The sequence below is a fragment of the Muntiacus reevesi genome, chromosome 9 (genome assembly GCF_963930625.1).
Source record: "Muntiacus reevesi chromosome 9, mMunRee1.1, whole genome shotgun sequence".
In the NCBI taxonomy this organism is placed as follows: domain Eukaryota; kingdom Metazoa; phylum Chordata; class Mammalia; order Artiodactyla; family Cervidae; genus Muntiacus; species Muntiacus reevesi.
This window is the reverse complement of record NC_089257.1, coordinates 36339102-36393314: the sequence shown is the minus strand read 5'-3', so window position 1 is coordinate 36393314 and position 54213 is coordinate 36339102. Positions and strand designations below refer to the sequence as shown.

Genomic DNA, 54213 nt, shown 5'->3' with positions numbered 1-54213 from the left:
TTGTAAACACCTCAAGTGTACTCACTACCATTAGGAAAGCACAGTAACTACAGTGACATTTCCAAGGTACCTGGGCCATCAGCCATGAAAGGCAGCGTCATAAGCACTGGATGACCAGGATATTCCCTGTGTGATCACTTTGGAAAGCTCTGTGGCTATGTGGAGAATGTAGCATGGGCAGGTGAGGGGAAGTCAAGTTCAGTTTTAGACAGGCTGTGATGGAGGTGCCAAGCAGGCTGTGAGCGAGGATGTCAAGTACCCACCTACATAGTCAAATCTGGAGCTTATGGGGAAGTCAGGCCTAGAGATGCAGTTTGGACGTGATGGTCCTGTAGACAGGCTCCAAGGCCATGAGCCTGGAGGAGGTCTCTGAGAGGGCGAGGGTGGAGAGAAGAAGGAAGGTCCAAGGACTGAGTGGACAGAAGGGCCCTGAAACACTTAGCCTGGTGAAGAATAAGAGCCACCACAGAGACCTAGAGGTAGACGGAAGGGCAGGAGGGAAACCAGGAGAGTGTGGTGTCCACAGACCAAGTGGTTTCACGGTGGACAGAAGAAACAGTTGTGTCTGAGGCTGCTGAGAGGTCAAAATGAGAACTGAGAATTGATCACTGTATTCAGCAGTGTGGAGGCCAGTGGTGAACTTGATAAGGTTGGTTCCATGGAACAGTGGCATCTGAAGTCTGGAAGAGGGAGGACAGAATGGAGGAGAGGGCATGGGAATCAGACTACTCTTCCCTGAGTTTTGCTGTCCAGACAAACTGAGGAAAAGCCAGCCTGATGGAGGAGATAGTGGGGCCAAGAGATATTTGTATAGGAGCAGGTACTTCTTATTTGTAAAGGGGAATCGTGGACCTGACAGTTGAAAGGAAACAATAGGGCCACCAAATAGTTGAGTAAGTGTAAAGAGGGCAGGATTGCCCTATACTTGCTGCTTTATTTGCCAAGTAATGGGCAAGATTTGAGCCAAGGTGATCTGGCAGATAATGTATTGCCTGAAGTGTCCACTGCACTTTTCTTCCTCTGTAGTAAGATTAGTCCAGGCCAGGTGATTTTAAATATTTCACCTAGGATAGTGTTCCCTGCCAGGGTAGATGCAATGAGACTCTATGGCTGGATGGACACTAATCTCCCCCCACCCCACCCCCCACCCCATCCACAAATACTTAACAAGCTCTGGCAGCAAAAAACCCCAGTAGGTGTCCCAGACTACACTGGAGCTCGGAGAAGGCTCCAGAGGAAGCAGAGGAATCAGCATGGTGAAGTTTGCACCTTTGTTTGTGCCACTGGAACGCAGGCTGCAGACCTTCGCGGTCCTGCAGTTGATCTTCTCTTACTTGGCCCTGCGTAAGGAAAGCTGAGATGGATTTGGGAGGCCATGGGCACCTGCCGCTTCAGGTGCACATGGTGCATTGAAGGGGGAAGGATACAGGTCTTAGGGGGATGCTTAACCTAGTATCTGGGGACCACCTGGGGTGAGGGACATCTTGTTCACATGGCCTTGAGGGAACTTTACCATCAGGAACTGTCTTACTGTCCATGCCCACCCCAACCCAGCCAGGGACCTGGGAGTATCCGGAGGAGGACAGAGAATCACATAACCTCAAGCCTGAAATTATAAGGAGGGCAGCTGAGAAAACGCATCTGGACCCTCTGATGCAAGGGACAGTAGCTTATACCTTGGCCCTTATCTCCAGGGCAAAGGGGATCCCCAGGAGGGTTTTAGGTACAGGAATGAGAAGGTCCAATCCGTTGGAGACAAGCTGTAATTTAGGAATCTTCTGTGTTGGGGTGTTGGGGGAGACAGTTGACGGGGAGCAGTTGTTAGCAAATCAGATTTGGGTCTGCTTGTGGGATCAGGGTAAAGTGCCTAAACTTACAGTGGGTTGAGGTGAAAGAAAGTGTAGGCTTTATTACAGGGCCAAGCAAGGAGTCCAGAGAGTTAAGCCTCAAAATGCATGACACCTATTTTGATTATCTAGGAACAGTGTCTAGAGACTAAATGAGGTAGAGATTCTGGGTGAATGAACAGCTCCTAGAGAATCATCTGATTGCTTGGTGGTGAGGTAACTGGGAATCACCATCATCAACCTTCTGGTTTCTCCTGGTCTGAGGTTTATGGGCTGGTCAGCAACTTCTTCCACCTGCTAGGGGTTCAGTATTTGCAAAACCGCTCAATGATGAATCTCATCATTAGCTATGGCTCTTGGGAACAAACTAAAATTCTTTGAATTTGTGGAATGGTTAAACTGTTATTTATTTTCTTGATTGGGACTGTTTTATTTCTGTGTTTTTGATTTCTGTTAATAATTTTATTTTTGAAATTTGGGGAAGGCTTAGGAAGCTGAAGATTTTCTACAAATAAGAAGCAGGCAGAGGACATGAGGGATCTTTCCCAGGAAGGCTGCGTAGGTCCTGCTCAATCACAAGGTCACAATTGACATCAGCTGTCAGTTCATAGACTCATGATTGAAATCTAGGCCCCTGATTGTTTCTGTGTTTGTACAGCCCATGATCGAAGTATGGTTTTGGCATTTTAAATGATTTTGTGCCTATGGAATATCCTCCAGGCTGCCTCTTGAGCCCCAGTATTGAAATGCTTACAATATGGCTCTTTAAAAGATTACTTAGTCTGGTCTAAGGAGGCTGGCAGTGGGTGGAGAGAAGGGGCACTTTTCTGAACATATTAGGAGATGAATCTACAAGGCAAAATGTATAGGCCTTCAGGTACAGGCCTTCAGTTTTCGTAGGAGGCCAATAAATGCTGCAGATACAGTGAAGAGATGGTTCATGCTAGCCTGGCGCAGTTGTTTGAGGAGGGGCAAAGATGTGGCCAGAAAGGTTCACCGGAACCTGACATTGAGGAGTCAGGCTCCAGCAACAAATACTTTCCAGTGGGTTATTTGTTTAATCTGTTTCTTTCCTCTTTTTTAATTCACACACTCACACAGGAAGCTAAGATCCTTTCAGATAGTTGGTCTTATTCTTATCTGCATCTCCATCTGCTGGAACAGTTAATGTTGAATAATGCTTTGTGAATGAATGTTGGGAGCATGATATGGACATAATAGTAGAATTGAAACCACCATTCATCCTACTAGCTTTCTGTATGAAGTTAGCTAACATGAATACCCTCTGTGGGTCTCAATAAAGTGGGATTTTACATCTTACCTTCTTGGTGTTATGAGGGGAAAGAAGGTGTTTCCTTTCTTTAGGGGCTGAAATTGTACACAAGTTAGGATTTTGCCTGCTGACAGTAGTTAAAGGAGAGGTCAGAGTGAGGGAGATGTTTAGATGGGGAGTTCTTTCAGATCAAGTAAAAATGCCCACATTTTGAAATTCTTTTTTCCGACTGAAAAACAAATACATGTTACTTTATCACACCGAAACAAAATGCGTTCTAAGAGTCAAAAATTTCCTCTAAATCCTACCCCACAACGAACAACTATTAACAACTTGGTTTTATTCTCTCGACCTGGATGGAAGTTCTAATTTTGTGTGTATAGAAGTTCAGTTCAGGAAGATCAAAAGAGTTCTGAGGTGAAGGCTGGTATAGTTACACAACAATTTGAATTAATTGAACTATACCAAATTGACTCTCGAAAATCATTTCAAGTATATGTCCAGGAGGGGAATTGCTGGGTCCTATTTTATTCTGATAGTTTTGTAAGAAATCTCCTTGTTGTTCTTCAAAATGCCTCTGTCATGAGCCCATAATTTGGAAATATACAATCTTCCCAATGTTCATAATAGCACATTTACAAGAGCTAGGACATGGAAGCCATCTAAACATCCATTAGAATAATGTGTAAAGAAGATGCAGTAATATAGGCAATGGAATCTTACCTCAGTCATAAAAAGGAACATATTAATGCCGTTTTCAGCAACATGTATGAACTTAGAGATTGTCAAACTGAGAGAAGATAGTGAAAGAAAGACAATATCACATGGTATCACTACTATGCAGAATCAAAAAAGAGGTATATGAGTACTTACAAAACAGAAGTAGAAAAAAACCTATCATTAATAGGGGATAGGATAAATTGGGAGATTTGCATTCACAACGCTAGTCTCTATATAATAGATAACAATAAGAATCTGCTTTAAAGCAGTGGAATCTCTACTGACTACTCTGTAATGATCTATATAGGAAAGGAATGAAAAAAAAAAAAAAACAAGAATCAATATGTGTATGAGTTTAACAGGTTTACTTTCCTATACAACTGAAACTAATACCACATGTAAATGAACTATACTCTAATGAAAACATAAATAAAAAATACCAAAGAGTCATTTTGATGACTGGTATACAGTAAACATATTTTACCATTGTAAAAATTGAAAGGAGAAAACAAAGTGCTCCAAACACAACTCTGAAGCCAGCACCAGGAGGGCAGGAAAACCTGTCTGTTGTTCACGGCTTAACCACCAGCATCTGGCATGTGGTAGGTGCTATGCAGAAAGCGAGCCTCTGTGAGCTTCAAACTACTTTGATTTATGCCTTTTGCTATTATTCAGACTGGGCTTCGCCAGTGCCTCAGCAGTAAGAAACTGCCTGCAATGCAGGAGCCGCAGGAGATGCAGGTTTGATCCCTGGGTCTGGAAGATCCCCTAGAGAAGAGCATGGAAACTAACTCCAGTATTCTTGTCTGGAGAATCCCATGAACAGTGGAGCCTGGAGGGCTACAGTCCACAGAGTTGCAAAGAGTCAGACACCACTGAAGCAACTTAGCACTCACACTATTCAGACTGGGTCAGAAGTCCACTCCTCTAGGAAGTCGGACATGAATGACAGTCCTAGTTTACCCTACTTTCAAATAGACTACAGGTGGGGGATGAACTTCTTTATGAGTGTGAGCAAAGGGCGTTGAGTGGAGGGAATGGAATGTAGAGGATACAATATTCTGTAACAGTGAGGCTCAATTATCATCAGATTAAAGACAGTACCAAAGACCACCAGACCCTGAGTCAAAACAAGGATTAGCCTGTGACAGGACTCAGAATCATAAGTTTGGGAGGAATTGCTTACTGGGGTTGTCTCTAGCCCTGCTGCAGTCCTGATGAACGGACCAGGCATGAGGTGTCCTCTTCCTCCCTGCTTCCTTCAGCAGGACAGGGCCTGGCAGCAATGGAAAGAGCTCAGCAAAAGGTAGAGTTCAGGGAGTTGTATCAACTGAGCTACTTAGTATAGCCGGAACATGAGGTGCATGTGGTGAGTGAGACTGGAACAAGAGAGGGTTTGGGCCACCAGTGGGGAGCTTGAGATCAGGCTGAGTTGCTTGAGCTGAGCCTCAATGTTTTAAGAAATCATGGGGGGACTTTAACTTGAGGGGGAATGTGGAGGGAAGTATCTGTGGAACGATGGGCTGGGAGTAGATAGGAACTGGGCTGGATAGAAAGAATAGCTTTACTCTGGAGTTCTAAAGAATGAATACCAGAAAAAGTTCATACTATCACATCTCCATCATGCCTTTATTGAGCATCTGGTGAATACAGACAGAAGAGGAAGAGAAGAGGGAAGACCCAAATGAGTAAGCAATCTGATGCAGTGGGAAAACGTGAGTTTGTAATTCGGCCAACTGGTTTCAAATCCAGGCTCTCAATGTGACACTGGTGGTGTTGACAACATTCTCTCCTCCTCCAAATCTTGGGAAGCTGATCACTTTCTCCTAGGAGGAGGGCTGGAATGGACAGTGCTGCCAGAGGTGGGTAAACAGGGAGAGCTCGTTCCTTCATACCTCTGACCACTAATGGTTCCTGCTTCCCTCTCAGACTTGATCTGCTGGGTAGTCTTCACTGGCCTCCTGTTCACAAGATTCTGGATGATCAGTATCCTGTATGCAATCTGGTGGTACGTGGATCGAGACACGCCACGGCAGGGGGGCAGGCAGAGTGCTTTCATGAGGCACTGGACCATGTGGAAGTGCGGAAAGGACTATTTCCCCATCTCGGTGAGTATGGGCCTGGCTAGGGAATGGTCAGGACCAATGTCCCCATTTATCCATGGGGATGTTTGACCCTGTGTGCAGTGAGCAGAATACTGGGCCAGGAGCAGGAGACAGGCTTCTACCACTATTAGGGGAAGAATCAGCTTTTGTCTGACTATGGCTGTCCAACTTCAGTGAGGTGAGGCCACTATGACAACGGATGTATGAACAGGATTTGAGGAACCTAGTTGTCCATGTTGTGCAGCACACTTATGTATCTTACAGGTGGAAATCCCTCAACAGTCTAAGTTTGGAGTGAAGGAATCCGTAATGAAAACAAGATTTTTAGAGCATCTGGCTGACACTTTATCAGATGATGATACTGATACCCTAAGAGGGAAGAAGATGTGAGCAAAGACATACAGCAGGTTCTTTTAATGCTTTTAAAGTGTGTGCATTGGCTCTGAGAATAGACACAGAGCAGAGAGCCCTCAGGATGTATCCAGCCCCTGTGTGTTTGATTCGTTGTGTCGTTCGACAGAGCTTTGCTCACTCTGAATCTCAGTTTCCTCATGGATCCACTAAACAGTCCAGTTATCCTCTTCTGCCTATGTCTTCATCTCGGATCTCTGGTTCATGGGCCTCATGTCAATTTTGTATACTGGACCCTGGACCAAGGATCAGTCCTTAGGGATGCAGGAACCTGAATTTTAGTGAAGTGACTTTTACTCCATTCTGAATCCCAAACAGGCTAAACCCTTGGCTATAAGCAGTTGTGATGGTTGATTATCTAGTTGGGATAGGAAGAGGAAGGGAATGAGGACACAGAGAGATGCCAGACAAGGACAGGTGGCCCTCTCTGCACACGGGAGACAAGAATGTATATGGTGTCATCTCCGGGAGTGGAAACCATAGGTTCTGAAAGGGGTCTGGAAATGCCCGTTGTATGACCTCAGGTGAGTTACACGTCGTCTATGAGCTTCAATTTTTTCATGTGTAAAGTGGAGGAAATGCTTCCACATGAATCACTGGGTTGTGTGGATTCCAAGAGACATCAGGTGACCCTGGGGCTTCTAAGGACAGCATCTGGTTCTCCTGTGACCCCTGGAACTGCTGTCATTTGTACATTGGGCAGAAAAACTCTGCTGAGCGTCTCTGTGCCAGTCTTATCTGTGTCTTTTCTGTTTCTCCTATAACCAGGTATCTCCCCCAGAGGATTTCTCACATAGGACACTATTGACGTTGGGGGAAACATATTTGCAGAAATTTCATGAGCACAGTGTTCCGGACTGTAGGCCCCTGCAGTCCTGTGTCAACAGCAGCTGCAGACGGCGGGGAGTACCAATGAGTGGCCAGCAGAGAGAGCGAAGACATGCACTTTCACCTCCCTTTCCTGGACTGAGGTCTGCAGGAGGTGCTGTGGCTCACAGTTTCTGGACTCTTGTCACCTCCAAGGACAACTTCTAAGTCATCCACACACCTTGACAGAGCAGGCCCTGTAGGAATCTTTGGTTGGCAGTGTATAAAGGGGTCAGGGAGTCTCTGCTATCAAGTGAAAACAAGTGTACAACGTTAGAGTTGTCAGGTGTTTTGTTCTGAGGCCTTACTGAGGACTGTATTCAGAGATAGCCTCTCAGAAATCTCTGAGGAGCTGTTCTAAAAGAGAAGGGAGAAGTCAGTACTTATGGGGCTTTGTTGGAAAAAACAAAAGAAAACAAAACAACCCGCGTAGCTAGATTCAATTCAGTTCAGTTCAATCGCTCCATCACGTCTGACTCATTGTGAGCCAATGAATCGCAGCATGCCAGACCTCCCTGTCCATCACCAACTCCCAGAGTTTACTCAAACTCATGTCATAGAGTTGGTGATGCCATCTAACCATCTCATCCTCTGTCGTCTCCTTTTCCTCCTGCCCCCTATCCCTCACAGCATCAGGGTCTTTTCCAATGAGTCAACCCTTTGCATGAGGTAGCCAAAGTATTGGAGTGTCAGCTTCAGCATCAGTCCTTCCAATGAACACCCAGGACTGATCTCCTTTAGGGTGGACTGTTTGGATCTCCTTGCCGTTCAAGGGACTCTCAAGAGTCTTTTCAACACCACAGTTCAAAAGCATCAATTCTTCAGTGCTCAGCTTTCTTGACTGTCCAACTCTCACATCCATACATGACCACTGGATAAACCATATCCTTGATTAGACAGACCATTGTTGGCAAAGTAATGTCTCTGTTTTTTAATATGCTATCTAGGTTGGTCATAACTTTCCTTCCAAGGAGTAAGCATCTTTTAATTTCATGGCTACAATCACCATCTGCAGTGATTTTGGAGCACCCCAAAATGAAGTCTGACACTGTTTCCACTGTTTCCCCATCTATTTCCCGTGAAGTGATAGGACCAGATGCCATGATCTTAGTTTTCTGAATGTTCAGCTTTAAGCCAACTTTTTCACTTTCCTCTTTAACTTTCATCAAGAGGCTTTCTAGTTCCTCTTCACGTTCTGCCATAAGGCTGGCATCATCTGGATATCTGAGGTTATTGATATTTCTCCCAGCAATCTGGATTCCAATTTGTGCTTCTTCCAGCCCAGCATTTCTCATGATGTACTCTGCATATAAGTTAAATAAGCAGGGCGACAATATACAAGCTTGATGTACTCCTTTTCTTATTTGGAACCAGTCTGTTGTTCCATGTCCAGTTCTAACTGTTGCTTCCTGACCTGCATATAGGTTTCTGAAGAGGAAGGTCAGGTGGTCTGGTATTCCCATCTCTTTCAGAATTTTCCACAGTTTATTGTGATCCACAGAGTCAAATGCTTTGGCATAGTCAATAAAGCAGAAATCGATGTTTCTCTGGAACTCCCTTGCTTTTTCGATGATCCAGCAGATGCTGGCAATTTGATCTCTGATTCCTCTGCCTTTTCTAAAACCATCTTGAACATCTGGAAGTTCACAGTTCACATATTGCTGAACCCTGGTTTGGAGAATTTTTTTTTTTTCCATTTATTTTTATTAGTTGGAAGCTAATTACTTTACAATATTGTAGTGGTTTTTGCCATACATTGACATGAATCAGCCATGGATTTATATGTGTTCCCCATCATGATCCCCCCTCCCGCCTCCCTCTCCATCCCATCCCTCTGGGTCTTCCCAATGCACCAGCCCTGAGCACTTGTCTCATGCATCCAACCTGGGCTGGTGATCTGTTTCACCCTTGATAGTATACTTCTTTCCATGCTGTTCTCTCAGAACATCCCACCCTCGACTTCTCCCACAGAATCTAAAAGTCTGTTCTGTTTTCTGTGTCTCTTTCTGTGTTTTGCATATAAGGTTATCATTACCATCATTTTAAATTCCACATATATGCATTAGTATACTGTATTGGTCTTTAACTTTCTGACTTACTTGAATATGTGCTGCCGAAGTGAGCACTGACTTGGAGAATTTTGAGCATTACTTTACTAGCATGTGAGATGAGTGCAATTTTGCAGTAGTTTGAGCATTCTTTGGGATAGCCTTTCTTTGGGATTTTTGTGTTTTTCTACATATGGGGAGATACAAAATCTGGGCTCACTTCAATTATTCCTGTGATGTGCATGCTCCCTCTCTGTGACCAGTATCCTATTATATTCCATCCTGAATTTCTTTCAAGGCCCATTGTCAGTTGCAGCTACAATGGTGACTGACTTGAAGGCAGGCAAGCAACATTCCTTGTCCTAGCAACTCTGCTGGGGTAGTCCACTCACAGTCCTTTGTGCTGTGATTCTGTGAGCTTGCGGCTAATGGTAGAGTTTCTAGAGAATTTAGGAGACTGCTTCTGAGCACTGGAGCATCTTAATGCACACTGTGGGCTTCCTAAAGAGTTAGTGGTGGAGAATCAGACAGTGTTTCCCTGAGGAAGTTGATTCCCCCTCATCCTGTGATCAGTTCAGGAGCTGAGTTTCTGTGTAAGGTTTCACTATCCAGGAACAGTAGTGTCTCCACAGGCCAAGGCCTGACAGGGGTGCAGTGCTGCGGGCAGGCTGTGACCTGGTGTCAGGAAGTGCTGCAGGCTTGACAGGACACCTCCCTGACCCCTCTTCACCCACACCTGCAAGCGTCACTATTGACTGCATGGCCCTCCTCCCAACCTCTACCTTCAGCACCCTGGAGTTTCTTACAATGAATCACAGGGACTCGGGCTTCAAGTTCTTTACCTGGGACAGAACTCCAGATGCCACAAAACTTGGTGAGAGGCTCACTCCCTCTTGTGCTGGCTCCTTCATTTGGTAGGGCTCTGCTTGGGAGAAGGTCTGCCTTCATATAGTACATGGATTCTCTTCTGTCTTCTTCCCAGAAGTCCTACCTCTGCACTGGGCAGGGTTCTTCCTTTCCAGGCAGACGGCTTTGGCATCACCCTTTCCTGATACTGTGTTCTCTGTCTTCATCCCATAGTCTCCCTGAGTATCTACCCTACTTCATTTTTTCACTGGGGAAAAGATCCTCAGAAAGGCAATCTCATCACAGGACACTCACATGGGGAGTGGTAGCACTTGGGCTCATGGGACACATAGAAGAGGTCAGCAGAGATACTTAGCAGGGAGGCAGCAGTGTGGGTTGTGGGGTAGTAAACGCAGCCCCGATTCACCAGATTGTTGTCCGTATAGCTGGTCAAGACTGCCGAGCTGGACCGCTTCCGAAACTACGTCGCTGGGTTCCACCCTCATGGGATCCTCACCACCGGAGCATTTACCAACCTGTGCACGGAGGGTGTGGGTTTCTCCTCGGTTTTCCCAGGCATCCGCTCACATTTGATGATGCTGCAGTGGTGTTTCTGGGCTCCTGTCTACAGGGATTACATCATGTCAGGGGGTGAGTCCTTCCACTCTTTCTATCCCAGGACTATGGGGGCTGAAGACATGAGGAGGGATTTTTAATGAGGATGATCAATTGAACTGACTTCCTCCAAGTGAATGTGTAGTGTACAAGGAGATGAGTCCCAAAGAAGCATTTCCCATAGCTCTGTGCTCAGTGATGAACTTGGCAGGAGTGTTGGGAAAGGGGTAGTGCTCAGTGCCTGTCATCAGGGTGCTCCCAGCTGGGAAGTGGGGGAGAGCCCAGGTCACATACTCCTGATCCATGCTTGCCGCCTTTACACTGTACGTGACCACCTTCCTCTCTCCCCAGGGCTGGTCTCATCAGACAAGGAGAGCGCTGCTCACATTCTGAGCAGGAAAGGAGGCGGCAACCTGCTGTCCATCGTTGTTCGGGGCGTCCAGGAGGCACTGAATGCCAGGCCTGGAGCCTACAAGCTGGTGCTGCGGAACCGCAAGGGCTTCATCAGGCTCGCCTTGACGCACGGGTATTGGGGAGAGGGCTCTCGGTTCGACTGGAAATTGCCAAGTAATGTAGTTTGGAGGGAAGACTGTAGATGCAAATGCAGATCCTATTTTGGCAGGCAGAGTCTCCATTCATTAACAATGAAGATTGTATGCTGGTGATAGATGCACTGTCTCAGGCCCACATACCCAGAGAAGATTCTGGAAGGAAGATTTTGTGACTAAAGTGATTAAATCTCAAAGGTCATATTGCTATAAAGCTATTCTCCTATCTTTAAATATCTGAAAAGAATAAAAGCTAGCTGGATGAGATTTTCCCAGAAAGTCTGCAGAAGTTTTTTTTATCTTGGAGGACTCTCAGCCGTATTCTGGTTTGCATGTCATGATCCTGTGACCCAAAAGGGTTAATCTTGAATTTGTGCTGGACCTGCTTCTGTGATTTTAACCCTCATCTTGCAGCTTTTGTTACCGTGGGAACACATAATGGGCTGCCTAAGGAAGACACCGGAGCTGCCCTCCTGTAGAGGACTGTAAGGAAGTGAAAATACACATTCTCCTGCCTGAGCATCCCCATTCTTGGGGACATTTGCAAGGATCAAATAGTCTTTTCAGTTTGTTTCCTCACCTGTATCCCAATCTATGATCCATAAAGAACTTGGCATCCTAGCCCTACAGGATGGTTATTTGGATGCACTAGCATGCCATCTTCTTGGTCAGCCACTCTGAATAGTCCCTTCCTCATCCCAACACTTCATCTCAGATTCACTCACTTACCTGTGGCAAGAAGAGCGAGCATGGACTCAGTCACAATCGAGTGCCAGGCCTTGTCCCTGAGAAGCGCCATGACCTGCCTGAAATTATAAAACAAGACCGTGGCAGTTCTGGGAGACACCCGAGGCCTCCTACTTTTGGTCCAAGTCACTGTCCTCTGCTCCAGTTCCTGCTCACTAGCTCCCTTCAGGAGGTTAGGGGACCAGCTTGTGTCTTCTTGCCCCTCCACACGCCCTCTCTCCTGTCTCCCTCTAGGGCAGATCTGGTGCCGATTTCTCCTTTGGGGAGAATGACATACATGACCAGGTTGAGAACTCTCCTGGTTCTTGGTTGCGGTGGTTTCAGGACCGAATTTAGAAGAGCATTAGAGGTTCCATCCCTCTCTTCTATGACTGTAGAGTCTTCCAGTACAGCTTTGGTCTTATGCCGTACCGCCGACCCATCACCACTGTGGGTGAGTCTGGACCCGGGCTGGGAGGGGAAGGGCTATAGAGTCAGAGGCCTGGGCTTGGGCTGCAAGGAGACCTGGACATAGAGCAGTACACCCTTGACTTTGTGGAGCTCACTTTCTGGTGTATAAAAAAGACACACCGGCAAGTAACCCTATGAAAGGCCGTCTAGAATGGGAAGAGTAACAGGGGCACAATGGCCAATAGCCACTCCTGGTTACTGTGCCCCTGCTTGTGTCAGGCACTGCACTGGCTCCTTACATGCAGTGGCTTAGTTTTCCCAACAGTTTGTGAGGAGGGACTCTCATCCCCATTTTATTGACTGCAAACACAGACTCACAGAAGGTAAACCCCTTCCAAGAGATCACCCTGTCCTTGGTAACAAAGTTGAGGTTTGATGAGGGTATTTGATTTTTTATTATGCAAGACAAGGAGGGTATAATTCTGATCACAGGATCTAATGACAGTACTTGGAGAAGGTGGATACATGACCATTCCAGGTCTGTTAGAATTGTGTGTAAAGTAGAAATCAGCAGACTTTGAGGGAGAGCCAGAGAGATTTCTTTGTAAATAATGAGCATGGGCTTTAGTCCATAGACTTAACACCATGTTTCAGCTATTTGCTTACTTTTTGCATTCCACCTAGATTCCAAGGGAGTACTAATAGAGCTGTTCATCTCTACTCACCCAGGCAGTTCTTAGTTGAACACAGACAACCCCCTCTATCAACCCCCTCTACATACCTTGTTTGCACTGTGTGGTACATTTCTTGAACGTTTATAATGCTGCTCCCTCCAGACCATTCCCAGGAAAGACAACATGGCAGCTGCTTTCTGATCCACCTCCTCCCACAGACACAGGCTCTTCCAATCATGGCATCTGAGAATCCCAGATTCACCTTTCCCTGAAGCTAAGTGCACATCCCAAGGGCTCACTCCCTGGTACTGATTTTTCCTGGCTATGTGACCTTGAATAAGCTATATAACCACCCTGGGCCTCATTTCCTCAGCAGTCAAAGAGGAATAGGGCAGGTTATATCCTCGTAGGATTGTCAGGATAACATAAGAGATAATGCATGCACATGTGCTGGCTGTATTGTTGATATACCAGAACCTTGAATTTGACCTAACATCTTAGTAACACAAAAAAGAACTGAAAGGGAGGGAGTTACAGTGCTTACCTGCTCAGATGACCATTGTAGTGGGAACACGAAGATAGATCCCTGCGCCTTCATAGGTTCCGGCTCTGAGCCAGCACGCACCTCTGTGTCTTGCAGTGGGGAAGCCCATCGAGGTGCAGAAGACACCACATCCCTCCCAGGAGGAGGTGGACAGCCTTCACCAGTGCTACATGAAGGAGCTGGAAAACCTCTTCGAAGCCCACAAGCTCAAGTACAACGTCCACAGAGACCAACACTTGGAGATCTGCTGAGCACCTCCCCAGAGTAGGGGCTCCTCCAAAAGGCAGGGCTGGCATTAGAGAGGATGGAGGGAGGTGTTGTAATCCCTGACAGTTTCCTGGAGGTGTCTGTTGATCACATCTCCAGAGCTTTCACTGACTCCTCAAGCTCGACTCCATACCAGGCCTTTGATCACAGCTGGCTCCTGGGAGAGGAGACCAGACTCTGGCATCAGTGATGTGCTCTCCTGCTGTGCCTCCTCTGTAATGGGTCCTCTTCATATCTGCCCAACTGAGAAATGGAAGAGATGCGGGGAGAGAATGATTTCTGTGTCTCTGTCCTTTGTGACCCTGTCACTCAACGAGCAGGACAAAGAGCAGCTCTAGTGAGCAGGTTTCTCTTCCTCTGCCTTGAGTGACAGCACAGAAGCCACCAGCAAGTGCAGGGCTTTCCCTTACAAGCTCCTGCATCCTGCCTCCTTCCTGTCCCAGCTCCTCTCTCCCAGAGCTGGAGAGGAAGGCCAGGCCACAATCTCCTGATTCATCCAGGCACCTTTGAGTTTCTGATCGTCCGAGGCCCGGGCTGGCAGCCAGAGGGGCCCACGAGGTGGGGAAGGAGAATTCAGCTCTGTCACTGGCTAAATGACCATGGGCAGTCCTCTTCACCCTTCTTCTGAGCCTCTGTTTTCCTGGTTGAATAAAGTGACCTCTCCTCTCAGCTCTGATGTCACATGAATTGAGAGTTCCATGAGATAGCCCCTACTCATTTGTTGCAACTTCAGCCCTGAGCTTGACACAAAGGGGAGCTCCATCAATGTCAGTTTATCAATGAAAGGATTCTATTTCAGGCTTCTTCTTTTCTTCCACCCTACTCCCCAACTGGGAACACTGATCAAAGCCTCCCATTTAATCCCAGCCTGGCCCTGCAGCCCTGCTGCCGTGTTTCCCCTTCCCACATGGTGGATCCAATGATCCAGAGAATGGCATGTTTCCTCTTCCTCCCTGACCAGTCAGCTCCAAATTACCAGCTCTGCTCTGTTCTGTGGGAGACAAGGGATAGGCTATGTGCAGATACAGGGCAGACCAGGAAGCGAAGGAACATGAGGAGTGCATGGTCCTGTGTGTCTGCAAGCAGGTAGAGCAAGGACATGCCTCTGATAAGAGATATTCTTGGCCACTGGTCAGCGACACACATCGTAAGGGAGGGGACAGGATGGGAGCATAGGGTCTGTACTCTGAGCCGTAACACACATGTGGGAAAACAGCTTTTCTACTAACAGACAATAACAACACCAATAACCATGAATGTGCGTCTTTTTTTTTTTTTTTTTAATTTTATTTTATTAGTTGGAGGTCAATTACTTCACAACATTTCAGTGGGTTTTGTCATACATTGACACGAATCAGCCATAGAGTTACACGTATTCCCCATCCCGATCCCCCCTCCCACCTCCCTCTCCACCCGAGTCCTCTGGGTCCTTCCAGTGCACCAGGCCCGAGCACTCGTCTCATGCATCTCACCTGGGCTAGTGATCTGTTTAACCATAGATAATATACATGCTGTTCTTTTGAAACATCCCACCCTCACCTTCTCCCACAGAGTTCAAAAGTCTCTTCTGTACTTCTGTGTCTCTTTTTCTTTTTTGCATATAGGGTTATCGTTACCATCTTTCTAAATTCCATATGTATGTGTTAGTATACTGTAATGTTCTTTATCTTTCTGGCTTACTTCACTCTGTATAATGCGCTCCAGTTTCATCCATCTCATTAGAACTGATTCAAATGAATTCTTTTTAACAGCTGAGTAATATTCCATGGTGTATATGTACCACAGCTTCCTTATCCATTCATCTGCTGATGTGCATCTAGGCTGCTTCCATGTCCTGGCTATTATAAACAGTGCTGCGATGAACATTGGGGTGCACATGTCTCTTTCAGATCTGGTTTCCTCAGTGTGTATGCCCAGAAGTGGGATTGCTGGGTCATATGGCAGTTCTATTTCCAGTTTTTTTAAGAAATCTCCACACTGTTTTCCATAGTGGCTGTACTAGTTTGCATTCCCACCAACAGTGTAAGAGGGTTCCCTTTTCTCCACACCCTCTCCAGCATTTATTGCTTGTAGACTTTCGGATAGCAGCCATCCTGACTGGCGTGGAATGGTACCTCATTGTGGTTTTGATTTGCTTTTCTCTAATAATGAGTGATGTTGAGCATCTTTTCATGTGTTTGTTAGCCATCTGTATGTCTTCTTTGGAGAAATGTCTGTTTAGTTCTTTGGCCCATTTTTTGATTGGGTCATTTATTTTTCTGGAATTGAGCTTCAGGAGTTGTTTGTATATTTTTGAGATTAATCCTTTGTCTGTTTCTTCATTTGCTATTATTTTCTCCCAATCTGAGGGCTGTCTTTTCACCTTACTTATAGTTTCCTTTGTAGTGCAGAAGCTTTTAAGTTTCATTAGGTCCCATTTGTTTACTTTTGCTTTTATTTCCAATATTCTGGGAAGTGGGTCATAGAGGACCCTGCTGAGATTTATGTCGGAGAGTGTTTTGCCTATGTTCTCCTCTAGGAGTTTTATAGTTTCTGGTCTTACATTTAGATCTTTAATCCATTTTGAGTTTATTTTTGTGTATGGTGTTAGAAAGTGTTCAGGTTTCATTCTTTTACAGGTGGTTGACCAGTTTTCCCAGCACCACTTGTTAAAGAGGTTGTCTTTTTTCCATTGTATATCCTTGCCTCCTTTGTCAAAGATAAGGTGTCCATAGGTTCATAGGTTTATCTCTGGGCTTTCTATTCTGTTCCATTGATCTATATTTCTGTCTTTGTGCCAGTACCATACTGTCTTGATGACTGTGGCTTTGTAGTAGAGTCTGAAGTCAGGCAGTTTGATTCCTCCAGTTCCATTCTTCTTTCTCAAGATTACTTTGGCTATTCGTGGTTTTCTGTATTTCCATACAAATTGTGAAATTATTTGTTCTGGTTCTGTGAAAAATATCCTTGGTAGCTTGATAGGGATTGCATTGAATCTATAGATTGCTTTGGGTAGAATAGCCATTTTGACAATATTGATTCTTCCAATCCATGAACACGGTATGTTTCTCCATCTATTTGTGTCCTCTTTGATTTCTTTCATCAGTGTTTTATAGTTTTCTATGTACAAATCTTTTGTTTCTTTAGGTAGATATACTCCTAAGTATTTTATTCTTTTTGTTGCAATGGTGAATGGTATTGTTTCCTTAATTTCTCTCTCTGTTTTTTCATTGTTAGCATATAGGAATGCAAGGGATTTCTGTGTGTTAATTTTATATCCTGCAACTTTACTATATTCATTGATTAGCTCTAGTAATTTTCTGGAAGAGTCTTTAGGGTTTTCTATGTATAGGATCATGTCATCTGCAAACAGCGAGAGTTTCACTTCTTCTTTTCCTATCTGGATTCCTTTTACTTCTTTTTCTGCTCTGATTGCTGTGGCCAAAACTTCCAAGACTATGTTGAATAGTAGTGGTGAGAGTGGGCACCCTTGTCTTGTTCCTGATTTTAGGGGAAATGTTTTCAATTTTTCACCATTGAGGGTGATGCTTGCTGTGGGTTTGTCATATATAGCTTTTATTATGTTGAGGTATGTTCCCTCTATTCCTGCTTTCTGGAGAGTTTTAATCATAAATGAGTGTTGAATTTGTCAAAGGCTTTCTCTGCATCTATTGAGATAATCATATGGTTTTTATCTTTCAATTTGTTAATGTGGTGTATTACATTGATCGACTTGCAGATATTGAAGAATCTTGCATGAATGTCGGTCTTATCAAGAATGTAAATATGTGTCCAAGCCTGACCTAACCCTTAGCAGTGGCCATGCGCAAGTCACATCCCTTCCAAACCTCTCTTTTGTTCTCAGAGAAAAAACATTACAATGTGCACCCTGAATGTTAGGAGTGGAATGGATTTAATAAAATAATTAACCATCCTACATCCTGTGAGGAATGATGGGAAAGTGAAAGTCGCTAAGTCCTGTCCAACTCCTTGTGACCCCAATGATTATAGCCTGTCAGACTCCTCTGTCCATGGACTTCGCTGTTCCTTCCCTAAGGGATCTTACCAACCTAGGGATTGAACTCAGGTCTCCACATGACTGGTGGGTTGTTTACCATCAGAACCAGGAGGGAATGTTCGTGGGCAGGTATGATTATAAGTCAGGTTGTATATGTACCCAGCATCTCATGATGGCCTGTTCTGACCTGATCAAGTGGGTGCTATAGGTTCCCAAGAGAAGAGGGAAGCAAGAGCAATAGTTTTGAGATAGGGCATGATGGTTTCCACCGGAAAAGACCGAAGAGGTGGCAGGTGGGCACGACCATGAAGGCAAGGCACGATTTGCCAAGGAGATAGATTACTGCCCACTGCACTTTTCCATTCTTGGATAATAAACCACTGCAGACCTTAGTGTCTGAAGGCAGCATGGAGTTATTATGCCTTCACTTTTCTGGGTAGCTGAGTGGTTCTTCTATGAGCTCCTGCTCACTCACCTACTGTGTTCTGGGACCTGCTGATGTCTTTCCTTAGTCACCTTGTCTCCTCCAATTGGTCAATGAATGTCACCTTCTTTGTCACATCAGCTTCACACCTCTCCTCAATCCCAATCCCCTTCCCTCCCAACTCACTCTCCTGATCACAGTCAGTGAATCAATTTGTGGGCTCACTTGGGGTGACCGGCCATGAACATTAATGGATGAGTGGTCAACTATGTACCCTGGGCATTGGGAGCAACTGAGGCTTCCCACTCAGTTCATTCATGAGGAGGCAGCCATCCTGTTCTAGTGTGGGAGGACCAGAGCCTTGATTTGGGCTGGAGGACCCACTTTCAAGCTCACTCACAAAGCTTCTGGCAGAAGATCAGAGCCCTACTTGTGGGCTTGTCAATTACCTGGTTGTTGCCACTCACCAGACTTCTCCAGAGCAAGTCAGTCATGAAGGAGAGACAAAGGGTGAGAAAGAGGGTGTTAGAGAGCAGCAGACACCTTCTACTACCTAACCTCTGAGTCACTTGGCATCAATTCTGCCTTATTCTCTCAGTTGGATTCAAGTCCCTAAGTCCAATTCACACTCCATAGGGCGATGTGACACCTGGAGGTGATGTCAGTGGAGGCGTCTTGACAGCATTACCACAGTGATAGCACATGAGCCCTCAGAGACTAGACTAGGCAAGTCTAATGCTGTGGGTGCTGCTGCAGGCAGTCTGCCAGGAGAATAAAGGCTGAGATGTCCACACAGCAGAGCCCTATGTGGGGCAAAGTTGTGAGCACAGGTCAGAGGTAGGAATCATGTTTGTGATCCCAGGCCTGGCTGGGAGGCAGTACAAGGTGAGGATAAGACTTAGGGTTCCTGGATGGGGAGTGGGGGATGGGGAGAGACTGGCAGGGCCAGAAGGAAGGAGATCCCCTCATCCACCACAACTTTGAGCTGCACAAAAAGGAAGCAGAGAGCGTGAACTCGGAGAGTGCTGCCTAGTGAGGAACTGCAATAGTTATATCCGCACTGGCTCTTATGTGAACAAAGATGTGCTTTAATGTGTTAAGCACTGATTGTGGGATGTTTGTTATGCAGTCGGCATCCCCATGGATACAGAGAGCCAGGAGCTGCACAACAAGGGTCCAGTACTACACAGCACCTGCTACCTGACAGCCCTCTGTGTCCCGAGCCTGCACGAACGGACTTGCCCTCAGAGGAAGATCTCCCACCAACACACAGGCTAACTCAGTCAGCCCATGGAGCACAGGAGCTGTGAGGTAGAGACTCAGAGCTCTCAGGGTTGGGCAGAACTGGAGTCTCCTCCTGAAATCAGGCAGCTGGTGACCTGGAACAAGTTCTCAGTCATCATGACCCACAGGGGACAAAGGACCTGCTGGGGTCTAACCTGGTGACGCTCCTGGATGGTAATGACTTGATAGCTGACAGTGGGTCTGTCAGCACAGATCCGTCTGCAACCACGTGGGCTGGTGAAGCCTCACCCTCTCCTGTGGAATGAACTTTGCTAGGGTCAGGAGATAAGAGAGGTGGGAGCGTGGGAGCTGTGAGAGAGCCAAGGCAGAGAGGAGGGAGTGGTCAGAGCACAGGTGGATGAGATTTCCTGGTAAGTCACAGAGTGAAAGTGAGGATTAGGAAACATGAGGCTAAGGTTTAGGCCTTGGGAAGCAAACATCTATGGAGATGGGAGTGGGCAAGCAGACAGTGTTCCTGAGAAACACTGCCTTGTGTCTGGGAGACTATGGTCCTGTCCAAGGGTTAGGAATTCATCATCAGGTAGGGAGGAGGCCTCCAAGGTACTTGAGTTGAAGCGAGTCATGGAACAGATAGGAGGACAGTGGATGCCTCAGGATGGACTGAGCATCTGTCTTAGTGACCGCACAGCAGGGCAGAGTCAGCTGCCTGGGCAACTTGCTAGTGAGCACCTACTGGGCTGGGCTCTGGGTGGATGCTCCACGTGTAGTATCTCAGTGTAACTAACAGTGACCTCCTCATAGAGGTTAGGTTCATAACAGAGGTAAGGACCTTTCGAGAATTCTGGTCCCATTATGAAACCTGTCTGTCCAGGCGTCCAGCTCTCACCTGACCTTCTGTGTCCTCAATCTTGGCGGAATAATACTCTGAAAACACCAATGGCATCAACTGGTTATACGCCCCCACCCACTTGACCCACCTGCTGGTTAAATGTCTCCTCACAACAATTATTCCCTCCCATCTTCATCTATAAATTGTTCATCCAAAACTGAGGGTCCAATTAATGCCAGCTCTTCCTCATCTGCTCTTTATATAAGTGCTTGGAAATGGTTTTAAAAGACCTGAGAGGGTTTGTATCAATCACCAACTAGGTATGGCCTTTTTTACGATTCCATAGCTTCTTCTCACTCCCTACCAGAGAGCTCACCTGAGTGTTTTCTTCTTCTACAAGTTGAACTTGTGCCACGTCTGTCAAGTTAAATCCCTAGAGATATCGAGATGGAAATAGATGGGCAGGACGATTCCTTCTCTCAGCTATTTTATGAGGGGCCCTGAATTTTAACAAGAACAGCATCAAGCACTGGTCTTATCAGTAAATATCAGTGCTGCAGGATTAAAGGGCCACCTCCCTCTCAAGGTGGTAAAAATATCAGACGTTCTTATTGTAGTTACCCTCGATTAGTGGGCCTCCCTTGTGGCTCAGCTGGTAAAGAATCCACCTGCAATGTGGGAGACCTGGGTTCAATCCCAGGGTTGAAAAAATCCCCTGGAGAAAAGAAAGGCTACCCTCTCCAGTATTCTGGCCTGGAGAAGTTCATGGACTGTATAGTCCATGGGTTCACAAAGAGTCCACACTATTGAGCTACTTTCACTTCACTTGAATAGTGGAAAATATTACCTCAATATGTCATGTGAAAGGTTGATATTTTTGTAATATTTCTTTTTTCTCACCTACCACGCTTTTATTTATTTTTAATTGCTTTTGATATTTTGGCAGTAAGTCATGTCCAACTCTTTGCGATCCATGAAGTGTAACCCATCAGGCTCCTTGTCTATGGGATTTCAGAGGCAAAAATACTGATCTTAGTTGCCATTTCCTTCTCCAGGGGATCTTCCTGACCAAATGTTGATCCCTCATCTCCTGCATTAGCAGGCCTGTTCTTTACCACTGAGATACCAAAGAGGACCATTCATTTGTAAAATACAATATAAATTACCAAAAAAATGAAGAAAACAAAAGCTCAAATCCAGTTTTTATTTGTTAGTTTCGTACACATAGAAGTGTTTTACCACATTGCTCTAAGGTTTCTGAGCAGTTACTCTCCAAACCTGTAGTTACCTTGTCAGGTACCAGTAACAGGCAGGTGTGGACAAAGCAGGTCCTCAGAACACACAGGAACCACACTACCCAGGACATAGTTTGCTCCATGGCTGCTTACTTGTAAGGGGGTTGTGAGGTGAAGGGCACAGAATCCTGGTGGACAGGTGAGTTCTGTACATGGGTCAGTAGGGGCCCCCATCTTAGCCCCTGATACCCAGTAGCATGAGGAGCTCTGGGAAGGGAAGGACTTGTCTGAAGTCACACAGCTGGGAGGTGGCCAATACAAGACTGGTCTCAGCTCTCCTCTGTGGTTCTTCCAACCTGTCTTGAGGGAGGACCCTGGAAAAGGACTGCTAGATGCACCTTCAAGAAGGCAGGGTGGTCCCAGCTTCAGAGTTTCCTGCACAGGGGCAACTGATCCTACGACAGACCAGGTGGAATGTCAGCTTTGGCCACTTTAGCCCAATATAGGACTTCTTTGAGAACCTGTTTTGGTTCAACTTCTCCCTCTGCCTAATTTCACTGTCTTCTTTGATCATAAGTTTTCCAATAGGAAGAATGCAATGAATGGTCTGCTTTTCCCATCTATTTAAGAAATTTCCACAGTTTGATGTCATCCACAGTCAAAGGTTATGGCATAGTCAATAAATCAGAAGTAGATGTTTTTCTGGAACTGGCTTTCTTTTTCGATGATCCAATGGATATAGCCAATTTGACGTTGGTTCCTCTGCGTTTTCTATTTCCAGCTTGAACATCTGGAAGTTCACAGTTCATATAGTGTTGAAGCCTGGGATGGAGAATTTTGAGTATTACTTTGAAAGCATTTGAGATGAATGAAATTGTGTGGCTGTTTGAACATTCTTTGTACTTGCCTTTCTTTGGGATTGGAATGAAATCTGACTTTTCCAGTCCTGTGGCCATGGCTGTTTTTTCCAAATTTGCTGGCATATTGAGTGTAGTACTTTTATAGTATCATCTTGTAGGATTTGAAAAAGTTCAACTGGAATTCCATCACCTCCACTAGCTTTGTTTGTAGGGATGCTTTCTGAGACCCAGGATATTTGGCTCTAGGTGTGTGATCACAGCATCAAGTTTATCTGGGTCAAGAAGATCTTTTTTGTACTGTTCATCTTTGTTTTCTGTCCACTTCTTCTTAATATCTTCGGCTTCTGTTAGGTTCATACCTTTTCTGTCCTTTACAGCGCCCATCTTTAATGAAATGATATCACTCTACACCCCAGCTAAAAAGATATGTGACTACACAGACAGCCAGAGAAGATATGTATCTGCACACGGCATATATTCTGGTCTAAGTCTACAGTGGTGCTACAGTTTTCTGCAAAGGCCTGGCACTACTGCTCCTTAGCTTGTGCAATCAGATACCCAGCAGTCTCTCTGGCATATGAGTCTGTGGGAGGAATAAGGGCACATGGACTGGGACCAGTGAGAACATTGTCATCGCAGTCGGTCAAAGTGGCTGGCTGTGGTGGTGGAAAGCAGTTTTCCGTCTCAAGAGGCATTTAAATCAACCAAAGAATAGAACATGAACTTGATGAAATGATATTGAATGACTTGTAAACACCTCAAGTGTACTCACTACCATTAGGAAAGCACTGTAACCACAGTGACATTTCCAAGGCACCTGGGCCATTAGCCATGAAAGGTAGCATCATAAGCACTGGATGACCAGGATGTTCCCTGTGTGATCACTTTGGAAAGCTCTGTGGCTATGTGGAGAATGTAGCATGGGCAGGTGAGGGGAAGTCAAGTTCAGTTTTAGATAGGCTGTGATGGAGGTGCCAAGCAGGCTGTGAGCAAGGATGTCAAGTACCCACCTACATAGTCAAATCTGGAGCTTGTGGGGAAGTCAGGGCTAGAGATAGAGCTTGGAAGTGATCACCCTGTAGACAGGCTCCAAGGCCATGAGCCTGGAGGAGGTCTCTGAGAGGGGGAGGGTGGAGAGAAGAAGGAAGGTCCAAGGACTGAGCAGACAGAAGGGCCCTGAAACACTTAGCCTGGTGAAGAATAAGAGCCACCACGGAGACCCAGAGGTAGACCGAGGGGCATGAGGGAAACCAGGAGAGTGTGGTGTCCACAGATCAAGTGGTTTCGAGGAGGAGGGAGGAAACAGTTGTGTCTGAGGCTGCTGAGAGTTCAAAATGAGAGCTGAGAATTGATTACTATATTCAGAAGTGTGGAGGTCAGTGGTGAACTTGATAAGGTTTGTTCCATGGAACAGTGGCATCTGAAGTCTGGAAGAGGGAGGACAGAATGGAGGAGAGGGCATGGAAATCAGACTACTCTTCCCTGAGTTTTGCTGTCCAGGCAAACTGAGGAAAAGGCAGCCAGATGGAGGAGATAGATAGTGGGACCTAGAGATATTTACATGGGAGCAGGTACTTCTTATTTGTAAAGGGGAATCGTGGACCTGGCAGGTGAAAGGAAACAATAAGGCCACCAAATAGTTGAGTAAGTGTAAAGAGGGCAGGATTGCCCTATACTTGCTGCTTTATTTGCTAAGTAAAGGGCAAGGTTTGAGCCAAGGTGATCTTCCAAATAATGTCTTGCCTGAAGTGTCCACTGCCCTTGTCTTTCTCTGTAGTACGATTAGTCCAGGTCAGGTGATTATAAATATTTTACCTAGGGTACTGTTCCCTGCCAGGGTAGGTGCAATGAGACTCTACAACTGCTTAGACACCTCCCCCCACCCCCAACTCCCACAGAATCTTAACAAACTCTGGCAGCAACAAAACCCAGCAGTTGTCTCAGACCACACTGGAGCTCGGAGAAGCCTCCAGAGGAAGCAGAGGAATCAGCATGGTGGTGTTTGCACCTTTGTTTGTGCCACTGGAACGCAGGCTGCAGACCTTCGCGGTCCTGCAGTTGATCTTCTCTTACTTGGCCCTACGTAAGGAAAGCTGAGATGGATTTGGGAGGCCATGGGCATCTACCACTTCAGGTGCAGATGGTGCATTGAAGGGGAAAAGATACAGGTCATAAGGTGGATGCTTAACCTAGTATCTGGGGATCACCTGGGGTGAGGGACATCTTGACCACATGGCCTTGAGGGAACTATGCCTTCAGGAACTGTCTGACTGTCCATGCCCACCTCAGCCCAGCCTGGGACCTGGGAGTATCTGGAGGAGGACAGAGAATCACGTAACCTTGAGCCTGATATTGGAAGGAGGGTAGCTGAGAAAACGCATCCGGACCCTCTGATGCCGGGAACAGTAGCTTGTACCTTGGCCCTTATCTCAAGGGCAAAGGGGATCCCCAGGAGGGTTTTAGGTACAGGAGTGAGAAGGTCCAATCCGTTGGAGACAAGCTGTAATTTAGGAATCTTCTGTGTTGGGGTGTTGGGGGCGACAGTTGACGGGGAGCAGTTGTTAGCAAATCAGATTTGGGTCTGCTTGTGGGAACAAGGTAAAGCGCCTAAACTGACAGTGGGTTGTGGTGAAAGAAAGTGTAGGTTTTATTACAGGGACCAAGCAAGGAGTCCAGAGAGTTAAGCCTCAAAATGCATGACACCTATTTTGATTACCTGGGAACAGTGTCTAGAGACTAAATGAGGTAGAGATTCTGGGTGAATGAAGAGCTCCTAGAGGATCGTCTGATTGCTTGGTGGTGAGGTAACTGGGAATCAGCATCATCAACCTTCTGGTTTCCCCTGGTCTGAGGTTTATGTGCTGGTCAGCACCTTCTTCCACCTGCTGGTGGTTCAGTATTTGCAAAACCGCTCAATGATGAGTCTCAACATTATCTATGGCTCTTGGGAACAAACTAAAATTCTTTAAATTTGTGGAATGGTTAAACTGTTATTTATTTTCTTGATTGGGACTGTTTTCTTTCTGTTTTTGTGATTTCTGTTAATAATTTTATTTTTGAAATTTGGGGAAGGCTTTGGAAACTGAAGATTTTCTACAAATAAGAAGCAGGCAGAGGACATGAGGGATATTTCCCAGGAAGGCTGCGTAGGTCCTGCTCAATCACAAGGTCACAATCGACATCAGCTGTCACCTCAAAGACTCATGATTGAAATCTAGGCCCCTGATTGTTTCTGTGTTTGTACAGCCCATGAGCGAAGTATGGTTTGGGCATTTTAAATGATTTTGTGCCTATGGAATATCCTCCAAGATGCCTCTTGAACCCCAGTGTTGAAATGTTTACAATTTGGCTCTTTAAAAAAGATTACTTAGCCTGGTCTAAGGAGGCTGGCAGTGGGTGGAGAGATGGGGCTCTTTTCCAAAGATATTAGGAGATGAATCTATAGGGCAAAATGTACAGACCTTCAGGTAAGTTAAGCTTTCGCAGGAGGCCAGTAAATGCTGCACATACAGTGAAGAGATGGTTCATGCTAGCCTGGCGCAGTTGTTTGAGGAGGGGCAAAGATGTGGCCAGAAAGGTCCACCGGAACCTGTTATTGAGGAGTCAGGCTCCAGCAACAAATACTTTCCAGCGGGTTATTTGTTTAATCTGTTTCTTTCCTCTTTTTTAATTCACACACTCACACAGGAAGGTAAGATACTTTCAGATAGTTGGTCTTATTCTCATCTGCATCTCCATCTCCTAGAAGAGTTAATGTTGAATGATGCTTTATGAATGTATTTTGAGAGCATGATATGGACATAAGGTAGAATTGAAACCACTATTCATCCTATTAGCTTTCTGTATGAAGTTAGCTAACATGAATACTCTCTGTGGGTCTCAGTAAAGTGGGATTTTACATCTTACCTTCTTGGTGTTATGAGGGGAAAGATGGTGTTTCCTTTCTTTAGGGACTGAAAAGGTACTCAAGTTAGGATTTTGCCTGCTGACAGTACTTAAAGGAGAGGTCAGAGTGAGGGAGATGTTTAGATGTGGGAGTTCTTTCTGATTAAGTAGAAATGCCAACATTTTGAAATTCTGTTTTCTGGCTGAAAAACAAATATATGCTACTTTAACACACCGAAACAAAATGTGTTCTAAGAGTCAAAGATTTCCTCCAAATCCTACGCCACAACGAATAACTATTAACAACTTGGTTTTATTCTCTTGACCTGGATGGAAGTTCTAATTTTGTATGTACAGAGATTCAGTTCAGGAAGATGAAAAGAGTTCTGAGATGAAGGCTGGTATAGTTACACAACAATTTGAATTAATTGAACTATCCCAAATTGACTCTCACTAATCATTTCGAGTATATGTCCAGGAGGGGAATTGCTGGGTCCTATTGTATTCTGATAGTTTCGTAAGAAATCTCCATACTGTTCTTCAAAAGGCCTCTCTCATGAGCCCATAATTTGAAAAGATACAATCTCCCCAATGTTCATAATAGCACATTTACAATAGCTAGGACATGGAAGCCACCTAAACCTCCATTATGTAATGCGTAACGAGTAATGCGTAAAGAAGATGCAGTAATATAGGCAATGGGATATTACCTCAGTCATAAAAAGGAACATATTAATGCCGTTTTCAGCAACGTGTATGAACCTAGAGATTGTCAAACAGAGAAGATAGACAAAGAAAGACAATATCACATGATATCACTACTATGCAGAATCAAAAAAGTGGTATATGAGTACTTCTTTAAAAAACAGAAGTAGAAAAAATCCTATCATTAACAGGGGATAGGTAGGAAGGATAAATTGGGACATTTGAACTCACAACGCTAGTCTCTATATAATAGATAACAATAGAATCTACTTTAAAGCAGTGGAATCTCTACTAACTACTCTGTAATGATCTGTATAGGAAAGGAATGAAAAAAAAAAAACAAACAAACAAGAATCAATATGTGTATGAGTTTAAGAGGTTTACTTTCCTATACAACTGAAACTAATACCACATGTAAATGAACTATAATGAAAACTTAAAAAAAAAGAAACCAAAGAGTCATTTTGATGACTGGTATACAGTAAACATATTTTACCATTGTAAAAATTGAAAGGACAAAACAAAGAGCTCCAAACACAACTCTGACGCCAGCACCAGGAGGGCAGGAATTCCTGTCCGTTGTTCACGGCTTAACCACCAGCATCTAGCACGTGGTAGGTGCTATGCAGAAAGCGAGCCTCTGTAGGCGCAAACTACTTTGATTTATGCCTTTTGCTATTATTCAGACTGGGCTTCGCCAGTGCCTCAGCAGTAAGAACTGCCTGCAATGCAGGAGCCACAGGAGATGCAGGTTTGATCCCTGGGTCTGGAAGATCCCCTAGAGGAGAGAATGGAAACTAACTCCAGTATTCTTGTCTGGAGAATCCCATGAACAGTGGAGCCTGGAGGGCTACAGTCCACAGAGTTGCAAAGAGTCAGACACCACTGAAGCAACTTAGCACCCACACATGCACTATTCAGACTGGGTCAGAAGTCCACTCCTCTAGGAAGTCGGACATGAATGACAGTCCTAGTTTACCCTACTTTCAAATAGACTACAGGTGGGGTATGAGTGTGAGCAACGGACATTGAGTGGAGGGAATGGGATGGAGAAGACACAATATTCTGTAACAGTGAGGCTCAATTATCATCAGAACAGTGAGGCTCAATTATCATCAGATTAAAGACAGCCCCAAAGACCACCTGACCCTGAGTCAAAACCAGGATTAGCCTGTGACAGGACTCAGAATCATAAGTTTGGGAGGAATTGCTTACTGGGGCTGTCTCTAACCCTGCTGCAGTCCTGATGAACGGACCAGGCAAGAGGTGTCCTCTTCCTCCCTGCTTCCTTCAGCAGGACAGGGCCTGGCAGCAATGGAAAGAGCTCAGCAAAAGGTAGAGTTCAGGGAGTTGTATCAACTGAGCTACTTAGTATAGCTGGAACATGAGGTGCATGTGGTGAGTGAGACTGGAACAAGAGAGGGTTTGGGCCACCAGTGGGGAGCTTGAGATCAGGCTGAGATGCTTGAACTGAGCCTCAATATTATAAGACATCATGAGGGGACTTTAACTAGAGGGGAAATGTGGTGGGATGTATCTATGGAAAGATGGGCTGGGAGTAGATAGGAACTGGACTGGATAGGAAGAATAGCTTTTCTCTGCATTTCTAAAGAATGTATACCAGAAAAAGTTCATCCTATCACATCTCCATCAGGCTTTAATTGAGCATCTGGTGAATACAGACAGAAGAGGAGGAGAAGGGGGAAGACCCAAATGAGTAAACAATCTGGTGCAGTGGGAAAATGTGAGTTTGAAATTCGGCCAACTGGTTTCAAATTCAGGCTCTCAATGTGACACTGGTGGTGTTTACAACATTCTCTCCTCCTCCAAATCTTGGAAAGCTGATCACTTTCTCCTAGGTGGAGGGTTGGAACGGACAGTGATGCTAGAGCTGGGTAAACAGGGAGAGCTCGTTCCTTCATGCCTCTGTCAACTAATGGTTCCTGCTTCCCTCTCAGACTTGATCTGCTGCATCGTCTTCATTGTCCTCCTGTTCACAAGATTCTGGATGATCAGTATCCTGTATGCAATCTGGTGGTATGTGGATCGAGACACGCCATGGCAGAGGGGCAGGCAGAGTGCTTTCATCAGGCACTGGACCATATGGAAGTACGTGAAGGACTATTTCCCCATCTCGGTGAGTATGGGCCTGGCTAGGGAATGGTCCGGACCATAGTCCCCATTTGCCCATCGGGATGTTTGACCCTGCGTGCAGTGAGAATACTGGGCCGGGAGCAGAATAGAGGCTTCTAGCACTATTAGGGGAAGAAACAGCTTTTGTCTGACTATGGTTGTCCGACTTCAGTGAGGTGAGGCCACTATGACAACGGATGTATGAACAGGATTTGAGGAACCCAGTTGGCCGTGTTGTGCAGCAGACTTACGTATCTTACAGGTGTTAATCCCTCAACAGTCTAAGTTTGGAGTGAAGGAATCCGTAATGAAAACAAGATTTTTAGAGCATCTGGCTGACACTTTATCAGATGATGATACTGATACCCTGAGAGGGAAGAAGACATGAGCAAGGACGAACAGCAGGTTCTTTTAATGCTTTTAAAGTGTGTGCATTGGCTCTGAGAATAGACACAGAGCAGAGAGCCCTCAGGATGTATCCAGCCCCTGTGTGTTTCATTCATTGTGTCCTTGGACAGAGCTTTGCTCACTCTGAATCTCAGTTTCCTCATGGATCCACTGAACAGTCCAGTTATCCTCTTCTGCTTATCTCTTGATCTCGGATCTCTGGCTCATGGTACCTCATATCCATTTTGCACATTGGACCCTGGACCAAGGATCAGTCCTTAGGGATGCAGGACCCTGAATTTTAGTGAAATGTCTTTTGCTCCATTCTGAATCCAAGACAGGCTAAACCCTTGGATGTAAACAGTTGTGATGGTTGATTATCTAGTTTGGATAGGAAGAGGAAGGGAATGAGGACACAGAGAGATGCCACACAAGGACAGGTGGCCCTCTCTGGATACAGGAGACAAGAATGTATATGGTGTCATCTCTGAGAGTAAAAACCATAGGTTCTAAAAGGGGTCTGGAAATGCCCGTTGTATGAGCTCAGGTGAGTTACACGTGCTCTATGAGCTTCAGATTTTTCACGTGTAAAGTGGAGGAGATGCTTCCACATGAATCATTGCATTGCGTGGATTTCATGAGACATCAGGTGACCCTGGGGCTTCTAAGGACAGCATCTGGCTCTCCTGTGACCCCTGGAACTGCTGTCATTTGTACATCTGGCAGAAAAATTCTGCTGAGCGTCTCTGTGCCAGTCTTATCTGTGTCTTTTCTGTTTCTCCTATAACCAGGTATCTCCCCCAGAGGATTTCTCACATAGGACACTATTGGTAATGTGGGAAACATATTTGCAGAAATTTCATGAGCACAGTGTTCAGGATTGTAGGCCACTGCAGACCTGTGTCAACAGCAGCTGCAGATGGCGGGCAGTACCACGAAGCGGCCAAAAGAGAGGCGATGACATGCACTTTCACCTCCCTTTCCTGGACTGAGGCCTGCAGGAGGTGCTGTGGCTCACAGATTCTGGACTCTGTCACCTCCCAGGACAACTTCTAAGTCATCCACACACCTTAACAGAGCAGACCCTGCAGGGATCTTTGGTTGGCAGTGGATAAGGGGGTCAGGGAGTCTCTGCTATCTACTGAAAACAGTTACAACGTTAGAGTTGTCAGGTGTTTTGTTCTGAGGCCTTACTGAGGATTGTATTCAGAGATAGCCTCTGAGAAATCTCTGAGGAGCTGTTCTAAAAGAGAAGGGTGAAGTCAATACTTAAGGTGCTCTGTTGGAAAAAACAAAAGAAAGCAAAACAACCCATGTAACTAAACGTCATAAGATTCAATTCAGTTCAGTTCAATCGCTCCGTCAGGTCCGACTCATTGTGAGTCAATGAATCGCAGCATGCCAGGCCTCCTTGTCCATCATCAACTCCCAGAGTTTACTCAAACTCATGTCCATAGAGTTGGTGATGCCACCTAACCATCTCATCCTCTGTCATCCCCTTTTCCTCTTGCCCCTTATCCCTTCCAGCATCCGGGTCTTTTCCAATGAGTCAACCCTTTGTATGAGGTAGCCAAAGTATTGGAGTGTCAGCTTCAGCATTAGTGCTTCAAATGATCACCCAGGACTGATCTCCTTTAGGATGGACTGGTTGGATCTCCTTGCAGTTCAAGGGACTCTCAAGAGTCTTCCCCAACACCACAGTTCAAACCCATCAATTCTTCAGTGCTCAGCTTTCTTCACAGTCCAAGTCTCACATCCATACATGACCACAGGATAAACCATAGCCTTGATTAGACACCATTGTTGGCAAAGTAATGTCTCTGCTTTTTAATATGCTATCTAGGTTGGTCATAACTTTCCTTCCAAGGAGTAAGTGTCTTTTAATATCATAGCTGCCATCACCATCTGCAGTGATTTTGGAGCACCCCAAAATAAAGTCTGACACTGTTTCCACTGTTTCCTCATCTATTTGCCATGAAGTAATGGGACCAGAAGCCATGATCTTAGTTTTCGAAAGTTGAGCTTTAAGCCAACTTTTTACTCTCCTCTTTCACTTTCATCAAGAGGCTTTCTAGTTCCCCTTCACTTTCTGACATTAGGGTGGTGTCATCGGCCTATGTGAAGCTATTGATATTTCTCCCGGCAATCTTGATTCCAGCTTGTGCTTCTTCCAACCCAGTGTATCTCATGATGTACTCTGCATATAAGTTAAATAAGCAGGGTGAGAATATATAGGCTTGACGTACTACTTTTCCTATTTAGAACAAGTCTGTTGTTCCATGTCTAGTTCTAGCTATTGCTTTCTGACCTGCATACAGGTTTCTCAAGAAGTAGGTCAGGTGGTTTGGTATTCCCATCTCTTTCAGAGTTTTCCTCACTTTATTGTGATCCACAGAGTCAAAGGCTTTGGCATAGTCAATAAAGCAGAAATCGATGTTTTTCTGGAACTCTCTTGCTTTTTTGATGATCCAGTGGATGTTGGCAATTTGATCTCTGGTTCCTCTGTATTTTCTAAAACCAGCTAAAACATCTGGAAGTTCACATTTCATGTATTGCTGAAGTCTGGCTTGGATAATTTTGAGCATTACTTTACTAGCATGTGAGATGAGTGCAATTGTGCGGTAGCTTCAGCATTCTTTGGGATTGTCTTTCTTTGGGATTTTCGTGTTTTTCTACATATGGGGAGATACAAAATCTGGGCTCACTTCAATTATTCCTGTGATGTGCATGCTCCCTCTCTGTGACCAGTATCCTATTATATTCCATCCTGAATTCCTTTCAAGGCCCATTGTCAGTTGCTGCTACAGTGGTGACTGACTTAAAGGCAGGCAAGCAACATTCTTTGTCCTAGCAACTCTGCTGGGGTAGTCCACTCACAGTCCTTTGTGCTGTGATTCTATGAGCTAGCGCCTAATGATAGAGTTTCTAGAGAATTTAGGAGACTGCTTCTGAGCACTGGAGCATCTTAATGCACACTATGGGCTTCCTAAAGAGGTAATGGTGGAGAATCAGACAGTGTTTCCCTGAGGAAGTTGATTCCCCCTCATCCTGTGATCAGTTCAGGAGCTGGGTTATGTGTAAGACTTCAGTATCCAGGAACAGTAGTGTCTCCACAGGCCAAGGCCTGACAGGGGTGCACTGCTGCGGGCAGGCTGTGACCTGGTGTCAGGAAGTGCTGCAGGCTTGACAGGACACCTCCCTGACCCCTCTCCACCCACACCTGCAGGCATCTCTAGGACCGCATGGCCCTCTTCCCAACCTCTAGCTTCAGCACCCTGGGTGCTGAAGTCACAGGGACTCGGGCTTCCAGCTCTTTACCTGGGACAGAACTCCAGATGCCACAAAACTTGGTGAGAGGCTCACTCCCTCCTGTGCTGGCTCCTTCATTTGGTAGTGCTCTGCTTGGGAGAAGGTCTGCCTTCATATAGTACATCGCTTGTCTCCTGTCTTCTTCCCAGAAGTCCTACCTCTGCACTGGGCAGGGTTCATCCTTTTTAGGCAGGCGGCGCTGGCATCATCCATTCATGATACTATGTTCTCCGTCTTCATCCCATAGTCTCCCTCAGTATCTACTCTATTTCATTCTTTCACCGGGGAAAAGATCCTCAGACAGGCAATCTCATCACAGGACACTCACATGGGGAATGGTAGCACTTGTGCTTATGGGACACATAGAAGAAGTCAGCACAGAAACTTAGCAGGGAGGCAGCAGTGGGGGTTGCGGGGTAGTGGACACAGCCCTGATTCACCAGATTGCTGTCCCTATAGCTGGTGAAGACTGCCGAGCTGGACCCCTCCCGAAACTATGTCGCTGGCTTCCACCCTCATGGGATCCTCGCCACCGGAGCGTTTACCAACCTGTGCACGGAGGGTACGGGCTTCTCCTCGGTTTTCCCAGGCATCTGCTCACATCTGATGATGATGCACTGGTGTTTCTGGGCCCCTGTCTACAGGGATTACATCATGTCAGGGGGTGAGTCCTTTCACTCTTTCTATCTCAGGACTATGGGGGCTGAAGACATGAGGAGGGATTTTTAATGAGGATGGCCAATTGACCTGACTTCTTACAAGTGAATGTGTAGTGGACAAGGAAATGAGTCCCAAAGAAGCATTTTGCATAGCTCTGTGCTCAGTGATGAACTTGTTGGGAGTGTTGGGAAAAGGGGTAGTGCTCAGTGCCTGTCATCAGGGTCCTCCCAGCTGGGAAGTGGGGGAGAGCCCAAGTCACATACTCCTGATCCATTCTTGCCTCCTTCACACTGTACGTGACCACCTTCCTCTCTCCCCAGGGCTGGTCTCATCAGACAAGGAGAGCGCTGCTCACATTCTGAGCAGGAAAGAAGGCGGCAACCTGCTGTCCATCGTTGTTGGGGGTGTCCAGGAGGCACTGAATGCCAGGCCTGGAGCCTTCAAGCTGGTGCTGCGGAACCGCAAGGGCTTCATTAGGCTCGCCCTGACGCACGGGTATTGGGGAGAGGGCTCTGGGTTCAACTGGAGATTGGCAAGGATTATACTTTGGAGGGAAGACTGTAGATGCAAATGCAGATCCTATTTTGGCAGGCAGTGTCTCCATTCATTAACAATGAAGACTGTATGTTGGTGATAGATGCACTGTCTCAGGCCCACATACCCAGAGAAGATTCTGGAAGGAAAATTTTGTGACTAAAGAGATTAAGTCTCAAAAGGTGTATTGCTATAAAGCTATTCTACTATCTTTAAACACCTGTGAGGAATACAAAGCTAGCTGGATGAGATTTTCCCAGAAAGTCTGCAGATGTTTTTTCTGTCTTGGAGGACTCTCAGCCATATACTGGTTTACCTCTCATGATCCTGTGACCCAAAATGATTAATCTTAATTTGTGCTGGACCTCCTTGTGTGACTTTAACCCTCATCTTGCAGCTTTTGTTACCATGGGAACACATAATGGGCTGCCTAAGGAAAATAACCTGAGCTGCCCTCCTGTAGAGGACTGTAAGAAAGTGAAAATACACATTCTCCTGTCTGAACATCCCCATTCTTGGGGACATTTGCAAGGATCAAATAGTCTTTTCAGTTTGTTTCCTCACCTGTATCCCAATCTATGATCCATAAAGAACTTGGCATCCTGGCCCTACAGGATGGTTATTTGGATGCACTAGCATGCCATCTTCTTGGTCAGCCACTCTGAATAGTCCCTTCCGAATCCCAACACTTCATCTCAGATTCACTGGCCTATCTGTGGCAAGCAGAGTGAGTATGGTCTCAGTTACAATCAAGTGCAGGCCTTGTCTCGGAGAAGCGCCATGACCTGCCTGAAATTATAAAACAAGACCGTGGCAGTTCTGGGAGACACCCGAGGCCTCCTACTTTTGGTCCAGGGCTCTGTCCTCTGCTCCAGTTCCTGCTCACTAGCTCCCTTCAGGAGGTTAGGGGACCAGCTTGTGTCTTCTTGCCCCTCCACACGCCCTCTCTCCTGTCTCCCTCTAGGGCAGATCTGGTGCCGATCTTCTCCTTTGGGGAGAATGACATATATGACCAGGTTGAGAACTCTCCTGGTTCCTGGTTGCGGTGGTTTCAGGACCGACTTCAGAAGAGCATTAGAGGTTCCATCCCACTCTTCTATGGCCGTGGAGTCTTCCAGTACAGCTTTGGTCTTATGCCCTACCGCCGACCCATCACCACTGTGGGTGAGCCTGGACCCGGGCTGGGAGGGGAAGGGCTATAGAGTTAGAGGCCTGGGCTTGTGCTGCAAGTAGACCTGGACATAGAGCAGTGTACCCGTGACTTCGTGGAGCTCTCTTTCTGGTGTATAAAACAGACACAGGCAAGTAACACTATGAAAGGCCGTCTAGAATGGGAAGAGTAACAGGGGCACAATGGCCAGTAGCCACTCCTGATTACTGTGCCCCTGCTTGTGTCAGGCACTGCACTGGCTCCTTACATGCAGTGGCTTAGTTTTCCCAACAGTTTGTGAGGAGGGACTCTCATCCCCATTTTATTGACTGCAAACACAGACTCACAGAAGGTAAACCACTTCCAAGAGACACCCTACCCTTGGTAACAAAGTTGAGGTTTGATGAGGGTATTTGACTCTTTATTATGCAAGACAAGGAGGATATAATTCTGATCACAGAATCTAATGACAGTAATTGGAGAAGGTGGATACATGACCATTCCAGGTCTGTTAGAATGGTGTGTAATGTAGAAATCAGCAGGCTTTGAAAGAGAGCCAGAGGGATTTCCTTGTAAATAATGGGCATGAGCTTTAGTCCATTGACTTAGCACCATCTTTCAGCTAGTTGCTTACTTTTTGCATTCCACTTAGATTCCAAGGCAGTACTAATAGAGCTGTTCATCTCTACTCACCCAGGCAGTTCTTAGTTGAACACAGACAACCCCTTCTATCAAACCTTGTTTGCACTGTGTGCTGCATTTCTTGAATGCTTATAGTGCTACTCCCTCCAGGCCATTCCCAGGAAAGACAACATGGCAGCTGCTTTCTGATCCACCTCCTCCCACAGACACAGGCTCTTCCAATCATGGCATCTGAGAATCCCAGATTCACCTTTCCCTGAAGCTAAGTGCACACCCCAAGGGCTCACTCCCCGGTACTGATTTTTCCTGGCTATGTGACCTTGAACAAGCTATTTAACCACCCTGGGCCTCATTTCCTCAGCAGTCAAATAGGAATAATACCAGGTGATATCCTCATAGGATTGTCAGGATAACAGAAGAGATAATGCATGCACATGTGCTGGCTGTATTGTTGATATACCAGAATCTTGAATTTGACCTAACATCTTAGTAACACAAAAAAGAACTGAAAGGGAGGGAGTTACAGTGCTTACCTGCTCAGATGACCATTGTAGTGGGAACACGAAGATAGATCCCTGCGCCTTCATAGGTTCCGGCTCTGAGCCAGCACGCACCTCTGTGTCTTGCAGTGGGGAAGCCCATCGAGGTGCAGAAGACACCACATCCCTCCCAGGAGGAGGTGGACAGCCTTCACCAGCGCTACATGAAGGAGCTGGAAAACCTCTTCGAAGCCCACAAGCTCAAGTACAACGTCCACAGAGACCAACACTTGGAGATCTGCTGAGCACCTCCCCAGAGTAGGGGCTCCTCCAAAAGGCAGGGCTGGCATTAGGGAGGATGGAGGGAGGTGTTGTAATCCCTGACGGTTTCCTAGAGGTGTCTGTTGATCACATCTCCAGAGCTTTCACTGACTCCTGAAGCTCGACTCCATACCAGGCCTTGGATCACAGCTGGCTCCTGGGAGAGGAGACCAGACTCTGGCATCAGTGATGTGCTCTCCTGCTGTGCCTCCTCTGTAATGGGTCCTCTTCATATCTGCCCAACTGAGAAATGGAAGAGATGCGGGGAGAGAATGATGTCTGTGTCTCTGTCCTTTGTGACCCTGTCACTCAACGAGCAGGACAAAGAGCAGCTCTAGTGAGCAGGTTTCTCTTCCTCTGCCTTGAGTGACAGCACAGAAGCCACCAGCAAGTGCAGGGCTTTCTCCTACAAGCTCCTGCATCCTGCCTCCTTCCTGTCCCAGCTCCTCTCTCCCAGAGCTGGAGAGGAAGGCCAGGCCACAGTCTCCTGATTCATCCAGGCACCTTTGAGTTTCTGATCGTCCGAGGCCCAGGCTGGCAGCCAGAGGGGCCCACGAGGTGGGGAAGGAGAATTCAGCTCTGTCACTGGCTAAATGACCATGGGCAGTCCTCTTCACCCTTCTTCTGAGTCTCTGTTTTCCTGGTTGAATAAAGTGACCTCTCCTCTCAGCTCTGATGTCACATAAATTGAGAGTTCCATGAGATAGCCCCTACTCATTTGTTGCAACTTCAGCCCTGAGCTTGACACAAAGGGGAGCTCCATCAATATCAGTTTATCAATGAAAGGATTCTGTTTCAGCCTTCTTCTCTTCTTCCACCCTACTCCCCAACTGGGAACACTGATCAAAGCCTCCCATTTAATCCCAGCCTGGCCCTGCAGCCCCGCTGCCATGTTTCCCCTTCCCACATGGTGGATCCAGTGGGCCAAGGAATAGCATATTGCCTCTTCCTCCCTGACCATTCAGCTCCAAATTACCAGCTCTGCTCTGTTCTGTGGGAGACAAGGGAGAGGCTATGTGCAGATACAGGGCAGACCAGGAAGTGAAGGAACTTGAGGAGTGCATGGTCCTGTGTGTCTGCAAGCAGGTAGAGCAAGGACATGCCTCTGATAAGAGATATTCTGGGCCACTGGTCAGCGAAACACATCTTATGGGAGGGGACAGGATGGGAACATAGTGTCCGTACTCTGAGCCGTACATGCATGTGGGAAAATAGCTTTTCTTCCAACAGACGATAACAACACCAATACCCATGAATGTGGGTCATCTCAAGAATGTAAATATGCGTCCAAGCCTGACCTAACCCTTAGCAGTGGCCATGCGCAAGTCACATCCCTTCCAAACCTCACTTTTGTTCTCAGAGAAAAAACATTACAATGTGCACCTTGAATGTTAGGAGTGGAATGGATTTAATAAAATAATTAACCATTCTACATCCTGTGAGGAATGGTGGGAAAGTGAAAGTTGCTAAGTCCTGTCCAACTCCTTGTGACCCCAATGACTATAGCTTGCCAGACTCCTCTGTCCATGGATTTTTCCATACCAGAATACTTGAGTGGGTAGCTGTTCCTTCCCTAAGGGATCTTACCAACCTAGGGATTGAACTCAGGACTCCACATGAATGGTGGTTTGTTTACCATCAGAATCAGGAGAGAATGTTGGTGGGCAGGTATGATTATAAGTCAGGTTGTGTATGTACCCAGCATTTCATGATGGCCTGTTCTGACCTGATCAAGTGGGTGCTATAGGTTCCCAAGAGAAGAGGGCATCAAGAGCAATAGGTTTGATATGGGGCATGATGGTTTCCACCATGAAAGACCAAAGAGCTGGAAGGTGGGCACGACCATGAAGGCAAGGTACAATTTGCCAAGGAGATAGATTTCTGCTCACTGCAATTTTCCATTCTTGGGTAATAAACTACTGCAGACCTTCGTGTCTGAAGGCAGCATGGAGTTATTATGCCTTCACTTTTCTGGGTAGCTGGGTGGTTCTTCTATGAGCTCCTGCTCACTCACCTACTCTGTTCTGGGACCTGCTGACCTCTTTCCTTGTTCACATTGTCTCCTCAAATTGGTCAATGAATGTCACCTCCTTTGTCACATCAGATTCACACCCCTCCTCAATCCCAATCCCCTTCCCTCCTGACTCACTCTCCTGATCACAGTCAGTGAATCAATTTGTGGGCTCGCTTGGGGTGACTGGCCATGAGTATTAATGGATGAGTGGTCTATTATGTATCCTGGGCTTTGGGAGCAATGATGCTTCCCACTCAGTTCTTTCATGAGGAGGAAGCCAACCTGTTCTAATGTGGGGGGACAAGAGCCTTGATTTGCTGGCAGACCCCCCTCTCAAGGTCACTCACAAAGCTTCTGGCAGAAGATGAGCGCCCTACTTGTGGGCTTGTCAATTTGCCGGTAGTTGCCACTCACCAGACTTCTGCAGAGAAAGCCAGTCATGAAAGAGAGACAGAGGGTGAGAAAGAGAGTGTTAGAGAGCAGCAGACACTTTCTACTCCCTAACCTGTGAGGCAAGTGACATCAATTTTACCAAATTCTCTCAGTTGGATTCGAGTTCCTAAGTCCAATTCACACTCCATAGGACGAAGTGACACCTGGAGGTGATGTCACTGGAGGCATCTTGCCAGCATTACCACAGTGATACCCCATAAGCCTTCAGAGAATAGACTAGGCCACTTCAATGCAGTGGGTGCTGCTGGAGGCAGTCTTCTGGGAGAATAAAGGTTGAGATATCCACACAGCAGATCTCCATGTGGGGCAAAATTGTGAGCACAGGTCAGAGGTAGGAATCATGGTTGTGATCCCAGGCTTGGCTGGGACGCAGTACAAGGTGAGAATCAGACTTAGGACTCCTGGATGGGGTTTGGGGGATGGGGAAAGACTGGCAGGGCAGAGGGAAGGAGATCCCCTCATCCACCACAACTTTGAGCTGCACGAAAAGGAAGCAGAGAGCTTCAACTCGGAGGAGTGCTGCCTAGTGAGGAGCTGCATTAGTTATATCCGCACTGGCTATTATGTGAACAAAGATGTGCTATAATGTGTTAAGCACTGATTGTGGGATGTTTGTTATGCAGTCGGCATCCCCATGGATACAGAGAGCCAGGAGCTGCACAACAAGGGTCCAATACTACACAGCACCTGCCACCTGACATCCCTCTGTGTCCCCAGCCTGCCCGAAGGGACTTGCCCTCAGAGGAAGATCTCCCACCAACACGCAGGCTGACTCAGACAGTCCATGGAGCACAGGAGCTGTCAGGTAGAGACTCAGAGGCCCTCAGGTTTGGGCAGAGCTGGAGTCTCCTCCTGAAATTAGGCAGCTGGTGACCTGGAACAAATTCTCAGACATCACTTCCCACAGGGTAAAAAGTACCTGCTGGAGTCTATTCTGGTGACACTCCTGGATGGTAGTGAAGTAACAGTTGACAAGGAGTCTGTCAGCAACCACGTGGACTGGCGAAGCGTCACCCTCTCAGGTGGAATGGGCTTTGCTAGGGTCAGGAGATGGGAGAGGTGGGAGTGTGGGAGGTGTGAGAGAGCCAAGGCAGAGAGGAGAAAGCAGTCAGAGCACAGGTGGATGAGATTTCCTGGTAAGATTCAGGGTGAAAGTGATGTTTAGTAAACAGAGGGCTAAGGTTTCGGCCTTTGTGCAGCAAACTTCTGTGGAGATGGGAGTGGGCAGTGCTGACAGGATTCCTGAGAAACACTGGCTGCTGTCTGGGGAAACTACTGTCCAGTCCAGGGTTAGAAATTCGTCATCAGGTTGGGAGGTCTCGGAGGTGCTTGAGTTGAAGTGAGTCATCGACCAGATGGAAGGGCAGTCGATGCCTCAGGAGGGACTGAGCTTCTGTCTTAGTGACCCCACAGCAGGGCAGAGTCAGCTGCCTCTGCAACCTTGTAGTGAGCAGCTAGCATGTGCTGGTTCTGGGTGGATGCTACACATGTAGTATCTCAGTGTAAATAACAGTGACCTCCTCATACAGATATAGCTCATTATCAGAGGTAAAGTTCTTTCTAGAATATCGGTGCCACTATGAAACCTGTCTGCCCAGGTGTGCTGCTCTCACCTGGCCTTCTGTGTCCTCAGTCTTGGCAAAGTTGTACACTGGAAACACCAGTGGCATCAGCTAGGTACACACCCCCACCCACCTGACCTCTCTGATGGCTGCATGTCCCCTCACAACACTTATTCCCTCCCATCTTCATCTATAAATGGTTCATCCATAACTGAGGGTCCAATTAATGCCAGCTCTTCCTCATCCGTTCTTCTCATAAATGCTTCCACATGGCTTTAAAAGACATGAGAGGGTTTGTATCAATCACCAACTAGGTATGGACTTTTTTTAGATTCCATATCTTCTTCTCACTCCCTACCAGAGAGCTGACCTGAGTGTTTCCTTCTTCTACAAATTGAACTGGTGCCACATCTGTCAAGTTACATCCTTAGAGAAAGGTTAGATTCAAATAGATAGGCAGGAGGATTTCTTCTCTCCTAATTAATGACGGTCCTTGAATATTAACAAGAACAGCATCAAGCACTGGTCTTATCAGCAAATATCAGTGCTTCGGGAATAAAAGGGCCACCTCCCTCTCAAGGTGGTAAAAATGTCAGACATTCTTATTGTAGTTACCCTCGATAAGGGGGGGGCCTCCCTTGTGGCTCAGCTGGTAAAGAATCCACCTGCAATGTGGGAGACCTGGGCTCAATCCCTGGGTTTGAAGATTCCCTGGAGAAAAGAAAGGCTACCCACTCCAGTATTCTGGCCTGCAGAAGTTCATGGACTGTATAGTCCATGGGTTCACAAAGAGTCCACACTATTGAGCTACTTTCACTTCACTTGAATAGTGGAAAATATTACCTCAATATGTCATGTTAAAGGTTGATATTTTTGTAATATTTCTTTTTTCTAACCTACCACAACGTTATTTATTTTTAATTGCTTTTGATGTTTTGGCAGTAACTCTTGTCGAACTCTTTGCAATCCCATGAAGTGTAGCCCATTAGCCTCCATGTCTATGGGATTTCACAGGCAAAAATACTGATCTTAGTTGCCATTTCCTTCTCCAGGGGATCGTCCTGACCAAATGTTCATCCCTCATCTCCTGCATTAGCAGGCAGATTCTTTACCACTGAGATACCAAAGAGGACTATCCATTTGTAAAATACAATGTAAATTACCAAAGAAATGAGAAAACACACGTTTCAAATCCAGGTTTTAATTGTTAGTTTGATACACATAGAACTGCTTTGCCACATTGCTCTAAGGTTTCTGAGCAGTTACTCTCCAGCCCTGTATTTACCTGGTCAGGAACCAGTAACAGGCAGGACCAGACAAAGGAGGTCCTCAGACCACACAGGAGCCACACTACCCAGGACATAGGTTGCTCCCTGGTTGTTTACTTGTAAGGGGGTTGTGAGGTGAAGGGCACAGAACCGCTGGTGGACTGTGGAGTGCTGTACATGGGTCAGAAGGGGCCCCCATCTTAGCCCCTGGTATCCAGTAGAATGAGGAGCTTGGTAAGGGAAGAAATTCCATTAGGAAAGAGCTGTAACCACAGTGAAATATCCAAATCGCCTAGGCCATCAGCCATGAAATGCAGCGTCATAAGCACTGAATGCCCAGGATATCCCTGTGTGACCACTTTGGAAAACTCTGTGGCTATATGGAGACTGTAGCAATGGCAGGTGAGGGGAAGTCAAGTTCAGGTTTAGACGGGCTGTGATGGACAGCCTAGTCATTGGGGAGGATGGAGAGGAAAGGGATGGTCCAAAGACTGAGGGGACAGAAGGGCCCTGAAACACTTAGTCTGTTGAAGGCTAAGAGCCACGATGGAGACCCAGAGGTAGGCGGAGGGGCAGGAGGGAAACCAGAAGAGTGTGGTGTCCACATATCAAGTGGTTTTGAGGAGGAGGGATGAAACAGTTGTGTCTGAGGCTTCTGAGAGGTCAAAATGAGAACAGAGAATTGATCACTGCATTCAGCAGTCTGGAGGCCATTTGTGAAGTGTCAAGGGAAGTTCCATGGAACAGAGGAATCTGAAGTCTGGGAAAGGAAGGACAGAGTGGAAGAGAGGGCATGGAAATCTGACGGCACTTGCGTGAGTTTTGCTGTCTACGCAAACTGAGGAAAAGGCAGCCAGATGGAGGAGACAGTGAGACTTAGAGATATTTATATGGGAGCTGGTACTCTTATTTGTAAAGGGGAACCATGGACCCGGCAGGTGAAAGAAGACAATTACTGCAGCCAAACAGTTGTGTAAGTGAAAAGAGGACAGGATTGCCCTATACTTGCTGCTTTATTTGCAAGTAATGGGCAAGATTTGGGCAAAGGTGATCTGGGAGATAAGATATTGCCTGAAGAGTCCACTACACTTCTCTTCATCTGTAGTAAGCTTAATCAGGTGATTTTAGGTATTTCACCTAGGATACTGCTCCTTGCCAGGGTAGGTGCAATGAGACTCTACAGGTGGATGGACACCATTCCCCCTCCTCCCAACTCCCACAAAAGCTTAACAAGCTTTGGCAGCAACAAAATCTAGCAGGTGTCTCAGACCACACTGGAGCTCAGAGAAGCCTCCAGAGGAAGCAGAGGAATCAGCATGGTGGAGTTTGCACCTTTGCTTGTGCCACTGGAACGCAGGCTGCAGACCTTCGCGGTCCTGCAGTTGATCTTCTCTTACTTGGCCCTGAATAAGGAAAGCTGAGATGGATTTGGGAGGCCATGGGCACCTGCCACTTCAGGTGCACATGGTACATTGAAGGGAGAAAGATACAGGTCCTAAGGTGGATGCTGAACCTAGTTTCTGGGGATCACTTGGAATGAGGAACATCTTGTTCACATGGCCTTAGGGGAGTTTTGCCAGCAGGAATTGTCTGACTGTCCGTGTCCACCTCAGCCTAGCCTGGCATGTGGGAGTGTACAGGGCCAGACAGAGAAGCAAGTTACCTTGGGCCTGGAGCTAGAAGGAGGGCAGCTGAGAAAAGGCATCTGGACCCTCTGATGCCAAGAACGGTAGCTTGTCCCTTGTTCCTTATCTTAAGGGCAAAGGGGATCCCCAGGAGAACTCTAGGTACAGGAGTGACAAGGCCCACTCTGTTGGTGACTAGCTGTTATTTAGGGATCTTCTGTGTTGCGATGTTGGGGGAGACAGATGACAGGGGACTATTGTTAGGAAATAAGATTTGAGTCTGTTTGTGGAAACAAAGTAAATCTCCTATACTGAGATTGGCTTTCAGGGAAAGAGAGTGCAGTCATTTTTGCAGGGACCAAGGAAGGAGTCCAGGGAATGAAGGCTCAAACTTCCTGAAATCCCTTTGATTATCAGGGATCGGTGTTTAGAGACTGGGTGATGCAGAGATGCTGGGTGCATGATCAACTCCTAGAGAATCGTCTGATTGCTTGGTGGTGAGGTAACTTGGAGCTGTATCATCAACCTTCTGGTTTCCCCTTGTCTGAAGTCTATGGGCTTTTGCATATTAAATGCTTGCATTTTAAATGACTCTGTGCCTATGCAATATCCTCCAAGTTGCCTCTTGAGCCTCAGTGCCTGAAATACTTACAATCTGGCTCTTTGAAAAAGATTACTTACCCTGGACTAGAGAGGCAGGCAGTGGGTGGAGAGAAGGGGCTCTCTTCCAAAGATATTAGGAGATGAATCTACCAGGCAGAATGTACAGGCCTTCAGGAAGGTAAGAATTCCCAGGAGGCCAGTAAACGTTGCACATATAGTGAAGAGATGATTCATGCTGGCCTAGTACAGTTGTTTGAGGAGGGTGAAGATGTGCCCTGAAAGGTCAACAAGGACATGTTACTGAAGACTCAGGGTCCAGCAGCAAATACTTTCCGGTGGGTTACTTGTTTAATGTGTTTCTTTCCTCTTCTCTATAATTCACACACTCACGCAGGAAGGTAGTTTAGATCAGTTCAGTCACTCAGACATGTCAGACTCAATGCAACTCCATGGACTTCAGCATGCCAGGCCTCCCTGTTCGTCACCAACTCCCGAGGTTTACTCAAACTCATGTCCATTGAGTTGGTGATGCCATCCAACCATCGAATACTCTGTTGCCCCCTTCTCCTTCTGCCTTCAGTCTTTCCAGCATCAGGGTCTTTAGAAATGAGTCAGTTCTTTGCATCAGGTGGCCAAAGTATTCGAGTTTCAACTTCAATATCAGTCCTTCCAAAGGACATTCAGCACTGATTTCCTTTAGGATGGACTGATTGGATCTCCTTGCAGTCCAGGGGACTCTCAAGTGTCTTCTCCAACACCACAGTTCAAAAGCATCAATTCTTCAGCGCTCAACTTTCTTTATGGTCCAACTCTCACATCCATACATGACTGCTGGAAAAACCATAGCCTTGACTAGATGGACCTTTGTTGGCAAAGTAATATCTCTGCTTTTTAATATGTTGTCTATCTTGGTCTTAACTTTCCTCCCAAGGAGTTAGAGTTCTTTTAATTTGATGGCTGGAGGCACCATCTACAGGGATTTTGGAGCCCCCTTAAATAAATCAGTCACTGTTTCCACTGTTTCCCCATCTATTTGCCATGAAGTGATGGGACCAGATGCTGTTTACTTAGTTTTCTGAATGCTGTTAAATGCTTCCTGACACGCTAGGACATGGAAGCCACCTAAATATCCATTAGAGTAATGCATAAAGAAGATTCAACAATACAGGCAATGGAATATTACTCAGTCATAAAAAGCAACATATTTACACCATTTTCAGTAACATGTGTGGACCTAGCCATTGTCAAACTGAGTGAAGATAGCCAAGAAAGACAAATATTACATGATATCACTTATATGCAGAATCAAAAAAGAGGTACAGATGTACTTATTTACAAAACAGAAGTAGGAAGAAACCGATGGTTACCAGGGGATAAGGGGGAAGGATTAAATGGGAAATTTGGATTGACAAATAACACTACTGTATATATAACAGATAACAATAAGAAGCTGCTATATAGCACAGGGATCTCTACTCAGTGCTCTGTAATGATCTGTATAGGAAAGGAATTAAGAAAAAAAAAAAAAAACAAATCCAGAGTCAATATGTGTATGAGTTTAACAGGTCTACTTTCCTATACAACTGAAACTAATACAACATGTACAAGAACTATACTGTAATGAAAACTTAAAAAAAAATATCAAAGAGTCATATCGATGACAAGTATATGTTACACATATATTACTATCGTTAAAATTGGAAAGACAAAACAAAGTGCTCCAAACACAACTCTGAAGCCAGCACCAGGAGGGCAGGAATTCCTGTCCGTTGTCCATGGCTGCAGTTACACAACACCAGCACCCGACACGCTGTAGGTGCTCTGCAGAAAGCGAGCCTCTGTGAGCCCCAGCCTACTTGGATTGATGCATTTTGCTTCTGTTCAGACTAGGCTTCCCCTGTGCCTCAGCACTAAAGAAACTGCCTGCAATGCAGGAGCCACAGGAGATGTGGTTTTGATCCCTGGGTCTGGAAGATCCCCTAGAGGAGAGCATGGAAACTAACTCCAGTATTCTTGCCTGGAGTATCCCATGAACAGTGGAGCCTGGAGGTCTACAGTCCACAGGGTTGCAAAGAGTCAAATACCACTGAAGCAACTTAGCACCCACACATGCACTATTCAGACTGGGTCAGAAGTCCACTCCTCCAGGAATTCGGACATGAATGACAGTCCTAGTTTACCCTACTTTCAAATAGACTACAGGTGGGGGATGAACTTCTTTATGAGTATGAACAAAGTATGTTGAGTGGAGGGAATGGAATGGAGAAGATACAATATTCTGTAACAGTGAGGCTCAATTATCATCAGATTAAAGACAGTCCCAAAGACCACCTGACCCTGAGTCAAAACCAGGATTAGCCTGTGACAGGACTCAGAATCATAAGTTTGGTAGGAATTGCTCACTGGAGCTGTTTCTAGCCCTGCTGCAGTCCTGATGAATGGACCAGGCACGAAATGCCCTCTTCCTCCCTCCTTCCTTCAGCAGGACAGGGCCTGGCAGCAACGGAAAGAGCTCAGCAAAACTAAAGACTTGGGAGTTGTAACAGCTGAGCGGCTTAGAGTAGCTGGATCATGAGGTGCATGTGGTGAGTGAGACTGGAACAAGAGGGGGATTGGGCCACCAGTGGGGAGCTTGAGCTCAGCTGAGCTGCTTGAGCTGAGTGTCAAAGTTATAAGAAGTCATGGGGGGACTTTAACTAAAGGGGAAATGTGGTGGGATTTATCTATGGAAAGATGAGTTGGGAGTAGACAGGAAGTGGGCTGGGTAGAAAGAATACCTTTTCTGTGGGGAGTTAAAGACTGTATACCAGAAAGAGTTCATCCAGTCACATCTCCATTAGGCACTTATTGAGAATTTGGTGAATACAGACTGAAAAGCAGTTGGAGTTGTAGAGGGAAGACCCAAATGAGTAAGCAATCTGGTGTAGTGGGAAAATGCGAGTTTGAAATAGGCCAACTGGTTTCAAATCCAGGCTCTCAATGTGATGCTGGTGGTGTTGACAGCATGCTCTCCTTTTCCAAACCTTGGGAAGCTGATCGCTTCCTCCTAGGAGGAGGGCTGGAAAGGACAGTGCTGCTAGAGCTGGGTATATGGGGAGAGCTCGTTCCTTCACATCTCTGACCAGTAATGGTTCCTACATCCCTATCCAGACTTGGTCTGCAGCATAGTATTCATTGGCCTACTGTTCACAAGATTCTGGATGATCAGTATCTTGTGCATGATCTGGTGGTACCTGGATCGAGATACGCCATGGCAAGGGGCAGGCAGACTGCTTTCATAAGGCGCTGGACCATATGGAAGTACATGAAGGACTATTTCCCCACCTTGGTGAGTATGGGGCTGACTAGGGATTGGTAAGGACCACAGTCCTCATTTGTCCATGGGGATGTCTGACCCTGTGTGCAGTGAGGAGAATACTGGGCCGGGAGCAGGAGACAGGCTTCTACTGCTATGTGGCTAGGGGAAGAATCAGCTTTTGTCTGACTATGGTTGTCTGACTTCAGTGAGGTGAGGCCACTGTGACAACTGATGAATGAATGGGATTTGAGGAACCCAGCTGGCCTTGTAGTGCAGCACACTTTTGTATCTTATAGGTAAAAATCCCTCGATAGTCTAAGTTTGGGGTGAAAGAATCCATAATGGAAACAAGATTTTTAGAGCATCTGGCTGACACTTTATCAGATGATGATACTGATACCCTCAGAGGGAAGAAGATGTGAGCAAGGATATAGAGCAGGTTCTTTTACTGCTTTTAAAGTGTGTGCATTGGCTCTGAGAATAGACACAGAGCAGAGAGCCCTCAGGATGCATCCTGCCCCTGTGTGTTTTATATGTTATGTATCCTTGGACAGAGCTTTGCTCACTCTGAATCATAGTTTCCTCAGGGATCCACTAAGGAGTCCAATTATCCCCTTCAGCCTATCTCTTAATCTCTGATCTCTGGCTCATGACACCTCATGTCCATTTTGTTCACTGAACTCTGGACCAAGGATCAACCCTTAGAGATGAAGGCCCCTGAATTTTAGTGAACCGACTTTTGCTCCATTCTGAATCCCAAACAGGCTAATTCCTTGGATGTAAGCAGTTGTGATAGTTAATTATCTATAGGGGCAAAGGAGAGTAAGGGAATGAGGGCACAGAGCGGAGCCAGACAGGGACAGATGGCCCTCTTTGGACACAGGAGAGAAGGATGTAAGTGGTGTCACCTCTGGGAGTGGACATACGTTCTAACACGGGTCTGCAACATGCCAGTTGTATGACCTTACGTGAGTTACACATGCTCTATGAGCTTCAATTTCTTCATGTGTAAAGTACAAATGCTGCCACATACATCTTTGGATTGTGTGGATTCCATGAGACATCAGGTGATCCTGGGGCTTCTAAGGACAGCATTTGGCTCTCCTATCACCCCTGGAACTGTTGTCCTTTGCACATCTGGCAGAAAAACACTGCTGAGCTTTTTGGTGCCGGTTTAACTATGTCTGTTCTGTCCCTACTGAGGATTTCTCACATTGGACACTATTGATATTGTGGGAAACATATTTGCAGAAATTTCAGGAGCACAGTGTTCAGGATTGTAGGCCACTGCAGTCCTGTGGCAACAGCAGCTGCAGACAGCGGGCAGTACCACCAAGCGGCCAGCAGAGGAAGGGATGACATGCACTTTCACCTCCCTTTCCTGGACTGAGGCCTGCAGGAGGTGTTGCGGCTCACAGTTTCTGGAGTCTTGTCACCTCCCAGGACAATTTCTAAGTCATCCACATACCTTAACAGAGCAGGCCCTGCAGGGATCTCTGGTTGGCAGTGGATAGGGGTTTCAGGGAGTCTCTGCTATCTACTGAAAACAAGTGTACAACCTTAAAGTTGTCAGGTGTGTTGTTCTGAGGCCTTACTGAGGACTGTATTCAGAGATAGTGTCTCAGAAATCTGAGGAGCTGTTCTAAAAGGGAAGGGTGAAGTCAGTACTTATGGGGCTTTGTTGCAAAAAGAAAAGAAAACAAAACAACCCATGTAGCTAAACATCAAAAGATTACTGCCAGTCCAAAAGCAGACATCTCCAGTTAAGGATTTTCATGTTTTTCTATATATGGGGAGATACAAAATCTGGGCTCACTGCAACTATTCCTGTGATGTGCATGCTCACTCTCTGTGACCAGTATCCTATTTTTCTCCATCCTGAATTCCTTTCAAGGCCGATTGTCTGTTGTAGCAACAGTGGCTCCTGGCTTGAAGGCAAGCAAGCACCATTCCTTGTCCTAAAAACTCTGCTCGGGCTACTTCACATCACAAGCCTTTATGCTGTGATTCTACCAGCTAGGGCCTAATGGCAGAGTTTCTAGAGAATTTAGCAGAGTACTGTTGAGCACTGGAACTTTCTAAATGCACCCAGTGGGCTTCCCACAGAGGTAACACTGGAGAATCAGGCAGTGTTTACCCGAGGACAGTTGAGTCCCTCTCATCCTGAAGATCAGTTCAGGAGCTGGGTTCTGTGTAAGAGTTCATTGTCCAGGAAAGCAGTGCCTACCCAGGCCAAGGCCTGAGCAGGGCTGCAGTGCTGCGGGCAGGCTGTGACCTGGTGTCAGGAAGTGTTGCAGACTTGACAGGACACCTCCCTGACCCCTGTCCAACCACACCTGCAGGCATCACTAGAGACTTCATGGCCCTGCTCCCAACCTCTACCTTCAGCACCCTGGGGTCTCTTATACTGAATCACAGGGACTCAGGGATCCAGCTCGTTACGCAGGATGGAACTCCAGATGCCACAAAACTTGGTGAGAGGCTCACTCCCTTCTGTGCTGGCTCCTTCCTTCTAGTCAGGGTCTGCCTGGGACAAGGTCTCCCTCCACATAGGACATTGGCTTGTCTCCAGTCTTCTTCCCAGGAGTCCTACCTCTGCCTTGGGCAGGGATCTTCCTTCCCTGGCAGGGGGCATTGGCCTCATCCATTCGTGGGTCTGTTCTCCCCCTCTTCATTCCATAGTCTCCCAGAGCATTTCTTCTGCTCCATGCTTGCACTAGGGACAGGATCCTCAGACAGGTCATCTCTCATCACAGGACACTCACATGGGATTGAAAGCACTTGGGCACAGGGGAAACATAGGGGAGGTCAGCACAGAAACGTAACAGGGTGACCGGAGCAGGGGTGGGGGGTGAGTAGGTGCAGCCCTGGTTCACCAGATTGCTGTCCCTACAGCTGGTGAAGACCGCTGAACTGGACCCCTCCCGGAACTACCTCGCTGGCTTCCACCCTCATGGGGTCCTCGCCACTGGAGTTTTTACCAACTGCCTAAGGAAGATAACGTGAGCTGCCCTCCTGTAGAGGACTAAGGAAGTGAAACTAACACATTCCTCTGCCTGAGGCTCACCATTCTATTAGACATTTGCAAGGATCATATCGTCTTCTTAGTTTGTTTCTTCACCTATATCCCAATCGATGATCCATAAAGAACTTGGCAACCTGGCCCTTCAGGATGGTTATTTGGAGACACTAGCCTGCCGTCTTCTTGGTCATCCACTCCGAATAAAGTCCTTTCCTCGTCCCAACACTTTGTCTCAGACTCAGCGGCCTATCTTGTGGCAAGCAGAGAGAGCATGGCCTCAGAAAAAGTCCGAGTGCCAGTCATTGGCCCTGAAAAGAGCCATGAACCACTTGAAGTTATAAAAGAAGGCCGAGGCAGGTCTGTGAGACACCCAAGGTCTTCTAATTTGTCCCAGGGCTCTGTCCTCTGCTCCAGTTCCTGATCACTAGGTCTCTTCAGGAGGCTAGGGGACCAGCTTGTGCCTTCTTGCCCCTCCACATGCCCTCTCTCCTGTCTCCCTCTAGGGCAGCTCTGGTGCCGATCTTCTCCTTTGGGGAGAATGACATACATGACCAGGTTGAGAACTCTCCTGGTTCCTGATTGCAGTGGTTCCAGGACTGACTTCACAAGAGCACTAAAGGCTCCATCCCTCTCCTCTATGACCGTGGAGTCTTCCAGTACAGCTCTGGTCTTATGCCCTACCGCCCAGCCATCACCACTGTGGGTGAGCCTAGATCCGGACTGGGAAGGGGAGGTGTTATAGAGTAAGAGGCCTGAGCTTGTGCTGCAAGGGGACATGGATCAGTACACCCTTGACATTGTGGAGGACACTTTCTGGTGTGTGAAACAGACACACAGGCAAGCAACCCTATGAAAGGCAGTCTGGAATGAGAAGAGTAACAAGGACACAAAGGTAAGTAGCCACTACTCATTACTGAGACACTGCAGTGTGTCAGACACTGTGCTGAGCCCTCAGCAAATATATGCAATATATATATGCAAAGATAATGCAGCAGCTTATTTTTCCCAACTTGTGAATAGGACTCTCATCCCCATTTTATTGATTGCAAACCTAGATCCACAGAGAGATCACCCAGCATTCCAAGAGGTCACCCTGCCTTTGGTAACAAGGTTGAGGTTTGATAAGACTATTTGCCTTTTTATTATGCAAGGCAACGAGGGTTTAATTCTGACCACAGGGTCCAATGACAGTAACTGGCAAAGGTGGATACGACGCCATGGCAGCTCTGTCAGATCCCTGTGTAAAGTAGCAATCAGCAGTCTCTGAAGGAGAGCCAAAGGGATTTCTTTGTAAATAATGGACTTCGGCTTAGTCCATAGACTTAGCACTGTCTTTCAACTATTTGCTTTCGTCTTGACCTTCAACTAGGTTCTAATGGGAGAACTAAGAGAGCTGTTCATCTCCACTCACCCAGTCATTTCTTAGTTGAATACAGCCAAACCCCTCTAACCAAACTTTGTTTGCATTATGTGGTAATATTCTAATGAATGTTTACAGTGCTGCTGCCTCAGGAACATTCCCAAGAGAAGAAGACATGTCAGCTGCTGTCTGATCCACCTCTTCACACAGACACAGTGTCTTCCAATCATGGCCTCTGAGATTCCAGATCCAATTTTCCCTGAGGCTATGAGCCCATCCCCAGGTCTTACACCCTGGTACTGATCTTTTCCTGGCTATGTGACCTTGAACAAGTTATTTAACCCTCCTGGGTCTCATTTCCTCAGCTGTCCAACAGGAATAATACCAGGCTATATCCCTATAGGATTGATAGGATAACATAAGAAATAAGACATGCATACCTGCTGGCTGTGCTGTTGATATACAGACTCTTGTAGCTGAGGTAACATCTTAGAATCCATGGCACAAAATAGAATGGAAAGGGAAGGATTTAGAGTGCTCACCTGCTCAGATGACCAAGGTCCCTGTGCATTCAGTGGTTCTGGCTCTGAGCCAGCACGCACCTCTGTGTCTTGCAGTGGGAAGCCCATCGAGGTGCAGAGGACACCACATCCCTCCCAGGAGGAGGTGGACAGGTTTCACCAGCGCTACATGAAAGAGCTGGGAAAATCTCTTCGAAGCCCACAAGCTCAAGTACACCATCCCCAGAGACCAACACTTGGAGATCAGCTGAAAGCCACCAAGAGGAGGGGCTCCTCCAAAATGCAGGGCTGACATAAGGGGTGGATGGAGGGATGTGCTGTGATCCCAGAAGGCATCCTGGAGCTGTCTGTTGAACACATCTCCAGAGCCTTCCCTCACTTCTGCAGCTCTACTCCATGTCAGGCCCCAGGTCACCGCTGGCTCCTGGGAGAGGAGACCAGACTCTGGCATCAGTGATTTCCTCTCCTGCTGTGCCTCCTCTGTAATGGGTCCTCTTCACGTCTGCCCACCTGAGAAATGGGAGAGAAGCTGGGAGAGAATGATGTCTGTGTCTGTGTCCTTTGTGATCCTGTCACTCAATGAGCAGGACAAAGAGCAGCTCCAGTGAGCAGGTTTTTCCTCCTCTGCCTTCAGTGACAGCACAGAAGCCACCAGCAAGTCCAAGGATTACTCCTACAAGCTCCTCCAGCCAAAACCTCCAGATTCAACCAGGCACCTTTGAGTTTCTGAGTCGTCTGAGCCCAGGCTGGCAGCCAGAGAGGCCCATGAGGTGGCGAAGGAGACTTCAGCTCTCTCACTGGCTAAATGACCAAGAGCATACCTATTCACCCTTCTTCTGAGTCTCTGTTTTCCTGAGTGACTAAGGTGATCTCTGCCCTCAGCTCTGATGTCACATGAGTTGAGAGCTCCACGAGAAAGCCCCTACTCATCCTTTGTAACTTCAACCCTGAGCTTGACACAAAAGGGAGGTCCATCAATGTCAGTTTATCAATGGAAGGATTCTGTTTCAGCCTTCTTCTCTTCTTCCACCATACCTCCCAACGGGGAACACTGAACAAAGCCTCCCATTTAATCCGAGCCTGGCCCTGCGGCCCTGCGGCCATGTTTCCCCTTCCCACATGGTGGATCCAGTGGGCCACAAAGAGCATATTGCCTCTTCCTCCCTGACCAGTCAGCTCCAAACTACCACCTCTGCCCTGTTCTGTGGCAGACAAGAGGGAGGCTATGTACAGACACAGGGCAGACCAGGAAGAGAAGGAACATGAGGAGTGAATGGTTCTGTGTCTCTGCAAGCAGAGAAGACGAGGATATGCCTCTGATGAGAGGTATTCTGGGCTGCTGGTCAGCGACACACATCATAAGGGAGGGGACAGGATGGGAACATAGGGCCAGTACTGTGAGTCCTAACAGCTTTGTGTGAAAATAGTTTTTCTTCCAACAGAAGCTAGCAACACCAATAATATGAATATGGGCCATCTCAAGGATGTGAAGATGCATCCAAGCCTGACTAAACCTTATCATGGACCACGTGCAAGTCACATCCCCTCAAAACTTCCATTTTGTTATCAGAGGAACAAGCATCATAATGTGCACCTCGAATCTTAGGAGTGGAATAGATTTAATGAAATAATGAACCATTCTACATCTTGTGAGGAAGGGTGGGAAAGTGAAAGTCGCTCAGGCATGTCCAACTCTTTCAGACCCATGGACTACAGCCTGTCAGATTCCTCTCTCCATGAACTTCTCCAGGCCAGAATACTGGAGTGGGTAGCTGTTCCTTCTCCAGGGG

General features: G+C 46.5%; 1 protein-coding gene and 2 pseudogenes across 1 annotated transcript; all 3 read left to right on the top strand.

Annotated features, from left to right (window-relative positions):
- The first annotated feature begins 1253 nt into the window (after positions 1-1253).
- Positions 1254-13886, top strand: LOC136174941 (2-acylglycerol O-acyltransferase 2-like; annotated as a pseudogene).
- Positions 13887-24484: 10598 nt separating this feature from the next.
- Positions 24485-36681, top strand: LOC136174905 (2-acylglycerol O-acyltransferase 2-like). Its single transcript, XM_065945166.1, has 6 exons — positions 24485-24575; positions 29041-29219; positions 33371-33575; positions 33892-34066; positions 35070-35269; positions 36527-36681. Exons 1-6 carry the CDS (start codon positions 24485-24487, stop codon positions 36679-36681), a joined length of 1005 nt encoding a protein of 334 aa, XP_065801238.1.
- Positions 36682-43310: 6629 nt separating this feature from the next.
- On the top strand, positions 43311-53145 carry LOC136175747 (2-acylglycerol O-acyltransferase 2-like; annotated as a pseudogene).
- The last annotated feature ends 1068 nt before the right edge of the window (positions 53146-54213 follow it).

Coding starts and splice junctions, on each gene's coding strand:
- LOC136174905 (XM_065945166.1), top strand. CDS start 24,485: ATGGTGGTGTTTGCACCTTTGTTTGTGCCACTGGAACGCAGGCTGCAG. Junction 29,220..33,370: donor AGGACTATTTCCCCATCTCG/GTGAGTATGGGC, acceptor CTGTCCCTATAG/CTGGTGAAGACTGCCGAGCT. Junction 33,576..33,891: donor GGATTACATCATGTCAGGGG/GTGAGTCCTTTC, acceptor CTCTCTCCCCAG/GGCTGGTCTCATCAGACAAG.